At 43.6% G+C, this 72089-nt stretch overlaps 5 protein-coding genes across 6 annotated transcripts; 1 reads left to right on the top strand and 4 right to left on the bottom strand.

The window, feature by feature from the left end:
• Positions 1 to 15168: 15168 nt before the first annotated feature.
• On the bottom strand, positions 15169 to 23825 carry alkbh8 (alkB homolog 8, tRNA methyltransferase). 2 transcript variants are annotated; one of them, XR_016491499.1, is made up of 11 exons: positions 23286 to 23817; positions 22822 to 23053; positions 22572 to 22703; positions 21537 to 21632; positions 21319 to 21423; positions 20968 to 21038; positions 18968 to 19074; positions 18423 to 18558; positions 18033 to 18298; positions 16256 to 16405; positions 15169 to 16069 (listed from the first exon to the last, which is right to left on the bottom strand). XR_016491499.1 is itself a non-coding variant. In XM_036961796.2 (11 exons), the coding sequence occupies exons 1-11, from the start codon at positions 23418 to 23420 to the stop codon at positions 15335 to 15337; spliced, it is 2190 nt and encodes a 729-aa protein (XP_036817691.1). In that variant the 5' UTR covers positions 23421 to 23825; the 3' UTR covers positions 15169 to 15334. The 2 variants fall into 2 exon arrangements, 1 of the variants encoding a protein (XP_036817691.1); XM_036961796.2 differs by having other exon boundaries at positions 18398 to 18558; positions 23286 to 23825.
• Positions 23826 to 31197: 7372 nt separating this feature from the next.
• sln (sarcolipin) lies at positions 31198 to 31462 on the top strand. The gene has a single exon (XM_090219156.1). It carries the CDS (start codon positions 31293 to 31295, stop codon positions 31386 to 31388), a length of 96 nt encoding a protein of 31 aa, XP_090075282.1. The 5' UTR covers positions 31198 to 31292; the 3' UTR covers positions 31389 to 31462.
• A 989-nt stretch (positions 31463 to 32451) lies between these two features.
• LOC110503474 (olfactory receptor 2AT4) lies at positions 32452 to 33461 on the bottom strand. Its single transcript, XM_021581809.3, has one exon. It carries the CDS (start codon positions 33458 to 33460, stop codon positions 32510 to 32512), a length of 951 nt encoding a protein of 316 aa, XP_021437484.1. The 5' UTR covers position 33461; the 3' UTR covers positions 32452 to 32509.
• Positions 33462 to 34784: 1323 nt separating this feature from the next.
• On the bottom strand, positions 34785 to 35862 carry LOC110503473 (olfactory receptor 2AT4). Its single transcript, XM_021581808.3, has one exon. It carries the CDS (start codon positions 35779 to 35781, stop codon positions 34807 to 34809), a length of 975 nt encoding a protein of 324 aa, XP_021437483.2. The 5' UTR covers positions 35782 to 35862; the 3' UTR covers positions 34785 to 34806.
• A 10826-nt stretch (positions 35863 to 46688) lies between these two features.
• LOC110503397 (olfactory receptor 2AT4) lies at positions 46689 to 47660 on the bottom strand. The gene has a single exon (XM_021581745.3). The coding sequence runs from the start codon at positions 47658 to 47660 to the stop codon at positions 46689 to 46691; it is 972 nt and encodes a 323-aa protein (XP_021437420.2).
• Positions 47661 to 72089: the final 24429 nt, after the last annotated feature.

Genomic DNA, 72089 nt, shown 5'->3' with positions numbered 1-72089 from the left:
TGTACCTATGGTGAAAATTATAGGCCTCTCATATTTTTAAGTGGGAGAACTTGCACAATTGGTGGCTGACTAAATACTTTTTTGCCCCACTGTAAGTCATCCCCTCATCCGTTTCTACGCTCTACTTCTCAATCTCTTTTCTCTCACACAGTGTGTGTTCATGCATGTGAGTGACTGTCAAAAGCCCAAGTTAAAAGCAAGGTTTAAACCCCCCTCTCTTCCCTCCTCATTCAGACACACCTCTTCATGAACCTCTCAGTCAAACCAGGGATGAAGAAAACAGCATTCCCTTCTGACACACAGAGCTTAGAGAGAAAAGTGTGTGTGTGTGTGTGTGTGTGTGTGTGTGTGTGTGTGTGTGTGTGTGTGTGTGTGTGTGTGTGTGCGTGCGTGTGTGTACTGTCCATGTCTGTACTGTCCATGTCTGTATCTAGCAGAGTTTGGTTTGCATACGTAAGTGACAGTGTGCGTCACTGTCTGTGTGAGTGTGTCTGTGTCTTAAGTCTGCTTATTCTGCCACACTTTTAAAGTGAAGCTTACTCAGGAGATGTTAGAGTACCTACTGAGTGAAGATGAGACAAACTGTCAGCTTAACAGAACCAAGCTCTTCTCTCTGTAGCTCTAACTTTAAAAACGTTCCTCTCTCAGACAGCATATCTCAATACTTCCTGCCTCCCTCTCTCCTTCTCTCTGCCCCTTTCCTCTCTGCCTCCTCTCGTTCTCTCTGCCTCCTCTCCTTCTCTCTGCCTCCTCTCATTCTCTCTACTTCATCTCCTTCCCTCTGTCTCCTCTCCTTCTCTCTGCCCCTCTCCTTCTCTTTGCATCCTCTTCTTCTCTTTTCCTCTTCTCCTTCTCTCTGCCTCCTCTCCTTCTCTCTGCCTCCTCTCATTCTCTCTGCCTCCTCTCCTTCTCTCTGCCTCCTCTCCTTCTCTCTTCCCTTCTCCTTCTATCTGCTCTCTCCTTCTCTCTGCCCCTACTCCTTCTCTCTGCCTCCTCTCCTTCTCTCTGCCTCCTCTCATTCTCTCTACTTCATCTCCTTCCCTCTGTCTCCTCTCCTTCTCTTTGCATCCTCTTCTTCTCTTTTCCTCTTCTCCTTCTCTCTGCCTCCTCTCCTTCTCTCTTCCCTTCTCCTTCTCTCTTCCCTTCTCCTTCTATCTGCCCTCTCCTTCTCTCTGCCCCCACTCCTTCTCTCTTTCTCCTCTCCTTCTGTCTTCCCTGTCCTTCTCTCCTTCTCTCTCCCTTTTCAAATACAAACACTTTCTCTCTCTCTCTACACACAGACAGACACAAACACACACAGGGGAGCTACATCTAATAAGGGAAGGTGTGTGACAGCACGAGAATGTAAGACGGGCACTGTGCCACTATGTAACATTTTTATTTGTCTCTAGATTGCAGGTAAGTTGTTCAACGCCAAAATCCAAAGGAGGGCAGAGCACCCCTCCGGGCCTCCCCCTGCCTTACACATCATCGCCCCCATCCTGGACAGAAACCTGAAAAGCCTGGTTATTGATCCGTGTTTGGCGATGTTGACACAGGCTGTGCGTCGTTCAGACCTAATTAAGAGTGGGGCTCTATTGATCCAATGTCCTAGAAACACACCCTCACTACAATAATGTCACCTTTTATACCTGCTGGAAAATGTCTACCTGATTAATACAATTTGATTTGGAGAGATTTTTTTTTTACCTATCATAGACGAGAGAGCTGAATAAGAACACCACTTTATAAACCAAGCGCGTAGAACCCTTCCGGTCAACCCAATCTTGACTAAATTGCAACGCTGCTTGTTCTCTTAGGGCATTTGGCCCGCAGTGGATTTTGTCCCCCCAACTTTTCAGAGTAAAATACAGTATATACCCTGTGGAACGCTTTCGACACCTTGTAGAATCCATGCCGTGACACATAAAGGCTGTTCTACGGGCAAAAGGAGGGTGCAACTCAATATTAAGAATTATGTTCTTAATATTTATTTATCTCGCTCTCTCAAACAAGTAAAAATATAAACGCAACATGTAAAGTGTTGGTTCCATGTTTCATGAGCTGAAATAAAGTATCCCAGAATTTTTCTATATGCACAAAAAGCTTATTTATCTCAAATGTTGTGCACAAATATCATTAAATCCCTGTTAGTGTACATTTTTATTTTGCCAAGATAATCCATCCACCTGGCAGGTGTGGCATATCAAGAAGCTGATTAAACAGCATTATCATTACACAGGTACACCTTGTGCTGGGGGGCAATAAAAGGCCACTCTAAAATGTCACACAACACAATGCCACAGATGTCTAAAGTTTTGAGGGAGCATGCAATTGGCATGCTGACTGCAGGAGTGTCCAACAGAGCTGTTGCGAGATAATTTAATGTTCATTTTTCTACCATAAGCCGCCTCCAACATTGTTTTAGAGAATTTGGCTATACGTCAAACCGGCCTCTAATCCGCAGACCACACATAACCAAGCCAGCGCAGAACCTCCACATGCGGCTTCTTCACCTGCAGGATCATCTGCAGGTGAACCCCCCCCTGAAATATCACATTTACATAAGTATTCAGACCCTTTATCAGTACTTTGTTGAAGCACTTGAAGCATAAGGAGCGTCGCTGCAAAGGTCTCTTTCAGGTCTCTCCAGATATGTTCGATCGGGTTCAAGTCCGGGCTCTGGCTGGGCCACTCAAGGACATTCAGTCCCCAAGCCACTCCTGCGTTGTCTTGGCTTTGTGCTTAGGGTCATTGTGAACCTTCCAACATGACAATGAGCGCTCTGGAGCAGGTTTTCATCAAGGATCTCTCTGTCCTTTGCGCCGTTCATCTTTCCCTCGATCCTGACTAGTCTCCCAGTCCCTGCCGCTGAAAAACATCCCCAAAGCATGATGCTGCCACCGCCATGTTTCACCATAAGTGTCACGCCCTGACCTGAGTATTCTTTGTTTTCTTTATATATTTTGGTTAGGTCAGGGTGTGACATGGGTGATGTATGTGTTTTTGTACTGTCTAGGGGTTTTGTAGGGTTATGGGGTTGTTTACCATCTAGGTGTTTATGTAAGTCTATGGTTGCCTAGATTGGTTCTCAATTAGAAGCAGCTGTTTATTGTTGTCTCTGATTGGGAACCATATTTAGGAAGCCATCTTCTTTGGGTATTTCGTGGGTTATTATCTATGTCTAGTTGCCTGTGTCTGCACATTTAGATTATATAGCGTCACGTTGTTTTCTAAGTTTGTTTCAGTGGTCGTTCTTCATTAAATATAGAACATGTATTCATATCACGCTGCGCCTTGGTCTCCTCACCACGATGATCGTGACAATAAGAATGGTGGCAGCTTTTCCCAAGACTTTCAATCTTGGTTTAATCAGACCAGAGAATCTTGTTTTTCATGTCTGAGTCTTTAGTTGCCTTGTGGCAAACTCCAAGCGGGCTGCCATGTGCATTTTACTGAGGAGTGGCTTCCTCTAGCCACTTTACCATTAAGGCCTGATTGTTGGAGTGCTGCAGAGATGGTTGTCCTTCTGGAAGGTTCTCCCATCTCCACAGAGGAACTCTAGAGCTCTGTCAGAGCGACCATCGGGTTCTTGGTCACCTCCCTGACCAAGGCCCTTCTCCCCTGATTGCTCAGTTTTGCCAGGCAGCCAGCTCTAGGAAGAATCTTGGTGATTCCAAACATCTTCCATTTAAGAATGATGGAGGTCACTGTGTACTTGGGGACCTTCAATGCTGCAGTTTGGTACCCTTCCTTAGATCTGTGTCTCGACACAATCCTGTCTCGAAGCTCTACGGAAAAGTCCTTCAACTTCATGGCTTGGTTTTTGTTCTGACATGCATTGCCAACTGTGGGACCTTATATAGCCATGTGTGTGCCTTTCCAAATCATGTCCAATCAATAGAATCTACAATAGGTGGACTCCAATCAAGTAGTAGAAACATCTCAGGGATGATCGATGGAAACAGGATGCACCTCAGCTGAATTTGGAGACTACTTATGTACAGTGCCTTGCAAAAGTATTCATCCCCCTTAGTGTTTTTCCTATTTTGTTACATTACAAACTGTACTTTAAATGGATTTTTATTTGTATTTCATGTAATCGATATACACAAAATATTCCAAATTGGTGAAGTGAAATTAAGGAAATAACTTGTTAAAACTATTCTAAAAAAAACAACTGAAAAGTGGTGCGTGGTTATGTATTCATCCCCTTTGCTGTGGAGCCCCTAAATAAGATCTGGTGCAACCTATTACCTTCGGAATTTACATAATTAGTTAAATATTAAAGTATACCTGTGTGCAATCTAAGTGTCACATAATCTCAGTATATATACACCTGTTCTGAAAGGCCCCAGAGTCTGCAACACCACTAAGCAAGGGGCACCACCAAGTAAGCGGCAGCATTAAGAACCAAGGAGCTCTCCAAACAGTTCAGGGACAAAGTTGTGGAGAAGTACAGATTTGAGTTATAAAAAAATATCAGAAATTTTGAACATCCCACAGAGCCCCATTAAAACCATTATAAAAAAATGGAAAGAATATGGCACCACAACAAACCTGCCAAGAGAGGGCCGCCCACCAATACTCACAGACCAGGCAATAAGGGCATTAATCAGAGAGGCATCATGTGGGAGGCTCCCCAAACATATGGAAGAAGGTACTCTGGTCAGATGAATCTAAAATTGAGCTATTTGGCCATCAAGGAAAACGCTATGTCTGGTGCAAACCCAACATCTCCCATCACCCCGAGAACACCATCCCCACAGTGAAGCATGGTGGTGGCAGCATCATGCTGTGGGGATGTTTTTCATCGGCAGGGACTAGAAAACTGGTCAGAATTGAAGGAATGATGGATGGCGCTAAATGCAGGGAAATTCCTAAGGGAAACCTGTTTCAGCCTTCCAGAGATTTGAGACTGGGATGGAGGTGCTGCTAAAGCAACACTTGAGTGGTTTAAGGGGAAACATTTAAATGTCTTGGAATGGCCTAGTCAAAGCCCAGACCTCAATCCAATTGAGAATCTGTGGTATGACTTAAATATGGCTGTACACCAGTGGAACCCTTTACTTCTTGAAGGAGCTGGAGCAGTTTTGCCTTGAAGAATGGGCAAACATCCCAGTGGCTAGATGTGCCAAGCATAAAGAGACACACCCCAAGAGACTTGCAGCTGTAATTACTGCAAAAGGTGACTCTACAAAATATTGACTTTGGGGGGGTGAATAGTTATGCACGCTAGTTAGGCACGTTTTTTTTGTCTTATTTCTTGTTTGTTTCACCACAAAAAATATTTTGCATCTCAAAGTGATGGCATGTTGTGTAAATCGAATGATACAAACCCCCCCCAAAAAATATATTTTAATTCCTGGTTGTAAGGCAACAAAATGGGAAAAATGCCAAGGGGGGTGAATACTTTCGCAAGCCACTGTAAGTTAGGCATTTATGTTTATTTATTTTTTATTTGGTAAAATTTCCAAAAAATTGGTTTTCACTTTGTCATTATGTGACAAATGACAAATGACAAATCGACAAACAAGCAGAAACAGTCATATCAAAGCATTATATTCACAAAGCTGAGTGTTGGTGACAACAGCCTTGCACAACTTGTGTAGATTGATGAGGGGAAAAAGTATTTAATCAATTTTAGAATAAGTTTGTAACGTAACCAAATGTGCAAAAAGTCAAGGGTTCTGAAAATGTATTTAACCTTTATTTAACTAGAGAACTTTATTTAACTTCAGTTAACAACAAATTCTTGTTTACCAGGATGGTCTACCCCGGCCAAACTTAGACGACGCTGGGCCAATTGTGCACCTCCCTATGGGACTCCCAATCATAGCCGGATGTGATACAGCCTGGATTCAAACCAGTGACTGTAGTGATGCCTCTTGCACTGAGATACGCTAGTATTTGATTGCACAGCCATTGCCAAGATAACAAATGCTTCTTGTAGCCATCAATGACCTTGCTGCACCTTTCTACTTAGCCCACTCTGTCTTGTCCTTGCCCTTGCCTGAAACCTCCTGAAGGTGACATAAATTAGTAGGCCTGATTAAAATATGCAAAACTAGGTAAGATGAGGTGAGAGAGAGGGAGGAAGGAGAGCGCCGGTGGAGGGGAGATGAGGTAAGAGAGAGCGGTGATGGAGAGATGAGGTGAGAGAGGGAGGGATGGAGAGCGGTGATGGAGAGATGAGGTGAGAGAGAGGGAGGGAGGGAGAGCGGTGATGAGGGGGAGATGAGGTAAGAGGGAGAGCGGTGATGAGGGGGAGATGAGGTGAGAGAGAGGGAGAGCGGTGATGGAAGGGGGAGATGAGGTGAGAGAGAGGGAGGGAGGGAGAGCGGTGATGAGGGGGAGATGAGGTAAGAGGGAGGGAGTGCGGTGATGAGGGGGAGATGAGGTAAGAGGGAGGGAGAGCGGTGATGGAGGGGGAGATGAGGTGAGAGAGAGGGAGGGAGAGCGGTAATGGAGGGGGAGATGAGGTAAGAGAGAGGGAGGGAGGAGAACGGTGATGAGGGGGAGATGAGGTGAGAGAGAGGGAGGGAGAGCGGTGATGGAGGGGGAGATGAGGTAAGACAGAGGGAGGGAGGAGAACGGTGATGAGGGGGAGATGAGGTGAGAGCGAGGGAGGGAGGGAGGAGAACGGTGATAAGGGGGAGATGAGGTAAGAGAGAGGGAGGGAGGAGAGCGGTAATGAGGGGGAGGTGAGAGAGAGGGAGGGAGGAGAACGGTGATGAGGGGGAGATGAGGTGAGAGAGGGGGAGGGATGAGAACGGTAATGAGGGGGAGATGAGGTAAGAGAGAGGGAGGAGAGCGGCGACAGAGGGGGAGATGAGGTAAGAGAGAGGGAGGGAGGAGAACGGGGATGAGGGAGAGATGAGGTGAGAGAGAGGGAGGGAGGAGAGCGGTATTGAGGGGGAGATGAGGTGAGAGAGAGGGAGGGAGGAGAACAGAGATGAGACAGAGTGAGAGCAGACATGGAGGGGAAGATGAGAGAGAAATAAATATATTTAGAGAGAGTTGAGATGATTTCCTCCAGGAAGCTCATCCGTTACCATTACACACAACTCACACTGTATGTTTATGAAGTCAACACAGCTGCTCAGGAGATAACATGGATCCCACTACTCATTTTCTTGTGTGCATGGCATATGTATGGTGTAAGGTAAGTGAGTATATGTGTGTTCTGCAGGCAGGAATTTAACCGTGTTAAACTCTATCCCGAGTGGTTACGTCACAGGCCTTATCTCCCTGCAGCAGTGTTTGTTCTGCCATTCCCTGACGACACCTCATATTTACAAACACATACACACACACACACACATACACATACACACTATGGTGCGCCTTAATCAATCACACCACTGTAAACACCATCAATCTGCTTCCATTGATTCAAGTGTCTATCCGCCTTGTCATTTCCTTCCTGTCCTCAGAGGGCACAGCATCTGTTGCTCTTTATTTCTCCATGGTAATATAGTGATCACCTGAGGCAAGGTGGGTAGACATTCAGCAGACAGTGCATTCACAGAAGACTAGAGGTAGGCACCACCTCCACGGTGTAGAACACCGCCACCTAGTGTCTACCATACCCATATCACAACTGACTGACAACCAGAGAGAAGAAGAGCATAGTCCTGTAGCAGGAGCAACGAGGGGGGACAGGTAAACAGGTTCATGTACTTGGGTACTTTGGAAGGAATTGAAAAGGAATGCAAGAGACTGAACAAAACTATAAAATGCAACATGTAAAGCATTGGTCCCCAAAGTTCCCAGAAATGTTCCATACACACAAAATGAGTTTACATTCCTGTTAGTGAGCATTTCTCCTTTATCAAGATAATCCATCCACCTGACAGGTGTAGCATTTATCTAAAACCGCAATAACATCTGCTAAATATGTGAAGGTGACCCATAACATTCGATTTGATAAAGTGCATTCAGAAAGTCACAAAGATAACTGAACTGAATGACTATCTTCCCATAGCACTCACTTTTGTCACCATAAAGTGCTTTGAGAGGCTAGTTTAGGATCATATCACCTCTACCTTACCTGACACCCTAAACACACTTGAATTTGATTACCGCCCCAATAGATCCACAGACGATGCAATCACCATCACACTGCACACTGCCCTATCTCATCTGGACAAGAGGAATACCTATGTAAGAATGCTGTTCATTGACAATAGCTCAGCCTTCCACACCATAGTACCCTCCAAACTCATCATCAAGCTCGGGCCCTGGGTCTGTACCCCGCCCTGTGCAACTGGGTCCTGGACTTCCTGACGGGCCGCCCCTAGGTGGTGACGGTAGGAAACAACACCTCCTCAACACTGGGGCTCCACAAGGGTGTGTGCTCAGCCCCCTCCTGTACTCCTGTGTTCACCCATGACTGTGTGGCCAGACAACACAACCATAGTAGGTCTGATTACCAACAATGACGAGACAGCTTACAGATAGGAGGTGAGGGGCCTGGCAGAGTGGTGCCAGGAAAATAACCTCTCCCCACAACGTCAACAAAATGAAGGAGCTGATCATGGACTTCAGGAAAAAGCAGAGGGAGCACCTCCCTATCCACATTGACGGGACAGCAGTGGAGAAGGTGGAAAGCTTCAAGTTCCTTTGCGTACACATCACTGACGATCTGAAATGGTCCACTCACACAGAGTGTGGTGAAGAAAGCGCAACAGCACCTCTTCAACCTCAGGAGGCTGAAGAAATTTGGCTTGGCCCCTAAGACCCTCACAAACTTTTACAGATGCCCAATTGAGAGCATCCTGTTGGGCTGTATCACCGCCTGTTACGGTACCTGCACCGCCCGCTACCGCAGGGCTATCCAATGGGTGGTGGGGTCTGCCCAATGCATCACCGGGGACACAATACAGCTATAACAATTTACATTAAAATACTTAATACTTAGTTGTTGACATATCAATTACAAGCATTATAGACAGCATACATGGTTAATATAGACAGCATACATGGTTAATATAGACAGCATACATGGTTAATATAGACAGCATACATGGTTCATATAGACAGCATACATGGTTCATATAGACAGCATACATGGTTCATATAGACAGCATACACTATACATGGTTAATATAGACTGTATACATGGTTAATATAGACTGTATACATGGTTAATATAGACAGTATAGATGGTTCATATAGACAGCATACATGGTTCATATAGACAGCATACACTATACATGGTTAATATAGACTGTATACATGGTTAATATAGACAGTATACATGGTTAATATAGACAGTATACATGGTTAATATAGACTGTATACATGGTTAATATAGACACTATACATGGTTAATATAGACAGTATACATGGTTAATATAGACAGTATACATGGTTAATATAGACAGCATACATGGTTAATATAGACAGTATACATGGTTAATATAGACAGTATACATGGTTAATATAGACAGTATACATGGTTAATATAGACAGCATACATGGTTCATATAGACAGCATACATGGTTCATATAGACAGTATACATGGTTAATATAGACAGTATACGTGGTTAATAGAGACACTATACATGGTTAATATAGACAGCATACATGGTTAATATAGACACTATACATGGTTAATATAGACAGTATACATGGTTAATATAGACAGCATACATGGTTCATATAGACAGCATACATGGTTCATATAGACAGTATACATGGTTAATATTTGCCATTTACCTCTGCTAGATCACATTTATCAAAAAAAGCGCTGTTCGTTTTTTGGGATAAAATTAGATTTTTTACAAACAAAAATCTATTATAATCAAGACATGGGTGGAAAAAATCAAGTGTAGTCTTGAACAAATATAAATGAACGTGGTTTTCATTACTATTGATGTTAATTGCTTTGAAATGAACAAATTGGAAGGGCACATTTTACATACAGTATTTTATGGAAAGGATAAATGAGCCCCATTGAACACAAATTAAGGTCTACACACCACATGACAGACAGAGTTTTATTGAGTGTGTGTTGCAAATGTATTTCTTGCACTTGATCCATGTGTACTGTGTCTTCCTGTCCTTCTTGGGTCCACACACATCGCAACACTTCTTCTTGTTGCTACCGGCGATCTAGAATGATGAAAGCACTTAGTTCACAAATTTTACTAACATCTCACTCACTCACATATATAGTTACAGCTGGTCAGGATAGAAGAGTCATACACACACACATGCAACAATTTCAGTCACACCGGTATTGGAGCTGTTGGTTCTGTGGGTCGGGCGGATGGGGCACCAGCATCCTCCTCCTGAATCCTCCTCACGATGGCAGCAGTAGCTGGGGTCCTTGGGATATGTTGCTGCCTCTGGATTTGAGGTCTTACCAGTGCCTTGCCCAGCTCCTCGAGAAAGAGCCGTCTCCTCTGGAGCTTCCCTCTGTTCCAATCTGGGTTCAAAGCATCCAGATGACAAACTCGTTGTACGCCGAGATGTCGAAGATGTTGAAGAGTATCACAAGTGGCCAGCGTATGGTTCTTATTTTGCAGTTGTAGCCAGTCACCAGTTTGTCTAAATTGTCCACCCCTCCTTTTGTGGCGTTGTAATCCATCAGAAAATCTGTTTTTGATGTTCCTGGCCACAGATTCTCCCATCCCTATGCAGCGTACTCATGAGTACTACATTTCTGACTTTCTTTGTCACGTAGGAAACTAGGGACGTGTCGGCCGTGAACACAAACTTAGAGGAAGCTCCTGTCTCAGCGTGTGCAAAGTAAAAAAGTAAAAAAGTTATCGCATGTGATGTTGTGGCCACTTAGTCCTTGTGTCATGTTCAGGACAACCCGCAGCGCTTGGTTCTTCTCCCTGTATACACTTTCAAGTTCCACGCATATGATGAAGCAGCATCACGGGCAACCCAGATCTTCATTCCATATTTTACGGGTTTAGACGGTATGTACTGCCTGAAGGGGTAGCAGACCCTAAATGGCATAAGCTGCTCATCTACAGTAACATTGGGCCCAGGGTTGTAAAACAGGAGAAGGCGGTCCACCCACTTGTTCCACACTGACCTGATCGCAGCTAACTTGTCTCTCTGCACTGACCTGATCGCAGCTAGCTTGTCTCTCTGCACTGACCTGATCGCAGCTAGCTTGTCTCTCTGCACTGACCTGATCGCAGCTAGCTTGTCTCTCTGCACTGACCTGATCGCAGCTAGCTTGTCTCTCTGCACTGACCTGATCGCAGCTAGCTTGTCTCTCTGCACTGACCTGATCGCAGCTAGCTTGTCTCTCTACACTGACCTGATCGCAGCTAGCTTGTCTCTCTCTCTGCACTGACCTGATCGCAGCTAGCTTGTCTCTCTACACTGACCTGATCGCAGCGTCTCGGTTATTGATAATCCTGGAAATAATGTGGAAGTTTTACAGAGACATTGTTACACAGAAAAGTTCTCTGCCAGTTTCTGCATCCCACAGGGATTCTGTGGATTCCCATTGGATCTGAAAACACCAGCAAGGATAAGAACCCCAAAGTATGCATGTCAATGAGTTTGGTCCATCTCCTTCCAACTCGCTCCAAAAAACACACCTTCCCTCCAAATTAGTGCAGTTCAGAATGATTTTCTGGATGATGTCTGGGATGAATAGTTCAAAAGAAGACTTTATGTCCTGAACATGAGTCCCTCCATCCGTGTCGGCCCTGGTTACATCCTTATCACATTGGCAGCCATGCGGTTTGGCTCATTCCTTGGGCAAGAAGACAGTTCAATTTAATTTGTTTTTACATCCATGTTTATCCTCCTGCAGGCTGCTGATGAGCTGGTTGCTGACGGGCTGGTCCTGGGGCTGGCTGCTGACTGGCTGGTCCTGGTGCTGGCTGCTGACTGGCTGGTCCTGGGGCTGGCTGACGGTCAATCTCATCTTCTTTTTCCAACTCACTGTCAGACTCTGAATTGACAGAGACATGATCCTCATATTTGGAAAGTTCTTCATCTTCCTAGGTGGAAGACGCTCCTTCCACACCAGCTTCTCTCTCTGCTAAAACTATTCCTAAAGCACTCTGAGCAGAGATTATTTTTGACATACTGATAGAAATGTGAAGAACACAGCACGTTTGGAAGCATACTATGTACAGGGTCAGTTCCAATACCATATGTACAATGTGCAGGGATTCTGGAGTGATGGAGGTAGACATGTACACTACCGTTCAAAAATTTGGGGTCACTTAGAAATGTCCTTGTTTTTGAAAGAAAAGCAATTTTTTTGGTCCATTAAAATAACATCAAATTGATCAGAAATACAGTGTAGGCATTGTTAATGTTGTAAATGACTATTGTAGCTGGAAACAGATGTTTTTTTTAAATGGAATATCTACATGGGCGTACAGAGGCCCATTATCAGCAACCATCACTCCTGTGTTCCAATGACACGTTGTGTTAGCTAATCCAGGTCCTCAATGGATGTGCGATATCAAACTAACCTGGCTTACATGGAATATGATTGTACAGGCGGTAGGGTAGTGCACTCATCCCATAACCACAAGGTTCAAGCCCCCCTCCTTCAGGCCTTCATTGAAAGTTATTCTTTCTCAATCTCACTGTGTGTCTGCAGGACACTACTTGAGAGAAGGGAAATAGTGTAGCTCCCATAAAGCTAAAATCTCATCCTACACTGAACAAAAATATAAACAACATGCAACAATTTCAGTCAATTGAAATAAACACATTAGGCCCTAATCTATGGATTTCACATGACTGGGAATACAGATATGCATCTTTTTGTCACAGATACCTTAAAAAAAAAAGGTAGGGGCGTGGATCAGAAAACCAGTCAGTATCTGGTGTGACCACCATTTACCTCATGCAGCCCGACACAACTCCTTCGCTGGAGTTGATCAGGCGGTTGATTGTGGCCTGTTGTGCCACTCAACGGATGTGCGAAGTTGCTGGATCTTAGGGGGAACTGGAACACGCTGTCATACACATTGATCCAGAGCATCCAAAACATGCTCAATGGGTGACATGTATGGTGAGTATGCAGGCCATGCAAGAACAGGGACATTTACAGCTCCCAGGAATTCTTTACAGATCCTTGCGACATGGAGCTGTGAATTATCATGCTGAAACATGAGGTGAAGGCGGCAGCCTCAGGATCTCGTCACGGTATCTCTGTGCATTGCCATCAACAAAATACAACTGTGTCCGTAGTAACCCCATTGGGCACTCCGTTCACAATGCTGACATCAGCAAACCGCTCGCCCACACAACGCCATACACGCTGTCTGCCATCTGGCCGGTAAAGTTGAAACCGGGATTAATCCGTGAAGAGCACACTTCTCCAGTGTGCCAGTCGCCATCGAAGGTGAGCATATGCCAACTGCAGTCAAGTCAAGACCCTGGTGAGGACAACCATGCAGATGAGCTTCCCTGAGATGGTTTCTGGCAGTTTGTGCAGAAATTCTTCAGTTGTGCAAACCCACAGTTTCATCAGCTGTCCGGGTGGCTGGTCTCAGACGATCCCGCAGGTTAAGTAGCCGGATGTGTAGGTCCTGGGCTGGCGTGGTTACACATGGTCTGCGGTTGTGAGGCTGGTTGGACGTACTGCCAAATTCTCAAAAATGACATTGGAGAAATTAACATTAAATTATCTGGCAACAGCTCAGGTGGACATTCCTGCAGTCAGCATGCTAATTGCACACTGCCTCAAAACTTAAGGCATCTATGGAATTGTGTTGTGTGACAAAACTGCACATTTTAGAGTGGTCTGTTATTGTCCCCAACACAAGGTGCACCTGTGTAATGATCATGCTGTTTAATCAGCTTCTTGATATGCCACACCAGTCAGGTGGATGGATTATCTTGGCAAAGGAGGAATGCTCACTAACAGGAATGTAATCAAATGTGTGCCTAAAATATTAGAGAAATATGATTTTGGTGCACATGGAACATTTCTGGGATCTTTTATTTCAGCTCATGAAACCAACATGTTGAATTGATATGTTTGTTCAGTGTAGTTCTGTGGTAGCCCCAGTGTGTTCTGCTGAGTAGGCTGAAGGATAAGAGATAGGCCTGCCTAAGGCCAGGATGTTGACCATAACCACATCAGAGAATGAAAAATGGCCTATAATGAATAGGAATGTTTTGCAATGATGTTGTCTTGATGTTACCTCCTCAGTAAATAGATTTAAAATGCATTAGACCTTCTATCCATCTGATCAATACACTGGGCGCAGGCAGACATCTAGCCACCTTTAATTTTCTGAAAATGTCAAGTGTCTATCTGCAGCCAGACAACAGCAGCACAACAATCGATAGCCAGATAAAACACCAGGAACAGTAGACTCCAGCCTCCTCCTTTTAACTACATAACTGGCAGTTCTGTCCCGGTGGACTCAGACAGCGGAGATAATTTACGGAGATAATTTACCAGGAGCCATTTCTGAATTATCACACGGCTGCTTTGAGATACCGCCACTGCCACGGACAAGAGCCCATTACCCAGTGATCCACTCAGCTATTTAACTCCTCTGTTGGACCTTATCTCCTTAACATTTGTGTGTGTGTGAGTGTGTCCATCTCAGGTGTGGTCTAGAGAGCCAGACTCCCTTATAGCGCGTAGTCCTGAATACTGATACTCCGGCTGCTATTCAGCAGATAGGGAGGGTTGGTGGTGGTGGGGGAGAGAAGCAGCAAGACAGGATGGGAAAGGGAGGAGACAAAGAGGGAGAACAATGAAAGAGGCAGTGTAGTGACCACAATGATCCCAGTTTACAGCAGAATGGAGAGACAGAGACCGATGGAAAGAGAGGAGCAGTCAGTTTACGAGCTGAACATTTTGGTCCCCTCTCTCTGATTGTCTGGTACCCCCCCCCCCATTGAGATGAATTAGTCTGGCATTGGGAAGCAATGGTGGCAGCAACAGACAAACACACTGTAGTAACTATACCAGACCTTACAGTGACTCAGCTTGGCAATGAAGGGGACTTAAAGGAATAGTTTAACCCAAAGCTAAAGTCTCCAGGCCACCAAAGTGGTCTTGAATCTAACGGAGGTATGAAAACTTAAGATTTTAAAGTGAACCATTCAGATGTTACGACACAAATCTTTCAAGGTTACCATTCAACACCCTGGGGCTTAAAACTAAGTACATGAAGTTGGAGTGAAGAAAATCAAGCAGGCATTTTTCCTCATTAATTTGAAGGACATTTTGTTTTTCAATCTTTATTATTTACAACAAATCAGAGATAATAAAACAGTTAATTGGTTTGTATAATTGTCTCATCTCTATCTGATGAGGCGAAGAGCTCATTTATTTCCGAATTCAATGTTTATCAGTTCAGGAGCACATTTACCTAAATGTGAAAGTGTGGTTTATCTGTCTCCAGTCTTCTTCAGTATGACACACCAGTTCCCCTGGTCGTGGTAGCTTCTCTGTATGGCCACCCCTCTAACCCTGACACACAGCTCCTCTAGCTCCCCCTTCTGGAACACATGGTAGTAGCGATGAAACACTGGGCTGGGAGCAGGGGCCTGGGCTTCAGTGGGGGGGTCTAAAGTATTTTTGGAGCCTTGTTCCCCATGCTCATCCCCTCCCCTCCCCTGGTTACACCCTCCTCTCCCTCCACCCTTGAGGTGCCAGGGCACCAGGAGGTCCTGGGAGGTGAAGGCAGTGCGGTTGGTGTGAACGCTCAGTTTTGCTGGACTCTCTGTCTCACGGTGGACCTTGGTGCAGTCTGTGGCTATGCCTGAAAGATCCTGTGCTGTGTTGTGGGCATCTGTGGCATTGCCTGAAAGATCCTGTGCTGTGTTGTGGGCATCTGTGGCATTGCCTGAAAGATCCTGTGCTGTGTTGTGGGCGTCTGTGGCATTGCCTGAAAGATCCTGTGCTGTGTTGTGGGCGTCTGTGGTACTGCCTGTAAGACTCTTTGACTCCTGGTTGTTGTGGTCCGTGGAGTCGCGTGTAGGAGGACCCTGTTGTCTGGTCTCTTTGAGATATTTGGACTTCTGCTTGTTATATTCCTGTTCAACAGCCCACACATAGATCAGCGCCCGTCCTCCAGGCCTCAGCAGTCGAACAAGTTCCTCAACCACAGCCTGCCTCCGCTTCTACACACACAAACACATAAATAACTCAAACTACTACACTCGATTAAACATGAAATAAGATATGTTTTAGTTGATGACCCCTGACAGCTTGATAATGAAATAATCTCAATGTGAAATACAGAAATCATTAAATCAAGTTGAATTAAATCACTAAAAGGAAAGCATCTGTGTTGGTGTGTGTGTGACCTGTGTGGAGAGGTGGTGTATGACCGCAATAGAGATGCAGGCATCACAGGTGTCACTGCGCAGAGGTACATTGAGGGCATCTGACACAAAGGCCTGGAAGCCTCTTTCAGAGCAGATCTGGACCAGAGCACTGCTACGGTCACAGCCCACCTACACACAGGAAGGACATACAAACACACACAACTTTATTAGTCCACACAGCCCACCTACACACAGGAAGGACATACAAACACACACAACTTTATTAGTCCACACAGCCCACCTACACACAGGAAGGACATACAAACACACACAACTTTATTAGTCCACACAGCCCACCTACACACAGGAAGGACATACAAACGCACACAACTTTATTAGTCCACACAGCCCACCTACACACAGGAAGGACATACAAACGCACACAACTTTATTAATCCACCCAGCCCACCTACAAATAAGAGATACAAGTACACACAACTTTATTAATCCATATAGCCCATACGCCGCAGAAGGTAGCCTACTGGTTAAAGCGTTGGGCTAGTAACCGAAAGGTTGCTAGATCGAATCCCCGAGCTGACAAGGTAAAAATCTGTCGTTCTGCACCTGAACAAGGCAGTTAACCCACTGTTCCTAGGCCGTCGTTGTAAATAAGAATTTGTTCTTAACGGACTTGCCTAGTTAAATAAAATTACAAATAACACACATGCAACACTTGCATTGTAATCTAAACTTCCTGATTAGTAATTACTCCTTTTCCACAGTGTTCTGATGAAATAGTGAGAGGAATGAACACAACTACTGATTATAAACCTCCTATATGACCCCAGCAAACCCCATTACTGGCCTGCCTTATCGAGAGAATCATTAAGACTTTCACATCCTCATCAAAGTCACCCAACTTATACCGCATGATGAAAATTATAGCCAGACTAGCCATCCGCAACAAGTCACAGCAGAGTAGGTGAGGAGAGAGCGAGGGAAATTGATAGCAGTAATAATCTTTTGAATAAAACTCTTGTTCAGGGGAGAAATGTAATTAAGCTTCATGAGTCATTTGCTCTAGCCTATAAGGAAGGGACTGGGGGAAGGGACTAGGGGAAGGGACCGGGGGAAGGGACCGGGGGGAGGGACCGGGGGGAGGGACCGGGGGAAGGGACCGGGGGAAGGGACCGGGGGAAGGGACCGGGGGAAGGGACTGGGGGAAGGGACTGGGGGAAGGGACTGGGGGAAGGGACTGGGGGAAGGGACTGGGGGAAGGCAGGAGGAGAATTTCAGATATTCTGTTTTATCGTGCGCGCACACGCCACGAAATACACTCTCACTCTTACACAGAGACAGACACACAAAGGTCAACATTTGCATTCAATTCAAAGTAGTGAAGTTATCACTATTAGAATGGCTGAGGGGGGAGTAGAGTCTCTGCAGGTAATCAATTTTCACAAAAGTAGAGTAGCATTCACAAGGCTTCGCTATGCCGGGAACATCGTGTAGAGACTGTTTTGGAGTCTTTGAAAGCCTATATGGTATATCTAAAGCATAGTCTGAGTACCAAGATAAAAGAAAACGTTTTGTTTCATACAAATAATAAATGTTTACAAAAATAGCGTAGCGTTTATAACTGTCTATTTTCTTCATCAGGCTTCACACAGCTGAGCCGTGGAAAAAGTCAGAACACATGATAGGCTAATGGAAGAGCGAGAACAGAACAGTAGGGTCAATAAACAGGACACTCTCTTCCATAGATAGTGTTAAAAGATGGAAGTATTAATAAATTACCCTCACAGATCCCCCTTACCGCAATCACATCCGGGTTGACGCCCAGGTACTTTCCATTCCCACAGCCCACATCAGCGAGAATGCTTCCTGGTTCTAGGGAAGACAGGAAGTGACACACGCGTGGCCAGGGAGAGTGTCGAGTGCTGCTGAAGTGACAAGCGATCTCCTCGTACACGCGGTGCACAAACTCCGCCTCCAGACGGCAGGCGTCAGTCTGGCTGCGAGGGAGGAAGGGAGGCGAGGGAGGGGCAGGAGGCTGCTGGCTGTCACAGGCCGAGGGGTAACCTGCACAGAAGAGAGACCGGGACAAACGGGTCAGCACAGGTAAAGGTACACACAGAGACACATCAATCCAATCTGCTTTGAACAAATAAAAGAGCTCACCACAGTCACATGGTGTACGGCGCACCTTACGGAAGGTGAGAGAGGTCCTGGTGCCCCTCCTACTTAGGGTGAGGTTACTATGGTTACTGAGGTCAGAGGTCACTGCAGCAGGGGATTTTGGGTCACAGGCTGGCACCACATCAAACTTCCTGGGGGTTATCCTGGAAAACCACAGAAAACACTCATTTAACTAGACAGTTCCCCCAAATGGTGGTTTCCTTACTCTGTCAGCAGTCAATAATCAAGGTAAGGACATCAATCCATGCTTTTGGTTTAGTGTCCATGGTACTGTTTACACATACTAACATTTTAGCATAATGTTCACATCCTCCATAAGTGACTGTTGAGCTTCATAATAGATTTTAGGTACTCTGGATGTTTTGAACCCGAAGCGTGGATTGCTGTCATACCTGTCCCTAGACTGTTAATGGTGTAAGGAAACCAATGTAATTTTGTAATTTGGTTGAACTGTCCCTACACCCACTAGTCTCATCCTCTTCTCTCTCTCTATCTCTCTCTTACCAGTGGGTCCATAGGTATCAGCTCTCTCCCTCCCCATCTCTCTCTTACCCGTGTGTCCATAGGTATCTGCTCTCTCCCTTCATCACCAGGAGACTGCGCCGTGGCAACACTACGGCAACCGAGCGGCCTTCAGGATGACGAAAATCCATCACCGTCTGCAATGAGAGATAAATGGAACGAGAGGGAGACAGAGAGATGGCGAGAGAGAGTGACAGGATATAATGGAATTTCAGACACTGCTGAACAGGTGTGTTACAAAGCAGGAACAGATCACAACATTCTCCTCCATGAAATCACAGGCCTTACTGATATCTACATGCTCATACACACACGATCTGGGCTCTCTTCCTCCTCTCAGATCATCTGGGGAGTATCACCCCATCAACAGAACCACTCAGCTGTGACCAAATCAATCCAGAACCAGACAGCTTCTCTATGCTACAACCCCCAGCAATTATTCACACACACAAACACACACAATGTTTACTGATTCATTACCTTTTCCTGACAACTTCCTGTTAAATGATTACTGCAGAGGAAACAAAGATGTCCTCCAGTAGGTCTAACCTGTCAGTCCAGATAACCTACTGCACTACAACGTCAGAAATATTAACACATACCTACTACCTCTGTACCGGCACCCCCCTGTTTATACTGTTCTTTTTCACTGCTCCTCTTTCATTACTTGTTACTTTTATCCATATTTTTTTAAACTGCACTGTTGGTTAGGGGCTCGTATGTAAGCATTTCACTAATATGACTAATAAAATTTGATTTGAGTAGAAGCCTAACCTTCGCTTACTATTCATTTCTACTGAACAAAGACATTGCCAAACACTCAAAACTGTCAACTAGTACATTACAACTTACAAAACAGAGACGTCCCTCCATCACAAAGACATGTTACAGTATCAAACGCTCACTCAACACTGCCTACCACAGCTTCAGAGACAAGGATATGTCTTATATTATACCAAATTAACTATCAGTCAAGGCTGTCAACTTCTCTCCTACCAGTCTGGGCATAAAACTTCCTTTCACATGGAGAAGTTCCTTATCATTCTGTCAGACACGCAGCACGGTACCCGTTGCTAATGGCACCACTGCAGGAGCAGAGGAACAGAGGTTTTGATTTATTTAACCAGGCAGTTAAGAACAAATTCTTATTTTAAATGACGGCCTAGGAACAGTGGGTTAACTGTCTTGTTCATGGGCAGAATGACAGATGTTTGACGCCTCAGCTCGGGGATTCGATCTAGCAACCTTTCGGCTACTGGCCCAACGCTCTAACCACTAGGCTACCTAGTGGTTACTGGCCCAGAGCTCTAACCACTAGGCTACCTAGTGGTTACTGGCCCAGAGCTCTAACCACTAGGCTACCTAGTGGTTACTGGCCCAGAGCTCTAACCACTAGGCTACCTAGTGGTTACTGGCCCAGAGCTCTAACCACTAGGCTACCTGCCGCCCCAAAAAGATGAAGTGTCGCATCCTCTAACCCTGTCGAATCTAAAGCAGCCTCCCTGTCAGCCTGTCACAGGAAAACCTGCCCCCTCCTGTCAACCAGTCATTTACTGACAGTGTCTGCCTTGTAGCTGTGACAGGAAACAACTTCACACAGACATATGGTATCTCGTCCTCATTCCAACATCTGTCTTTGCATTTCTTTCATTAATTCACCAAAAAGAAGCAGTCTTCAAAGACACGCATCATTAACTCAGTCTATGAGACGGAACTCTCCACTAGTGTGTGTGTGTGTGTGTGTGTGTGTGTGTCTTGCGGGATCCTAAGTAGCATTGTGAGGGCCTCTCCAGCAAAGAAAGGTCTTAAACATAACTAACCCTCCATTAGACTGCAAAACCTTTACACACACACGTGCAAACTCACACTTCCCCATCCTCAATCCTTTAATTAGACTGCTACAGTCACACGCTCACAAAAACTCTGAAAAGCTTTTTCCACTGCCTTGAGAGAGAGACGGAGAGAAAGGGCGGGGGACAGAGTATAGACTTAATGTTCTGTGAGGACATTAAAACAGATTGAAGATGTACCTTAGCCCCCAGGCTTAGGGAGAGGATGAGGTCTTCAAAGGCAGAGTGAGTGTCCACATGAGGAGGAATACCTAACAGCAACACAAATAAACCATAAGCTCAATGGTTTGCCTTTAAACACCAGCACTATTAACATGAGTTATCCAAACATCAACCAGTACAAAGGTATATAAATTCCCTCTGAATAACTGACATAAGGATTGTGTTCATTTTCAGTTCCACACACTTCACAGTCTGATTCTACAGCAGCATTGATTCTACCTTCATTGTCCTCTGCCTTCTGACTGCAGAGCACGCTGCCCCTGTGTGGTCAAGGAGGGTACTACAGCTGCTGGATGAGATTAGACTCACCTTGTCCAGACTGGTACTGGTTCACAGTCAGCTGGTCTGGCATGACTTCTGTGTGTCTGTCCCTAACACACCTCTCCAGCACAGGGACACACACCTGGGGAAGACCTGGGAACAAGACCACAAACATAAATTTATAGCAAGGAAACCACTGAATATATTCCATACACAAACACCATACAATATTACGATGGTCATAGGGACTGACAAGACACACATACCTCCAGGTAACGGTTTGTCTTTGTCCACGTTGTTGTTGTCATAGCGAAACTCGTAACCAAAATGCTTCACTCTCCTGTGCTTCAGGACTTTCTGCACTGGAAGACGAACAACAATTATTAGCCAGTGACTGAAACCTGCACAGGCACTGACAGTTGGTTGATTGGTTGTTTGGGGACCTACATGGTGAATATGTAACATACAGTCTGGATTTTTTTGTTGTCATTTAGCAGATGAGTTTATCCAAAGAGACTTATATGATCAATTAGGGTTAAGTGCCTTGCTCAAGGGCACAGACAGATTTTTCACCTAGTCGACTCAAACCAGCGACCTTTTGGTTACAGGTCCAACACTCTTAACTGCTAGGCTACCTGCTGTGTGACAGTGCTTGATTCTGGAAATGGTCCTCAAGTCCTATACAAGCCAGAATGTTGAATAAAATGTATATTTGAACTTACTATGCCAATTGTCCATGGTATTGGTCCTTCAGCTGCTCTAAATTTGAGACAAAATATCTACAGGAAAGTATTGTTTGTTTGACTTTTTAAGAGCACCGGTACTGAAGTTGACGTTTCTATTCCCTGGCACAGGCGCAAAACCATGTAAACACCCAGAAGACTTTGGTTAGTATGCATGGTTCGCATCTGTATTTCTGTCTTGTGCACGTGCCTCCAGTCATGAGCAAACATCTATTTTAATTGCCACACACATAGACCCGTGTTTTGAAATTGGTTGAATAATACTTTCCTGTGGATATTTTGTCTCAAATTTCAACCAGCTGAGGTACCAACACCACAGACAAATGGCAGAGTAAGTTTAAATATAATATTTTTCAACATTAGTGACAGATAAGGGACGTTTAGGATCGTTCTATATAAATGTGTGTGCGTTGTCCACATAACTTGTAGTCGTCGCCACATTCTGTCACTAGTTGATTGGTTGACTGATTGATCAGAAGGAATAACACATATTTAGAATATCTGAACAGGGCCCATGTGTTGTGTCTGTGAAGGAGTGGTTTAAATCCGACTGCTCACCAGTGACATCCTCATCGTGGGACGTCCAGTCTATAGCATCCAGCAGGAGAGCCTCTTCCTCTGGAGACACAAACTCCTCAACCAGCACCAACCCTGGGGGGAGGTCCACACACCCCCACAACTCACTGTCCACTGCAAGGAGACAGACACAAACACAAGTTACTACAGGGAGCATAACACACACACCATTTTTTTTCTTCTTCAGATCTGACTGAGTCAACTATGGTGACCCCCACACACACCTATTTACCTGTGTTGACATAGCTCAGGTACAGTGTGACAATCTGGTCCCCACGCTGCAGCTGTCGTCCGTTGAGGGCGTGTCCTCTCTGGGCGCTGACTTCTGACCTGTAGGTCACTAGGGCGTAGGGTTTGTGTGGGGGCATAACCAGGATTTCCACCTCGCCGACCTCTTCCAGCACGTCCTGGAGCTGCTCACGGCTCACACCGTTACCTAGCCCACCGTTAGCCACCACCAGGCTCTGCAGAGAAACATCAATGTAGCTAGCATTAAAGTCCTAGACCGTGTCTGTCATTTTCTAAAATGGCTACCTAGTCACATTGCACAGTATATAGCTATTGTATTCGTGTTCAGTCTACTTTATAAACGTACAGATGTGTTCTTGCTGTCAGCAGCTAGCTACAGGTGCTAGCTACAGTAGCTAACACGTAAACTAGCTTACTCTCCCGCAAAACAAAGACTGCCGTTATTACCTTGGTGGGCTGTGATACTGTGCTTATACCCTCATGTTTCAGTAAAGTATGACTGGCTTTGATTTGCTTTCGGAGAAGTTTCTTCTCCTCTTTACTTCTCCTGACAGCTTTCACGTTTTCAGAGCAGGACTCCATGGTGTAACTACTAAATACCGTCCCACTGCTACACAGACCTGAGAAATGCTTCCGGAATCACGTAAAATACATATCCAGGCGTTGTTGTAATATCTGGAATGCGTCAGCAAAACCTAGGCAGAGGAATGCGCCTCATACAGTCGTGTCCCCTAATCAGATTTTGCGAATGCATGCCAGATTTTACAACCCCTGGATAGGTATTTTGCGGATCAGGTAATTACATCACATGCTACAGCGAGCTGGTACTAGTTTTGCTAACACCAGTCTCACTCTAAATTCTTAATTTGTGTATAGTCATGTGGGTAGCCTGTCAACCAGGGTATAATCTGTTGCTAGACTGCACAGTTGATGACATTGCACACAATCATTGGTTGATGCATGCAACGCCTGAGCAAGGGAACCAATCATAGGAATATGACGCCTAACTGCCCAGTTGATGACGTCACACGGAACCATTGGTTTTGTTTTGTATTCCCAGCGTGATTGGTCCCTGAACACATAGTAGATGATTTCGAAACGTAAAGACCTTCCATTTTCTAATCTGTAAGAACGCAAAAGGGCTGAAACGCTTTGGTGTTACTTTTATCATCTTCCACTGTCCTCAAAGAGTTGCTGAATTTTCACTTCAGTTTGCTCCTCAATTCATTCACCTCGAAGAGCGTGATAACACCAGTGTTCCCTTAACATTATTCCAATTATTTATTTGTTTAACTTAAATTGATTCACTTACATTTAAGTTATTATTGGTACCAGGTCTACTGACTCAAATTGGACTACAGCTACTTGCATGTGTTTGATTTGTGAAGGATAGTGAACTGGGCATGGTGAATCAGTCTTACCTAAGCCTTAATGTTGGGTTTGCAGGCGACTGCCGATTGACTGATCTTCAACGATCCTTGCGTCTTAAATAACTTACTCGTTATTATTTGTAGATCAGTCATTCTGTCTCGATTTCCCCATGATACATTATGGTTTTGAGATCCTTTTGTTGGTCAATTTCTTCAACACTTTGATGTTTGTAGAAATGTTTAGATAATGAATGAGACTATAACACAATTGATATGGTCGGAAAAAATCCAAAGAAAAACCAACCAGAATTTATTTTTTTTGAGATCCCATTCTTGTTCAATGGAAAGCAATGGGACCTTTGCAATTCCAGCTCCCAGATTGCAATTCCTATGGCTTCCACTTCAACAGTGTTTGTTCAAGGTTTCAGGTTTGTTTCTTCCAAAACGAGTAAGAATTTTGAGTTTTGGTACAGAGAGTCACAGTTGGAAATCAGTCTTTCGGGGTGCGACGAAGAGGACGCGCACTTGCTAATTTTACTTTTCGTCTACTTTTCTATAACATACTTCTTTCTGTATGAAATATTATAGTTTATTTACATGTTAGGGTACCTGAGGATTAAATAGAAATGTAGTTTGACTTGTTTTAACAAAGTTTAGCGGTAATTTTTTGGATTCATTTGTCTGCATGTCGAAAGAGTGGATTACTGAAATCGCTGGTGCCAACTAAACTGACTTTTTGGGTTTTTTTCTGACAAAACGACCATGCATGTTGTAGCTGGGACCCTTGGCATTGCAAACAGAGGAAGATTTTCAAAAAGTGATTAAGTGATTATTTCATGGCTATTTGTGATTTTATGAAGCCTGTGCTGCTTGAAAAATATGTTGATGTTGGGCGCCATCCTCAAACAATCACATGGTATGCTTTCGCTGTAAAGCCTATTGTAAATCGGACAATGCAGTTAGATTAACAGGAGTTTAAGCTTTTAACCGATATAAGATACTTGTATGTTCATAAATGTTTAATATTACGATTATTTATTTGAATTGCGCACCCTCCAATTTCACTGGATGTTGTCGACAGGTGTCCCGCTGACAGGACGCCTAGGGCTAAGACCTGAGAAAGGAAGTGGACATTTTGCCTGTTCTGGGAACATGAACTTTTAGGTTGCATGGAGGTTCTGATAACATTTTACTATGGTCCCTGAAAGTTTCCTCGGAGATTTTATTAATGTTCTGAGAATGGAAATTCTAAGTTACTTAGATTTTTTTTGTATAACTTCTTTATTAAAACTTTCACTGAATGTCAAGACCTTTAACACTACAATATTTTTTGAACACCAATAGGACACATGTAAATTAATTTCCTTAGGCATTAATCATGTAAACACATTTATTTTTTACTGTGACATGGCATCAGTGAGATTTGAATTTATAACCTTTGGCTCTCTATCTATGGAATTAGTCCACTTTGTCACCAGGACAGAGAGAGCCTGCTCTAATTGTTATGCATGCAAAGCTGTTCATTTTAGTCTATTCAAACAGACCCCATTTCAAAGAAAACAATCACTCATTAATATCAGGTGTGGCCAATTAGTAGGCACTGGCCAACACACATGGACTCACTTAACAAGACAGAGGCTAGAGAGAGCTTGCTTTATCCTGAGAACAGAATGTATAAATAATATTCTTGGAATATTCTCTGAACTTTACTAAGGTTTTCTTGTGGCTTTTTATAGAATGTTTTCTTAATGTTCTCGGAACAATTAGAGAACGTGACTTTAAATAGAACCGTTTCGAAACTTGTAGGAAACGTTATACTGAAGTACTGAAATTCCCACAGTAGGATGTTGTTTCTTAACGTTCTCTGAACTATTTGAGAACATTCCCAATGTCAAACCAGTTGGAAAATGTTCCTAGAACAAAATGTAATTAAATGTAACCATGTTTGAACTTTTAGGATGCCTTCCGTTAAAGTAATAAAATATATATATATATATACATTTTTTTTCTTAAATGTTCTGAGAATGTTCCAAAGCGGCAGGGTAGCCTAGTGGTTAGAGCGTTGGACTAGTAACCCGGAAGGTTGCAAGTTCAAACCCCCGAGCCGACAAGGTACAAATCTGTCGTTCTGCCCCGGAACAGGCAGTTAACCCACTAGGCCGTCATTGAAAATAAGAATTTGTTCTTAACTGACTTGCCTGGTTAAATAAAGGTAAAAAAAAAAAAAAAGCGACTATCAGAATGTTGTGGGAAGGTTGCATGCAGAATAACTATAGCCATTAATACATGAATTTCTATAGCTCCCCCCCCCAAAATGTTACACTTGAGGAGTACCAATATGGCTGCGCGGTGCTTCAATACAGCACCCCCGTCAGTCATCTAGGGTTTATACAAATCATTGTAATAAACATATTGTTCTCAAAATGTTATGCTGGAATTTTCCGTTAATATGGGGAGCAGGATATGGAAGGATCTTCCACTGTCCAGTATCATCACTGGACTGACTATTGGATTTAAAGTAACATGAGACATCATCTGGTCTCCAAATATAACAATAGCACAGGAGACTGGTCATAGATTGACTATTTTTAAGAGGTGAGTGAGGCCTATATTGTCTCTCTCTCTCACCGATTCACTGTTTGCATTCTCCCCCAATGAGTGTGTGTGTGTGTGTGTGTGTGTCAATGTGTGTTAGTGTGTGTATGAGGTCCACTTGGCTCTGCATCTCTGACAGCCGCATATGGCTCTAAGAGGAGTCCAAAATAGAGAAAACAGGATAACCCTCAAACTGTTGAGACATGGGTATGTCAGCAGGCCCTGACCACCACTCCATGTTGATACATGGGGATGTCAACAGGCCCCAACCACCACTCCATGATGAGACATGGGGATGTCAACAGGCCCTGACCACCACTCCATGTTGAGACATGGGGATGTCAACAGGCCCTGACCACCACTCCATGTTGAGACATGGGGATGTCAACAGGCCCCGACCACCACTCCATGATGAGACATGGGGATGTCAACAGGCCCTGACCACCACTCCATGTTGAGACATGGGGATGTCAACAGGCCCCGACCACTATTCCAGGCATTCTGAAGGGGTCATGGGTGTGTAGTGTGCATAAGTGTAAGCAATATTAGGTCGCAACTCCAGTTTAGTGTGTGTGTGGTTTTATATTGCTACTGTTGCCCCTACTTGCTCTTTGAGGGATTAGGTGTGGGATGCTGTTGTTTGTTATACACTTATAAAAGCTCTGAAACCAAATTAAATTGGATTGATTTGGTAGGACACAAACAGTGTTACATAACCCAGCTGTTGTTTGGTTGGCCAGACTGTTTCCATAACAGAGGGTTCCCCCTGGCCAACACAGACATGTCTGTCTAATTAGCGAGATGGCTGAGGACAGGTGAGGGCTTTGTTATCACACACACACACACACACACACACACACACACACACACACACACACACACACACACACGTGGGGACCTAAAATGTATTTCCATAAATTATATTTAACCTTAACCTGTAACCCTAACCACTAATCCCTTACCCTAAACCTAGTTTTAACCCTAACCCTAAAACCCTTGGCTTAAAATAACCTTTGTCCTAGTGGGGATGTTGGAAATGTCCCCAATAGTGAGATTTTTGATTTTATTTTTTACTATCCTTGTGGGAACTTTTGGGTATTTTAGGTCCCCACAAGGATAGACGAACCAACACACACACACACACAGCAGGCAGAAGGGGATTCTGTACTCATGGTTTTGAGGGGTTTATTTGAGTGCTGGAACTGTAGTGTATTCAGGTTTGTCACCTGGGAACCAACACCTGGTCAAAGTACACTGTACACAATCAATAAGAATGTGTACATACGCTAGTGTAATTATGTATGTTATCCACCTGTCCAATAGCATCACTCCATGTTGATATTTCCCAGAACACTCCATCAGTGCTGTCTGTGGCGACAGCGGGACACAGATGCAAGGCCTCCATAATTCCAGTAAGAGACAGTCCCTGGATTATATTAATCTTCTTGGAATGCCTATGGAATCCTGGAATGAGAGCGTCTCGGAATACTCTCTCAGCAGTCCTGCTGTGACCCGTGTGTGTGTGTGTGTGTGTGTGCGCGTGTGTGTGTGTGTACATGTGTGCAGTGTGTGCGTGCAGGCATGTTGCGTGTATTTATGGATTGACCACCATTGAGGGCAGGTTTAGCAGCAGATTTGTGATAACAATATTCTCCTTAAGCAGCTGTCAAATGTATAGCTAGTTGTGAGGTTAGCTGTTGTGATCTGTAACAAGTTAGCCTGTCAGTTATTACAACAGCTGTTGTTGTTTCTGAACGGAATACTCCATGACAGTGTGTGACAAACGAATGTCCTTTCAATATTAACTAATGTCCTGTAACACTTAGAAGGCACGCCAATACACCGCCAATCACCAAAGCACAACATGATAACAAGTCACTATCAAAGTCAGTGTGCAAATATTGCTCAATCGCAGCACTACTAAACATCAATAACATCTTATCAACTGGGTCGTTCCACCAATTAAGTGCCTTTTGAGTAATGAATTTGAAATCGTTTATTTAACCTAATTCTAACATTCTGTCATAAAGAGCTTGCAAGTTATACATTGCACTGTACTTGTGTATGTGACAATAAAACTTGAACTTGAACTAAAGAGCAAATGTTCAACTTAATAAAAAACAGTTTTTCCCATCTCTAGCAGTTGATAAAACATATTTTCTATAGTAAGTGCCTATTAAATGCCCCAAAAAGTAACAGGGTTGAAAAGTTTATCTTAAATCAGCCCGAAATCCCCCTGTGACAGGGGGAATGGAAGCGTGTTGTGTGCAACAGGAAGGGACAATTGAATACAAGCTTCACAATAAATAAAAAATGTTAATACATCTCTAGCCTGTTTATCTATGGGTAACAGGGTGGACATAGTATACACCACCTGCTCAGTTTTCCACCACAAAACACCATAAAATGTTCATAAAGAGTAAAACCAGTTCACCTACTTTTAAACTGCGATTTGACTATCAGATGTTCAATGTGTCTTTTGATTTGTATTTTTAAGGAATAATTTCACCATGTTAAAATGAGAGTTTAGTTTATTTAACAGGGTTGACGTTAAAATGAGGGATAGGATTGGAATCACTAATTACATTAAATAATTCATCATCTTCAGAAATTACTTTTTTTTAAAGCAAGTCTATTCATATTAAAAATCAGATGTATTGAATTTCAATGTGGTCTATTTTAAAGGCTGCTTAATTTAATATAACAGGCTTGTAAAATGCTATATTTCCTTTTAGTGCCCATGTGGCCCTCTAAAAGGATACAGGGAGTCATAGAGGTGAATTGTGTGAGTTGAATCTATACTCCAGCCATTGGTTATTGTGTGAGGTGAATCCATAACCAAGCCATTGGTTATTGTGTGAGTTGAATCCATAATATTGTATTTAGAACTACTGTAATCCAGCCCAGACAATGAGCTTTAAAAATAACACTTGTGTCCCCCATCCCCTGGGTCCTACCCTCATCAGCAGAGGTGTGTGTGAGGGTCCGCATGTGGTTGCATGTCAGGTTCCATTGTCAGGCTCCAGATTGTTCGGCTCCACCCCACGGCCCAAACATCCAGAAACTATATCTGAACCTTGGGCAGTCGATTGGCAGGAGGTTACTTTAGAGGTGGGCCCTGGCCCTCAGGACTGTAGAAGACAGACGGACAACTCTGAAACACAGACCACAGGACTACAGAGGACCGTTGCCTGTCACACCCACCACCAGACCCAGCCAGGTAAATGCCCAATGGCTGACATTTTATACTGTCTAGATAGACACACTGTAGATATGGAAGTGTCTGTCAAGTTACTTACTCTTCTCTGCATCTGCAAATACAGAAAGGAATCTTGAATCTTGCCCTGGAGGCAGAACTGAATGATTTCCACTACATGGGCCAGATGCGAAGTCAACATTTTGGACTTCAGGTTAGGGTTAGACATTAGGGTTAGCTGTGTTGTTAAGGTTAGTGTTATTGTTAATCTAGCTCTCACAGTCTCATGTCAGAATTAGATGTTCATCCATGTTTACAAATTTCACATTGCAAAGTGTTAAAGGTTAAGTTTGGACATTAACTCCAAGTGTTTTCAGTTAGGGTTAAATTTAGGCATTAACTCCAAGTGTTTTCATTTAGGGTTAAATTTAGGCATTAACTCCAAGTGTTTTCAGTTAGGGTTAAATTTAGGCATTAACTCCAAGTGTTTTCAGTTAGGGTTAAATTTAGGCATTAACTCCAAATTATTAAGGTTTGGGATAGGCTTACATTTTTTTTTTTTACATCAAAAACAACTTTCTATTGCAGGATTCAAACTTGCAACCTTTGGAATTAGAGGCAGATCCTTACAGCCATTTGCCATCCCCCATCTACAACACCAGAGCAAAACCGAAACCTACTAGAAGGTAACAGCGCTCACTGTTGCCCCTAGTGGATGACATCTCCCATTGTCCTCAGACAACATGGATGGATGTAGAATACTGACTTGTATCACGGATGACCTGGCTGTAAGGTTCGGGTTAGGTTTAAAATCAGATGTTATGACTTGGTGCCTATGCCAGCTAGTGACCATTCTGCAGAGCTGCCTTCGGGGCAAGATTCCTGACATTAAATGCCAATCTACTACAGAAAGGGCAATTCTGGCAAAAATGTAAAATGGGCTGGCTCACCTTAAGCCTAGTGGGCTTGTCTAAACTCTAAGTTTGGCACAAAATTATCATTATTCAGCTAATAATGGGGGCCTCGAGGTAGAATGGGCGTAAATGCCCAGGTCTTTTATCTGGTTTCAGTCTGTCCCTGGAGTAAGGTGTTGTTTTGGGATACAGTTTTAATTTGTCACCAGAAAATTCAAGGTCAACATCTTCCCCCCCCTTTCAGATTACACCTTCAGAGACTTTTGCCTCCCTGACAGAGTGACCTGCCCTCCCAAGCAAGGTGTGAGGACCCTCATCCTTCCTGTCTCCACACATTCCCATTCTTCTTCTCCTCTGCTGCCGCACCTCTCAGGGCAGAATGGACCGGTCTGTGCAGGAGCTGTTTCTGAACTTCACAGTAGTCTTGATCACTGTGCTGCTCATGTGGATCCTAGTCAAGACCTACCAGGCCTGAACCACCAGGGGACAGATACAGGGGGAGAGAGATGAACGGCTGAGAAATGGGGGGAACTGGGGGGTACATTTCAATCCAGTTACTGCAGTTGCAAACAATCTTGAAAGCTTATTGGCCGACAGGTAGCCTAGAAGTGGGCCAGCAGCCCGGGTTGCTGGCATCATCCTAGATGCCATTGCCTGCTGTTGTGTCCTTGAGCGAGGCACTTGACCCCCTACAATTTCTCTGCGGCTGATCCATGCGTCTGACCTATTGCTTCCAGTCCCTCGTCTGTGTTTGTCTCAGGGGTTTGGGGTGTGAGCATAAAGACACATTTCCATTAACGGACAACATAGCGAATGGACAATATAACGAACGGACAATAAAATACAATACATCTTATATTATCTTAACTCTGAAACATAGCAGTTGCACATGGTCCCTGAGAAATGAAGTGAATACAAGAAATTGAAAGGTATAGATATAGATTCACTGCTTCAGCTGTCTGCTAAGAAATACATGCAGTTCCTCACTCCTGCCTCTTAGAGGGACTGTTGTGTAAGAGATGAGTTGGCAAGCATTCTTTTTAAAAGGTCTACAATAAATAGAACTGTTATTGTACCCAAAATGTTTTCTCTTGTTTGATGCATCCAACATTATGTTTTAAATAATACATGTGCACCCAAATCATGAAAGTAAGCAGAGCACACACCCTACCTACATTCTTTGAAAATGTAGGAGAACCCCTTTTTGGTTCCGGATAGAACTCTTTTGGGTTCCACATAGAACCATTTTGGAGTCCATTTAGAATCCTCTGTGGAAAGGGTCCTACATGGAACTCAAAGAACTCAAAGGTTCTTCAAAGAATAATCCTATGGGGATAGTCAAATAATTATTTTAGGTTCTAGACAGCACCTTTTTTCTAAGAGTGTAGAGAACTTCACCTGGACTAACTGTTGATTGTGTGATGATGAAACAATACCAAACAAGCTGTTTGTTTTGGAAGCTAAACCCCTTGTCTTTATACTCAGTTAGGCCATGGAAATCATCAATAAAACACTTATAAAGCACACATGTACAAACATACAGTATAGTATTTTTATTTGATTGAACAAAAAATAATTTATTAGTCCTATGCGCTCTTATTGAACGTGCACTTGTATTCGTCTAAATCGCTTGATCATTATCTGTTTTATTTCATCAGTTCTTAGACAGTATATCAGTGGATTGATCATGGGAGGGAGCAGGCTATACAACATGATAATAACAATACGTAAATCAGCGCTGAATCTAATGCCGATATTACTGGCCAGATAAACAAAACACCTGGGGAGATAATACAGGGCAATGATGATCAGCTGACCACTGCAGGTAGAAAGGGTTTTGAGGCGGCCTTGGGGGCTCGCAATCTGAACAACTGCCACAATAATAGAGCAATATGTGAATATAATGAAAGCAAGAGGTCCCAGTAATACCACCATAGCTACAACAAAAGCAGGAAAACTATAAGGAGCCCTATCAGTGCATGCAAGCGTTGTTATAGCGATATGATCACAGTAGCACTGCATGATTTTGTTTGAGTCACAGTAAGGAAGAGGATAGGCCCTAATTACCATTGAAAGAGAGGGAAGGTGTGCAAGCACCCACGCAGTGACATTGAGTATATGAATAGTGGAGTTGTTGATAATCATTGGGTATCTGAGCGGGAAACAGATTGACACGTATCGGTCTAAAGCCATTATCAATAGGAGAAGGCTAGTTACGGCTCCAAAATAGTGCACTAAGTACATTTGCAAAAAACAACCAAAGAAAGAAATTGCTCCTGCCTGAAACCAATATCTGGCAATAATCTTTGGTAAAGTGGTGGTGCTGAATAGCACGTCTGACACGACCAGATTCAAAATGATAAAATACATGGGTTTATGGAGAACGTTATGAGTTGCAAACAAGATAATAACAACAACATTTCCTATTAAAATGCAGCAATAAACGAGGAATAACACAGTTGAGGCAAGACCGTAGAACTCTGGCTGAAGTCCAGGGAACCCAACGATGACAAACGCTGTCACAAAGCTGTGATTCCTCACTGACATGGTGATGATGTGTTCTCTTAGAACCAACACTGGAAAGTAATTAACATTTATGTTATAGTAAATTATCCATCATTGCAACCTTAGAGCAGCCTAAAAGTTTTTTATCAGGTTTTTGTCAAATCAAATGTAACATTGATCATGATACTGCAGTGTCAAATCCTAAATTGATATATGCATATGTAATGTCATGTAAATCATGCATATTGTCAGAAGAAGATTTTAACAAAGAAATGTTATGATAGCAGATTTCATGTTGGGGTTTGGCCCATTGTGCATTTACCATTAATTATTTCAGCTCACAGACAGAAATGTTTTACAATGCCAACAATCATAATATATATGTATAATTGTTTTGTTTGTAAATAACCATCAGTAAACCTTTGAAAATGATAATGTATAATTTGTTTATTAATATGATTAATTACATGTGAATGTATTGACTTACATAATGTTTAACCAGGACCTTTAAAGCTATACTAATCATGAACAACAGGCCTTATGCATGGATTTACTAAATGTAGTAGGAAACAAACAAAACAATAATATGTGTAAGAAGTTTAAAAGCAGACATTCAAATAAGGTGTTGGCAAATCAAATGAGAAACAAAGTACCTTTATCACTCATCATCCATGTTCTCAGTTTGATACACCAAAAATCAAATACATTCTGTTAGAAAAATGTCCTTACCTCGATTACAGTAAACTAAAATGTGAATACGAAGACACTTCCTGAGAAGCTCTTCACCAGAGATCTTTATGCTCACAATTTATCTACTGTGACCGAATAATTTATGATGACGTTGACAAGTTCTGGAGATGGCAAAGCCACAAGGGGAAAAACTGCCCAGTGAGCTAACGCAATACTCTTTCTACAACAAGAAACCCAACATGCTGTGTCTGTGTCAATCTAATGAAATGTGTTCCCTACTGAGCAGGTTAAACAGAATCAAGGCCTTCCTTGTATGTCAGTTTTGGATTTTAAGGTAGGATTTGGTACTCAGTTTATATTGTTGTAGGGAATTCTGAACATAATAAAAACTCCTCTGATTCAAAACAAATGTAATCGTCGGCAATACCTGGCAATAATCTTAGGTAATGTGGTGGTACTAAAGAGAATATCAGAAACAACCCGATTTAAAATAACAAAATACATAATGTTCTTCGTACAACAATTAACACTAAATGCTATATCTGTGTCAATCTAACAAGGTGTTCGCTACTGTTACACAGCGTTATGTCCATTTTGGCATTGAGGTCAGGATTTGGTACTCAGTTAATATTGTTGTAGGGACAAGTATTTCTAAACATAATAACAGAACTCAATCTCTGATTAAAAATCAACTTTAATCATTGGCTTACAGCAAATACATTATCTTTCTGTGGAGCAGTTGATTTTTTGAATCTTTTCATCAAGCTCTGTTTTATATGTTTGGTTTTGAAACTGTAAATCAGTGGATTGATCATGGGAGGGAGCAGGCTATACAACATGATAATAACAATACGTAAATCAGTGCTGAATCTAATGCCGATATTACTGGACAGATAAATAAAACACCTGGGGAGATAATACAGGGCAATGATGATCAGCTGACCACTGCAGGTAGAAAGGGTTTTGAGGCGGCCTTGGGGGCTCGCAATCTGAACAACTGCCACAATAATAGAGCAATATGAGAATATAATGAAAGCAAGAGGTCCCAGTAATGCCAGCATGGCAAAGATAAAAGCAGGAAAACTATAAGGAGCCCTATCAGTGCATGCAAGCGTTGTTATAGCGATATGATCACAGTAGCACTGCATGATTTTGTTTGAGTCACAGTAAGGAAGAGGATAGGCCCTAATTACCATCATCAAAGGGCAGGCTTTCGCAACAATCCAAGCAGTGGCACTGAGAATATGAATAGTGGAGTTTTTGATAATCATTGGATATCTGAGCGGAAAACAGATTGAAACATATCGGTCTAAAGCCATTATAAATAGAATATATGAATTTACAGTTCCAAAATAGTGCACTAAGTACATCTGGACAAAACAACCTGTGAATGAAATGGCCCCTGCTTGAAACCAATACCTGGCAATAATCTTTGGTAATGTAGTGGTGCTAAAGAGAATATCAGAAACAACCAGATGTAAAATAACAAAATACATGGGTTTGTGGAGATCCCGGTCTGTTGCGAACAATACAAGAATAACAACATTTCCTACTGCAGTGCAAAAATACACCAGGAATAACACAGTTGAGGCAAGACCGTAGAACTCTGGCAGAAGTCCAGGGAACCCAACGATGACAAACTCTGTCACAAAGCTATGATTCCCAGCTGACATGATGATGGTTTCTTAGACAACCTGCGGAAATAAAGCATTCATTAATTATCCTTCATTGAAATCTAAATGGAAATGTTATCTATTATCATCGTAAAGTATATGAGTTACCCCCATGACTTAAAATGTTATATTGTATGAAGTTGTAACTCATTTTATTTGGCCTAGTTTTGTCAACTCAATTTGATTTTACCTAACTTAAGTTACCAGGCTGCCTTTCATCTTTAATGTACAGTATGTCAACTCAGGAAATCAAGTTGAATTAACAAAACTAGGTAACAACTAGGTAGCACAATTGGTTGTATTACATTATAAGTTCATGAATTTTCATACATTTTATGTCAATGGAGTAAAATCTTTTTGTTGTTGACACTAAACGTTTGACAGTGAAAAGTACATTAATAGGATGTTAATGCAACATGTATCATTATAGGTTACTGTACATATCTCTTCTAGCATACCGGTATGTTTTAACGTTGCATTATTGTATTGATATTACAAGTGATATGACATTTTTCATCATGTTATACACTGAGTATACAAAATACTAAGAACACTTGCTCTTTCCAGGACAGACTGACCAGGTGAATCCAGGTGGAGGCTATGATCCCTTATTGATGACACTTGTTAAATCCTCTTCAATCAGTGTAAATGAATGGAAGGAGACAGGTTAAAGAAGGATGTTAAGCTTTGAGACAATTGAGAAATGTATTGTGTATGTGTGTCATTCAGAGGGTGAATGGGCAAGACAAAATATTTAAGTGCCTTTGAACAGGGTATGGCAGAAGGTGCCAGGTGCAGCAGTTTGTGTCAAGAACTGCAACGCTGCTGGGTTTTTCACACTCAGCAGTTTCCCGTGTGTATGAAGAATGGTCCACCACCCAAAGGACATCCAGCCAACTTGACGCAACTGTAGGAAGCATTGCAGTCAACATGGGCCAGCATCCCTGTGGAACACTTTCGAGACCTTGTAGAGTCCATGCCCTGACGAATTGAGAGTGTTCTGAGGGCAAAAGGGGGTGCAACTCAGTAATAGGAAGGTGTTCCTAATGTTTGGTATACTCAGTGTATGTCCCACTACATATTACTGTCAAGATATGAAGACATTTAAAGAATAATACTCAAATAATGAATAACCATTATTCAGCAACCTATTTTTGCCCAATGTGTGGCATGTCAATACAAAAGCTGCATCTCACAATAAATCTTTCAATGGAGTCTTTTGTCATGAAGTGAAGTTATCCAATGTTATCATCTAAAGATTAGAGAACATATTCCATTTCATTCATAAATTCAGAAAACACATTAAGAAGATGCATGAAGTGAGTCATCAAGACATGCCATGTAACTCCAGATCTGCAAAGTAGTAAATCAGGGCTTACCCAAGTCTGATGTCTGACACGGACACTTGCCGTGTCCAATTTATAATAACGGTTGACACCCCGTGACATAATTCTGCACCTGACCTTACTCCCTAAGGTCATTTTCCTCAAGGTGTTTATGAGGGGTTTTCTCTTGTTTGTCGTTATTTATTTCAATCCTGTAATGATTCAAAATAAGACATGTTTTTATTTCATCATACTTAATGATAAAAGCTAGTTAGTTGGCTATCTTAATATCTTAATCTGTCTCATAAAGCTAGCTAGCTGCTATGGGAGACCAACATGGTGATGACCTCTTTGGGTTTAATGGTGGCCATCTTGAAGCATGTGGGGACAGCAGACTTGGATAGGGAGCGATTGAATATGTCCGTAAACACATCAGCCAGCTGGTCTGCACATGCTCTGAGGACGAGGCCAGGGATGCCGTCTGGGCCAGCAGCCTTGCGAGGGTTAACATGTTTAAATGTCGTACTGATGTCGGCCACTGAGAAGGAGAGGGGGGGGGGGGGCTGCAGTCCTTGTTAGCGGGCGGAAACAGTGGCACTGTACTACACTCAAAGCGGGCAAATGTGTTAAGTTGGTGTCCGTGACGTGGCTGGTTTTCTTTTTGTAGTCCGTGATTTCCTGTAGACCCTGCCACATACGTCTCATGTCTGAGCCGTTGAATTGCAACTCCACTTTGTCCCTATACCAACATTTTGCTTGTTTGATTGCCTTGTGGAGGGAATAACTACATTGTTTATATTCTGCCATATTCCCAGTCCTCTTTCCATGGTTAAATGCGGTGGATCGTGCTTTCAGTTTTGCGCGAATGCCGCCGTCCATCCACGGTTTCTGGTTAACAACCTATATAGCACTGTAACAGTAATGCAATTAACAACCCAAATAGCTCTAACAGTAATCAAATTGATAAGCTCTATCGCATTGAAACAGTAATCCAATTAACAACCCAAATAGCACTAACAGTAATCCAATTAACAACCCAAACAGCACTGTAACCGTAACCCAAATACAATTTATACATACAGTTTATACACCGGATGAATATACACAAGATATACTAAGAATGATATGTACAGCAGTAGATATAAATTCAGCAAAAAAGGAAACGTCCTTTTTTCAGGACAATGTCTTTCAAAGATAAATCGTAAAAATCCTAATAACTTCACAGATCTTCATTGTAAGGGGTTTAAACACTGTTTCCCAAGCTTGTTCATTGAACCATAAACAATTAATGAACATGCACCTGTGGAACGGTCGTTGAGACACTAACAGCTTACAGACGGTAGGCAATTAAGGTCACAGTTATGAAAACTTAGGATACTAAAGAGGCCTTTGTACTGACTCTGAAAAAGACCAAAAGAAAGATGCCCAGGGCCCTGCTCATCTGCGTTAACGTGCCTTAGGCATGCTGCAAGGAGGCATAAGGACTGCAGATGTGGCCAGGGCAATACATTGCAATATCCGTACTGTGAGACACCTAAGACAGCGCTACAGGGAGACAGGAGGGACAGCTGATCGTCCTCGCTGCGGCAGACCACGTGTAACAACACCTGCACAGGATCGGTACATCCGAACATCACACCTGCGGGACAGGTACAGGATGGCAACAACAACTGCCTGAGTTACACCAGGAACGCACAATCCCTCTATCAGTGCTCAGACTGTCCGTAATAGGCTGAGAGAGGTTGAACTGAGGGCTTGTTGGCCTTTTGTAAAGCAGGTCCTCACCAGACATCACCGGCAACAATGTCTCCAATGGCCACAAACCCACCGTCGCTGGACCAGACAGGACTGGCAACAACGTCGCCTATGGCCACAAACCCACCGTTGCTGGACCAGACAGGACTGGCAACAACGTCGCCTATGGGCACAAACCCACCGTTGCTGGACCAGACAGGACTGGCAACAACGTCGCCTATGGCCACAAACCCACCGTCGCTGGACCAGACAGGACTGACAAAAAGTGCTCTTCACTGACACTTTGCGGTTTTGTCTCACCAGGGGTGATGGTCGGATTCGCGTTTATCGTCGAAGGAAGATCTTCAATGATAAACCGAGGCCTGTACACTGGAGCGGGATCGATTTGGAGGTGGAGGGTCCGTCATGGTCTCGGGCAGTGTGTGACAGCATCATCGGACTGAGCTTGTTGTCATTGCAGGGAATATCAACGCTGTGCGTTACTGGGAAGACATCCTCCTCCCTCATGCGGTACCCTTCTTGCAGGCTCATCCTGACATGACCCTCCAGCATGACAATGCCACCAGCCATACTGCTCGTTCTGTGCATGATTTTCTGCAAGACAGGAATGCCAGTGTTCTGCCATGGCCAACGAATAGCCCGGATTTCAAACCCATTGAGCACATCTGGGACCTGTTGGATCGGAGGGTGAGGGCTAGGGCCATTCCCCCCAGAAATGTCCGGGAACTTGCAGGTGCCTTGGTGGAAGAGTGGGGTAACATCTGACAGCAAGAACTGGCAAATCTGGTGCAGTCCATGAGGAGGAGATAGCCTGCAGTAATTAATGGAGCTGGTGGCCACCAGATACTGACTGTTACTTTGATTTTGCCCCCCCCCCCCTTTGTTCAAGGACACATTTATTCCATTTTTGTTAGTCACATGTCTGTGGAACTTGTTCAGTTTATATCTCGGTTGCTGAATTTTGTTATGTTCATACAAATATTTACACATGTTAAGTTTGCTGAAAATAAACGCGGTTGACAGTGAGAGGACGTTTCTTTTTTTGCTGAGTTTACTAAGAATGATCTGTGCAGCAGTAGATATACTAAGAATGATATGTACAGCAGTAGATATACTAAGAATGATATGTACAGCAGTAGATATACTAAGAATGATATGTACAGCAGTAGATATACTAAGAATGATATGTACAGCAGTAGATATACTAAGAATGATATGTACAGCAGTAGATATACTAAGAATGATATGTACAGCAGTAGATATACTAAGAATGATATGTGCAGCAGTAGATATACTAAGAAAGATATGTACAACAGTAGCTATACTAAGAATGATATGTGCAGTAGTACTGTAGATATACTAAGAAAGATATGTACAGCAGTGCATATATTTGAGCTATGTCAAGAACCCAGCATACAAAATAATATGCGGTGTGTATAAACAGTGAAACTGAAATGCAATGTCCAGTACTAGAAGTATTGGAATGTGTTATGTCGAGAATACAGTATTTAAATACACAGAACAAAATCCCATGACAAAATGGATAGAATTGCAGGAACCTAGCTTCCGGACCAGATTTTGGAAAATTAATATATATTTATGTGAATGGTGGGTAGAGACAAACAATCCTTTATCTGACTTTGTTGTGCTTCCTTCCTAAGTTTGGGTTTTTCTTTTGTTTGCCTCTTAGTGGGAAAATGTAGAACCCTTCCTAAAACCCCACCCCATTTGTTAGTTTCCCCTTCTGTTTGAGCAACATTTTGGGTTTTCTTGCAGGGGAACGTAACACCCCAAAGAGCAAGCAATGCAGATGTAGAAGCACGGTGGCTAGGAAAAACTCCATAGAAAGACAGGAACCTAGGAAGAAATCTAGAGAGGAAACTGTGCTGCTGATCCAATCAGGTGGACTGGGGACAGGGACAACCATACGTTGTCAGGCCAGGTAGTCCTGAGGCATGGTCCTAGGGCTCAAGTTCCTCTGAGAAGGGGGGGGGGGAGAGAGAGAGAGAGATGGGAGAATTAGAAGTATACTTATCACACAGGACACCATATAAGACAGGAGAATAATAATAAAAGTCTACAGACAGGTGGGACCAGGTCCGGCTGGGGATAGGCAGAGGTTGGAGCAACCCAGACAGTCGTTGTTGTGAGGACGTGCTTTGGGCACAGGTGGAACAGGCCGCAACAAAGGATCTCACATCCTCAAACACGTTGGGCCATCAGAATTTCCTCCTCAGGAACTCCAGTGTCTGATTAACCTCTGGGTGCCCAGACAATTTAGAGGAGTGTCCACATTGTAGTACTTGGGAACAGGCTGATCGCAGAACATAAAGTCTATTAGTGGGTCTCCCGCTGGGGTCAGGTTCTCGGGTCTGGGCTTGTCGAACCATGGTCTCAATACTCCATATCACAGGGGCCACAATGCAGGAGCTGAGGATGATGGGATCAGAGAACCCTCTCCTCGTTAGAGACATCGTGTTGGCGGGACAGGGCATCTGATTTCTGATTCTTGGATCCCGGGCGATAGGCTAGTGTGAAAACGAACCTGTTAAAAAATAGAGCCCACCTAGCATGGCGAGCGTTTAAGCTCTTGGCTTCTCGAATGGAGACCAAGTTCTTATGGGTCCGTCCAGATCACGAAAGGATGAGGTGCCCCCTCCAACCACTGTCTCCACCCCTCAAGGTACCACTTAACTGCCAAGAGCTCTTGGTTGCCTATACCATAGTTGCGTTCTGCTTGCATGAACTGCTTGGAGAGATATTCACATGGGTGCAGTTTCTTGTCCTCCTCGTTCTGCTGTGAAAGGACCGCCCCTGCTCCGGTGTCCGAGGCATCTACCTCTACCACAAAGGGACTAGTAGGATCAGGATGAACGAGGATGGGTCCAGAGGTGAAACGTCCCCTGAGCTCTTGGGGGAGGTAGAACAGTCTAGCTGCTAGCTGCTTCTCAGCGGAGACTGGGTGGTTGAAGGTGGTGGTTGAAGACTCTACGCAGCTCAGCAGTGAAGGATAATATAGAGTTGCAGGACGCTGTTCCAACACCGCCGTTGCCCACCCCAGGACCTTGCCCGAGAGTAGAGAGATGATGTATGCAATCATGGCCCGATTGGTGTGGAACGAGGAGGACTGTAGCTCAAACACCAGAGAGCACTGAGTGAGGAACCCCTTGCCTCCTCCCGTGTGGCTGCCACAACGTTCGAGGGCTGGGATCTTGGGTTACCGTTTCAGGTTCCCTGGGGGAACTAAGGCAATGTCTTTTGCACTTGGTGATGAGACTTGGGCATTGGCTCCTCCTGAGTTAGGGTTTGGCCGTGGTTGAAGGGAATCGGTAAGTGCCCGGAGGGTCTCTAATATTTGGCAAGTTGTCCTTGCTGCCGCCCCAGCAGTGCTCCTTCTTGGGTTATAGCATTCTGGATCTGGCTGATCTCTGATGCGTCCATGTTGAGGCAGAAGTTTTCTGTGACGTGGTGAGGTTGGACAGAGTAGAGACCAGATGAGGAATCAGTGTTTAAGGATAAACATAATACTTTACTGAGAAATGTTAGCTGCAGGATCACAGTACACTCGAAAACTCACTCAGGAAACGAACACACGGTAAACAGTTCAAGCTTCTGCAAAGAACAACAGAAAACACACCTCTCTTAACAGGAAAATCATAATGATTAAATTGGACACATCTGAGTGTCATTACCGTCTCTAGGACTGTCTCTGCCACCCTCTGGTGACAGGTGGAACCATGACACCTTGTGAAGGTTAACACGCTTGAATGACTTACTCACATTGGCCACAGAGATTGGGATGACACAGTCCTCATGAGTGACGGGGGCCCATGTCAGTGGCTGGATCTTGTTTTCTATGAGCGGCGAAGGTGTTTAGTTTGTCCCTTTAAAACCGGGATTGTCTGGAGTCCCTGCCACATGCGTCTCTTGATTGAGCCATTGAATTGCGAGTCCACTTGTCGTTTTGTCTCTTCTATTGCCTTACGGAGGTCAAAGCTGGTCTGTTTGTACAAGTTCATGACCTTGCCGTGACCTTGCTGTCATTAAATGCGGTGGTTTGCCCTTTCAGTTTTGTGTGAAATCTGCCATCTATCCACTGTTTTTGGTTTGGATAAGATCTAATCTAATCAATAAACATCTTCTTTGCACTTCCTAATCAGCCCAGTCACTGAGTTAGTATACACGTCGATACTCTTCCCAGAGGCGACCCGGAACATTTACCTGTCTGCGTGATCAAAACAGTCTTGAAGAATAGATTCCGATTGGTCACACCAATGTTGAACACTCCTTACCACATGAGTTTCCTGTTTAAGTTTCTTCCTATAGGCGGAGAGGTGCAGGATGGAGGCGTGATCTGATTTCCCGAAATTAGGTTCTTGTAGCCGTCCCCAAAGGGAGAGGAGCAATAGTCAAGCGTGTTCTCTCAGGCTTTAGCACAGGAGATGTTTTTGCACCAAGTCCGGTGTAGTTCCTTTAGCACTGTTGTGGTGTCGTCTTGGGGGGGAATATACACGGCAGTGACAATAATCAAGAAAATTCTCTCTGGAGGTAATGCAGTCGACATTTGCTAAGGTATTCTAGAGAACAAAATGATTTGAGTTCTTGTACGTTACCACAACCACACCGTGAGTTGTTAATCATGGGACATACCCATCCACATCTGTTTTTCCCGGAGAGTTATTTCTTCCTGTTATCGCACAGAACGGAGAACCCCGCTGGCTATATGGATGGGGACAATATATCTGGAGAGAGCCATGCTTCCATAAAACAGAATATGTTACAGTCCCTTATGTCTCTATGAAAGAAGATCCTCTACCATATTACCCAAACTTGTCCTTTCTTTGATGGTCCATGAGGGAGTGAACAAGTGCACACTTTGGCAAGGAGCTAGAGGGGGAAATGGAATTGGCCTAATGTTGCGTGCATGTTTTACTTGCAAGGCCATCATTCAATCATAGTGTACATACAACCTTTGCTTCAGATACAATTATGGCACATTATGGCACTGCAACAACAATAAAGAGTAATGTTGATATTGTGCTATTCTGGTATCCTTTTTAGAAATCACCTTATAGCTAGAATCCTTTGTAGAAACAATATCAAAGATACCACCCTGCCTCTGTTTTGGTAAAAAGCTGAGGGATAGGCCTGTAGAAATGTAACCACTTTCAAATTCATAGACATAGCCATGTATGGAAGGAATACTAGATTTCAATCCAATATGAGATAGATATCCACCAGAGATGTGTTCCCATCAAACTCACTTATTGTGGATACAAGTCTGTGCGTGATGAAGTAGTGCATATAAATATAAGGTTTGTGGTTAAATTCCCATGCTCCCAATGAAAAACATAAGTTAAATTAGTTTCCTTCGCATTTTCAACTCTTCTGATGGTTTTGGCACAGAAGCTGTTGCGTTATATACTATAGCAAATGTGCCCACTCTAGTCTTGGCATGTGTGCTGTAGCCAAAAGCCTGCAGATACAGTGTGTATAGGCTACCTACATTCGATTATCATGGATATGAGCGTTATTGTTTTTATGTGTCCAATGGCAGCCAACCATCCATCATCATGTCACAAGAATAAGACCCTTGATATTTATTGGAATGGAACATCAAGATCATCAGGTGCACTTTCACCACCCTGTGAAGTTCATCACAACTTATTTAATCTGTAGTCTAATAAACGGCATGGTTTCCCGAGTCATAGTGGGAGGACCACACAACATATCATCGCGTGACTCCAAGTTTACTTTGATATTATTATATCACTATTTGTACAAAAAGGCGTTTCCACTACAATGTGTTATCTAGTTCATTTTACCAACAAAAAGATCCCACCATATCAAACAAACAAATTGTCTGTCTGTATTTATACAATTGTTGTCGCATATCCTGTTTAATTCAGCCTAGTTGTGACTTTTTTAATGTGTTCAACATTTTAGTTGTAACTATGTTTTAATGCTTACAGTGTTTGCTTACATTTACATTGTTTACAAACGTTGGTGTAAAATAATCTTATTTTGGGTTCTAAATGGGTCAAACAGCTGAACTAAGCTCATTGTAACGGCATTCAGAGGTGGAAGAAGGATCGGACCAAAGCGCAGCGTGGTAAGTGTTCATGATGATTTATTCAAAACGAACTGAACACTGAAATACAAAACAATAAACGATGTGAACAAAACAAAAACCGAAACAGTACCGTGTGGCGACAAACACCCACACGGAAACAAACACCCACACGGAAACAAACACCCACATGGAAACAAACACCCACACGGAAACAAACACCCACACGGAAACAAACACCCACACGGAAACAAACATCCACACGGAAACAAACACTCACACGGAAACAAACACCCACACGGAAACAAACACCCACACGGAAACAAACACCCACACGGAAACAAACACCCACACGGAAACAAACACCCACACGGAAACAAACACCCACACGGAAACAAACACCCACACGGAAACAAACACCCACACGGAAACAAACACCCACACGGAAACAAACACCCACACGGAAACAAACACTCACACGGAAACAAACACCCACCAACCAACAGTGAAACCCAGGCTACCTAAGTATGATTCTCAATCAGAGACAACTAACAACACCTGCCTCTGATTGAGAACCATACTAGGCCGAACACAAAAAACAACATAGAAAAACCAACATAGACTGCCCACCCCAACTCACGCCCTGACCATACTAAAACAAATAATAAAATAACAGAACTATGGTCAGAACGTGACACTCATGAGGAATGTACACTTTACAGTGAGCGCCAAAAGTATTCAACACCCTGAGGAAGGCACAGTGATGCCGAAACGTTGGTAAATACCCATTAAATTGGCACAGTGATGCCGAAACGTTGGTAAATACCCATTAAATTGCTGGGAGTTTATACATGGAGTGTGCGACTTTCTTTATTTTGATAGTTTATAGTTTATTCGCCATTAGTCGGCACTTCCACACAAACACATTTTTCTGGGTGTTCTCCAGCTCATGTTGTTTAATCCACGTTACAGTGAGCCCCAAATTTATTCGGAGAGTGACAATTTTGTTGTTGTTTTGGCTCTTAACTCCAACACTTTTGTATTTGAAACAATACAATGACTATGAGGTTAAAGTGCAGACTGTCAGCTTTAACTTGAGGGTATTTTCATCCATATGAGGGGAACCGTTTAGAAATGAAAGCACTTGTTGTACATAGTCCCCCCATTCAAGGGGACCAAAACTATTGGGACAAATTCACAAATATGTTTATTCAAGTCGTCAAAAGTTTTAGTATTTGGTCTAATATTCATTCCTAGCATGCAATGACTACATCATGCGTGTGAATCTACAAACTTGTTGGATGCATTTGCTGTTTGTTTTGGTTGTGTTTCTGCTTGTTTTGTGCCCAATAACAGGGGAGGTTAGTATTTTTGGTGGGTATGATATTTGTGTATCTGTAACACTTTCACTCGTCATTATTCAACACTCACTCAGGACTATCCGTAACCATGGTAGCATCCACATTAACGGAGACGTGTTTAGAATGTATTATTCATTTACACGTCCCAAAACATCTACCAACAGCAGATTGTAGCTTTATAAATGATATTGGCATTGTTTAGTGACGTTAACTGATGTGTTAACCAACTTTCAGTTCAGAGTCAACAATGCTAAATAAAAATACAGAGAAATACATTTTTGTTTTACAACATTTTGTTTTTATAAAGAATGCTCAATAATTAAGCATATGTACACCATAAGGAATTGGATGAATTCAAACAATTGCAAAACAATTTGAGTAGTTGTGTTCCATAAATCAAGACACAGCAGGGACACTCTCCTTCTGTGGATCAGTTGATTTTTTGAATCTTTTCATCAAGCTCTGTTTTATATATTTGGTTTTGAAACTGTAAATCAGTGGATTGATCATGGGAGGGAGCAGGCTATACAACATGATAATAACAATACGTAAATCAGCGCTGAATCTAATGCCGATATTACTGGACAGATAAATAAAACACCTGGGGAGATAATACAGGGCAATGATGATCAGCTGACCACTGCAGGTAGAAAGGGTTTTGAGGCGGCCTTGGGGGCTCGCAATCTGAACAACTGCCACAATAATAGAGCAATATGAGAATATAATAAAGACTAGAGGTCCCAGTAAAGCCACCATTGCTACAACAAAAGCAGGAAAACTATAAGGAACCCTATCAGTGCATGCAAGCGTTGTTATAGCGATATGATCACAGTAGCACTGCATGATTTTGTTTGAGTCACAGTAAGGAAGAGGATAGGCCCTAATTACCATCATCAATGGGCCGGCTTTCGCAACAATCCAAGCAGTGGTACTGAGAATATGAATGGTGGAGTTTTTGATAATCATTGGATATCTGAGCGGAAAACAGATTGAAACATATCGGTCTAAAGCCATTATAAATAGAATATATGAATTTACAGTTCCAAAATAGTGCACTAAGTACATCTGGACAAAACAACCTGTGAATGAAATGGCCCCTGCTTGAAACCAATACCTGGCAATAATCTTTGGTAATGTAGTGGTGCTAAAGAGAATATCAGAAACAACCAGATGTAAAATAACAAAATACATGGGTTTGTGGAGATCCCGGTCTGTTGCAAACAATACAAGAACAACAACATTTCCTACTGCAGTGCAAAAATACACCAAGAATAACACAGTTGAGGCAAGACCGTAGAACTCTGGCTGAAGTCCAGGGAACCCAACGATGACAAACTCTGTCACAAAGCTATGATTCCCAGCTGACATGATGATGGTCTCTTAGACAACCTGCGGAAATAAAGGATTCATTAATTATTAAATCCCCATTTTCACAAACTTCAAAGTGTTTCCTTTCAAATGGTATCAAGAATATGCATATCCTTGCTTCAGGTCCTGAGCCACATGCAGTTAGATTTGGGTATGTCATTTTAGAGGAAATTTAAAAAAAGGGTCCGATCCTTAATTAGCATCTTATTGACATTACAAGTGATATAAAATTATTGATCACATTACATTTCCCACTACATATGACTATCAAGATATTAGGCCTTGTAAAGAATATTACAAAAGTAATGAATTTTGCATAATAATTTTTTCAATACTTTCGACTGCATTGCCCAATTTGTGGCATGTCAATACAAAAGCTGCACCTCACAATAAGCCCTTCAATAAGCCTTTCGTCTAAAGATTAGAGAACATATTCCATCTCGTTCATATATTCAGAAAACACATTAAGAAGATACATAACGTTTGCTATCAAGACATGCCATGTAACTCCAGATCTGCATAGTAGTAAATCAGGGCTTACCCAAGTCTGATGTCTGACACGGACACTTGCCGTGTCCAATTTATAACAACTGTTGACACCCTGTGACATAATTCTGCACCTGACCTTACTCCCTAAGGTCATTTTCCTCAAGGTGTTTCTGAGTGTTTTTCTCTTTTTCTTTGTCTTGTAAACTCAGCAAAAAAATAAACTTTTTCAGGACCCTGTCTTTCGAAGATAATTTGTAAAAATCCAAATAACTCAACAGATCTTCATTGTAAAGGGTTTAAACACTGTGTCCCATGCTTGTTCAATGATCCATAAACAATTAATGAACATACACCTGTGGAACGATCATTAAGACACTAACATCTTACAGACGGTAGACCATTAAGGTCACAGTTATAAAAACTTGGGACACTAAAGAGTCCTTTCTACGGACTCTGAAAAACACCAAAAGAAAGATGCCCAGGGTCCCTGCTCAACACCTGTACCCTGTAACAACACCTGCACAGGATTGGTACATCTGAACATCACACCTGCGGGACAGGTACAGTATGGAAACAACAACTACTTGAGTTAAACCAGGAACGCACAATCACTCCATCAGTGCTCAGACTGTCCGCAATAGGCTGAGAGAGGCTGGACTGAGGGTCTGTTGGCCTGTTGTAAGGCAGGTCCTCACCAGACATCACCGGCAACAACGTCGCCAATGGGCACAAACCCACCGTCGCTGGACCAGACAGGACTGGCAAAAAGTGCTCTTCACTGACGAGTTGCGGTTTTGTCTTACCAGGGGGGATGGTCAGATTCACGTTTATCTTCGAAGGAATGAGCGTTACACTGAGGCCTATACTCTGGAGCGGGATTGATTTAGAGGTGGAGGGTCCATCATGGTCTGGGGCGGTGTGTCACAGCATCATCGGACTGTCATTGCAGGCAATCTCAACGCTGTGCGTTACTGGGAAGACATCCTCCTCCCTCTTGTGTTGACCCTCCAGCATGACAATGCCACCAGCCATACTGCTCGTTCTGTGTGGGATTTCCTGCAAGACAGGAATATCAGTGTTCTGCCATGTCCAGCGAAGAGCCGGGATCTCAATCCCAATGAGCACGTCTGGGACCTGTTGGATCGGAGGGTGAGGGCTAGGGCCATTCCCTTCCAGAAATGTCCGGGAACTTGCAGGTGCCTTGGTGGAAGAGTGGGGTAACATCTGACAGCAAGAACTGGCAAATCTGGTGCAGTCCATGAGGAGGAGATGCACTGCAGTACTAAATGCAGCTGGTGGCCACACCAGGTACTGACTGTATCTTTTGATTTTGACCCCCTCTTTATTCAGGGACACATTATTCAATTTCTGTTAGACACATGTCTGTGGAACTTGTTCAGTTTATGTCTCAGGTTGTTGAATCTTATGTTCATACAAATATTTAACATGTTAAGTTGTTTAAAATAAATGCAGTTGACAGTGAGAGAATGTTTCTTTTTTTGGTGAGTTTATTATTTAAATCATGATGTAATGATGCAAAATATCTACACAAACACAGACTATTCAAAGACACATTTTTATTCCATCATACTTATCAATTTAAAAAGCAAGGCAGTTACGTACACATATATGGTTACCTATCTTAATAAATAAAAACATATTCTTTTTTTTTTGTTGCTTTCTTAACCCATTTGTTCCCAGACATGCCACGATGGAAATCATATGCCATTAGTAACCCTAACATGTAATCCATATAGTTTATAGTTTTAAGTTCCTCGGCGTACACATCACAGACAAACTGAAATGGTCCACCCACACAGACAGTGCGGTGAAGAAGGCACCTCTTCTACCTCAGGAGGCTGAAGAAATTTGGCTTGTCACCTAAAACTCTGACAAACTTTTACAGATGCACAACTGAGAGCATCCTGTTGGGCTGTATCACCACCTGATACGGCAACTGCACCGCCCACAACCGTAAGGCTCTCCAGAGGGTAGTGAGGTCTGCACAACGCATCACCAGGGGTAAACTACCTGCCCTCCAGGACACCTACAGCACCCGATGTTACAGGAAGGCCAAAAGGATCATCAAGGACAACAACCACCCGAGCCCCTGCCTGTTCACCCCGCTACCATCCAGAAGGCGAGGGCAGTACCGGTGCATCAAAGCTGATACAAGATTCATTATACTGTATCTTATACCATCTATTGCATCTTGCCTGTACCGCTCGGCCATCACTCATCCATATATTTATATGTACATGTTCTTATTCCATCCCTTTAGATTTGTATGTATTAGGTAGTTGTTGGGAAATTGTTAGATTGCTTGTTAGATATTACTGCACTGTCAGAACTAGAAGCACAAGCAATTCACTACACTCGCATTAACATCTGCTAACCATGTGTATGTGACCAATAAATTTGATTTGATATTTAAATTAAAAAGTGAAAAAGTATGTTTTATTCAAGTTGCAATTGTGACCGATGGAAACATACAGTGCTCTGCCTATAATAAAATTAAACCCCCATTCCTCAGCCCCAATATCTGTATACCTCAGCCCACTTACCCACACTCATAAACCCAATTACCCCCTCACCCAAGGCCTGTCACCCCCATGTCCTAACCCTAAAACCCATATGCCAATACCCTGTTGATACAGTCAAGTACCAATTCACCCATATCCTAGACCTAAATACCCTATTTGTTACTCATAGACCCCAGTTCCTTTGCCAATACACTTCATCCCTGTTACTTGCCTATCTCAGCCCTTTTACCCACTTAGGCCCGTATTCCCCAAGTCACCAACCATAACCTACATCCAGCTATACGCTACACACCCCAACCCTGTTATTTGTATATATTAGTCCTGTGACCTCTGACCTGTATATGATAATAATTTCATATGTAAACTCATAGTACAGTTTTATAACATGTGCCCAAATCCCTTTTTTATTATCACATATATATATATATATATATATATATATATATATATATATATATATATATATATATATATATATATATATATATATATATATATATATGTGTTAGCTAATCTAAGTTTGTAATTTTAAAAGGCTAATTTATCATTAGAAAACCCTTTTGCAATTACGTTAGCACAGCTCTTGTTTAAGACACGTAGTCTTAAACAAGTGGAAGTGGAAGATGACACTGACCAGACTGGAATTGGATGTCTCTGAATTTATACAATTTCTGACTTTCTTAAAGTGAACCACCTTCTCTCAGCCACTTGAGAAATCGCACGTCATGATTCTCATTAGACAACTACTGCCTATTGGTATCCAAAAACAGTTGTAAAAACTGCACACGAGAACATGCATACATGCTGATTGGCTCAAAGGCCTATAAGGCACATAAAGACTGACATATTTTGAGTGACCAGCCCTGCAGTTTTCATTGGTCTGTAATTGCTTGAATTGGACCCTGTGTCCTTTCATAGGTAAACTGCCATCATTGAGGGCCAAATCCCTAATTTGATAACCCAATCTCTCTCATACTGTAGGTATTGCATTGATGACAATGGTGAATTCCATGCACAGATCTCAAGATAGTCCTGAGGGGATATTCCTTCTTCCTCCACTTTATACAGTCACCACCAAAATTATTGGCACCCTTGTTAAATATGAGCAAAACATGTATACTAACACAGTTGTTCTTTAACAAGTAATAAAACAAATCTGATTGGTGTCAAAATGACTGGCAACCCTAACCATTCTTTTAAATAAAATCAAACAGTCTGTTCTACTGTAAATCACAGTTTGAAGTAACTGTATTTTGGCCTTTCAGGGATTGCTGTTTCACTGAGGTATAAAAACGAGATAAAGCATGTAAAATCCATCTGTCATCCATCACCACTAAGAAAAGCAACAAACTCACAACCAAAAAGAGACAAATGATTGTTGACTTTCATAAATCAGGCAATGGATACAAAAACAACACCTGAAAAAACAAATATATCGCTTAACACTATTAGGGCAACAATTAAGAAGTTTAAGACCACTGGAACAGCGGTAAACTTGCCTGGAAAAGGACCCAAGTGTATCATGTCCTCACGCACAGTGAGGAAGATCGACCGGGAGGCACAGAAGAGTCCAAGTGCCACAGTTGGAGAATAACAGAATTTGGTTGCATCTTCGGGTCACCAAGTCTCCAAATCTTCAATTAGAAGCCACCTCCATGCCAATAGGCTCTTTGGAAGGGTCGCCATCAAAAAGCCTTTACTGACAGCAACCAACACATGTAAATGCCTGGAGTTACAACATTGCCACTTGGATTGGAAGAGTGCTATGGTCAGATTAGATGAAAATAGAGCTCTTTGGCCACACACACCAATGGTGGGTTTGGCCTCGAAAGAAGAATGCATATGCAGAAAAGAACCTTGTACCTACGGTAAAATATTTTGGTGAATCTTTGATGTTATTGGTCTGTTTTGCTTCTACTGATCCTTGGGCCAATGTTAAGGTCAACCGCATCATAATCTCCACCAAGTACCAGGACATTTTAGCCAAAAACCTGGTTGCCTCTGCCAGGAAGCTGAAACTTGGCCGCAGGGGGATCTTACAGCAAGACAATAACCCCAAGCACATATCAAAATCCAGAAATTAATAGTTAATTGTACCACAAATCAACATTTTGCTATATCTCAGTCTCTTGAAACCTGTGGTTTGAATTGAAGAAGGCAGTCCATCACCGTAGATTAAATCAAATTGTATTTGTCACATGCGCCGAATACACAGGTGTAGACCTTACAGTGAAATGCTTACTTACAAGCCCTTAACCAACAATGCAGTTCAAGAAAGAGTTAAGAAAATATTTACAAAATAATCTAAAGTAAAAAAATAATAGAAAGTAACACAATAAAATAACAATAACGAGGCTATATACAGGGGGTACCGGTACCGAGTCATGTGCGTGGGTACAGGTTAGTCAAGGTAATTTGTACATGTAGGTAGGGGTAAAATGACTATACATAAATAATAGACAGAGCGTAGCAGCAGTGCTAAAACAAATGGAGTGGGGGGCATGTCAATGTAAATAGTCTGGGTGGCCATTGATTAATTGTTCAGCAGTTTTATGGCTTGGTGGTAGAAGCTGTTAAGGAGCCTTTTGGTCCTAGACTTGGCGCTCCGGTACTGCTTACCATAAGGTAGCAGAGAGAACAGTTTATGACTTGGGTGACTGGAGTCTTCGACAATTCTTTGGGCCTTCCTCTGACACCGCCTACTATATAGGTCCTGGATGTCAGGAAGCTTGGCCCCAGTGATGTACTGGGCCGTACGCAGTACCCTCTGTAGTGCCTTATGGTCAGATGCCGAGTAGTTGCCATACCAGGCGGTGATGTAACCGTTCAGGATGCTCTCAATGGTGCAGCTGTAGAAACTTTTGAGGATCTGGGGACCATTTAAAAAAAAAAATCAGTCTCCCGAGAGGGACAAAATGTTGATGTGCCCTCTTCACGACTGTCTTGGTATGTTTGGACCATGATAGTTTGTTGGTGGTGTGGACACCAAGGAACCTGAAACTCTCGACCTGCTCCACTACAGCCCCGTCGATGTTAATGGGGGCCTGTTCGGCCCGCCTTTTCAAAGGATGTCAAGGATCTGGAAAGATTCTGTAAGGAGGAAAGGTCACCTCCCAATGTGTTCTTCAATCTCATGAAACATTATAGTAAAAGGCTGAGTACAGAAAGTACGTTTTGCTCATCTTTATCAAGGGTGTCAATCATTTAGGTTGTTAAATGATTATGTCTTTGGCTGCAACCTTTTTAATATTGCATTCCCTTGATCTCGATTCTCTCTCAACCGTTCATACTCTGTGAGTAGGTTTGGACAAGTTGAGGTCATTCATTAGTGTAGTCACCCTTTCACAGACAGTGCTGTGCCAGGGGATCGCTAAGGGTCAATGGGAAAATATATTATGCAATCCCTAAGCCCAGCTTGTCTAATGATATTAGTAAACCACTTATAAATCCCCTAGGAAGAAAAGGAAGCAGCAGCCTGTTAAACGACCCCAGAGGTGTTTCAGTATTAATAAATTAATACAGTAGGTAACATCCCCAGCGACTGTTCTGAGATGTGATGTTCCGAAATGTAAACAGACCAAGACAAGAAAGTGTGTGTGAGCTTTCACATGCAGCGTACATAGCCCATTCATAACCATAATAGCAGCAACTATAATGGTCTACTGTAGAAAAAGACTAACACCATGACTTGGTTACCTTATCTTTCAACATTAAAAGTCAGATAATGGTCAAATAAGGACAGGAGGAAATTCTATTAAAAAGAGAATGTAATTATTATTTTCACTTTATAGTATACAGTATAATGTATAATGTTTTGTTTGCCCAAATCATAGTAATCGGGAATCCCTGCTTGGGCCTGGTAAAAGTGGTTCAAAGTCTATGGTGTGATTGTAATAAAGATACACCTTGAGAAGAAATACACTTCAGCTAAACAAAAAGGGACAAAATGTAGACACAAAATTGCTTAGTTATTATGATATAGTATGTATACAGTATGAATATAATTTGTTGAGAGAAGGTCAAAGACCAATGTTTGCACATGCATAGTGAAATCAGAACAGCAAAACAGGAACACACACACACACACACACACTCCTCACTAATCACACACAAGGGAACATAGTGTATGAGAGAGACACTAATTGGACAGTAATCCTTAAAGACTTCATTTGTTGTATGTTGTTGGAAGACAGGGGTTGCCTCTGAGGATCATATACAGTACAAACAAACTTCTCTGTCTTGCAAGAACATGGCACAACACAGACACATGTACCCTAATACACAATAGCTACTTGTGTTTTATATTCAGTATTTTCGCTTGAAATGTATTTTAGTTTGGATAAATCATCAGAGGAAGTTTTATGGGAATTAGAAACTTAAATGACTACTTTTCAACCAGTAGGCATCATAGGTACCTGACGATCATGAAAGCATTAGCATCGTATGAGTGGTAGACCTACATCTCAGAGTTGTAGGTAAGATGACAGGTTATCCACAATGTGGTCCTTTGTAGCTCCGTTGGTAGGTCATGGCGTTCGTAATGCTAGGGCAGTGGGATAAATTCCCGTGACCAAATGTGACATAAATGCACACATGACAACAAGTTGCTTATTAATGGCTAAATGGCATACAGGTATATTTTATTTTATTTCACATGATCAACCTAGTGTCCACGCAAAAGTCATGAAATGTGACAATGAGTGACAGAGTACTGACTGGATCAACTGTCTGCCCCCAGAATGACTGCATCTGGTCACTCCATTCAGCTACATGCCGAGCAATACAATTAAGCAATAAGGCCTGAGCAGGTGTGGCCAATATACCACAGCTAAGGGATGTTCTTACACACGATGCAATGCAGAGTGCCTGAATACAGCCTTCTGCCATGGTATATTGGCCATATACCCCAAACCCCCAAGGTGCCTTATTGATAGGCAGACTAAATAACTTTTTTGCCCGCTTTGAGGACAATAAAGTGTCCCTGACATGGCCCGCAACAAAAACATGCGGACTCTCCTTCACTGCAGCCGAGGTGAGTAAGACACCCTTGCAAGGCTGCAGGCCCAGACGGCATCCCCAGCCGCGCCCTCAGAGCATGCGCAGACCTGCTGGCTGGTGTGTTTACGGACATATTCAATCAAATCTGATATAAAACTTGCTTTCATGTTTGGGTCAGCCTTCTGTCAGGTGGCCTAACTCTGATGAATGTTATTGGGTCATCTGTCTCTTCAGCTTTCTTTCTAAATCGTCAACACGTCATCAACCTACAGTAGCTCAATTAGCTCTGGAACACCTGAGCAGTGCTACGGTGCTAGCCATTTTGTAGTGTACTTCATGAAGAATAAATAAATTGCACATAAGATTTAGTTTATTCAACCTAGACTATACACATCGATGTTTTACATTTTTCCCGAGAAAACAATTAAATTGCAATATAATTTAGCAAACACTTTTATCTAAAGCGACTTACAGTCGTGTATGTATATGTTTAGTACGGTTAGTGAAAGGATGGAACCCACTATCCAGGCGTTGCAGCGTTCTATGCTGCTCCGACTGAGCTACAGAGGAATGGTGTTATTTGTCTTACAGTAAATGACCAGTTTGATTTTGTTTTTAAACATCACATTGCATCTGTAAAGACATTTAGCACACACACCATCCTGAATGACTGGCTAAGCTGTAACTCCTCCCTGTCTAGGCCTAGTCCCTGCCCCTGGACTGATTCAAGGAGTCAATAGTCAGTTAATACTCCATTATCTCATGTGTAATTGAAATATCAGGACACTATTGGCAGCATTAGTCAGTCTAATGGTTTATTTTGGGATGTGTTGATGCGTGTAGTTTTCAGCGTGATGTCTATTGAGACACATTTAAAAACAAAGCACGACTGTTCTTTCTGACCTGCGAACAACTTAATGGTCATGATTCTAACCCCCATATGACACGCTGGTCATAATTCAGACTTCAATACATTGTGGTGGTCATGATAAAGACATCTTAATCTGGTTGTAATTTGGTTACCTGAAGTCAAATGTCATTTTTTATCAGAAAATATTGTAATTATAATGTTGCAAAAGCTGACTGCAGCACCAATTTTTGTGCCGGGTTTCACACTCACATAGTTGTATATTAGTTATCAATATAAAATGAGTGTTACTCATTGACATTGATTCTCAATCACCCGACCTCATCCCAATTGAGATGGTTTGTGATGAGTTGGACTGCAGAGTGAAGGAAAGGCAGCCAATAAGTGCTCAGCATATGTGGGAACCCCTTTCAAGATGTTTGGAAAAGCACTCTAAGTGATGGTTGAGAGAATGGTTGAGAGAATGCCAAGACTGTGCAAAGCTGTCATCAAGGCAAAGGGTGGCTACTTTGAAGAATCTCAAATAAAAAATATATTTTGATTTGTTTTACAGTTTTTTGGTTACTACATGATTCCATATGTGTTATTTCATAGTTTTGATATTTTCACTATTATTCTAGAATGTAGAAAACAGTCAAAATAAGGAAAAACCTTGGAGTGGGTATGTGTGTCCAAACTTTTGTCTGGTACTGTATGATAATGTTTGATCATGTTTTGATCATGTATGTTTTGGATGTATGATCATGTATGTTTGGGATGTACAATAATATATGATCATGCATGTTTTGGGATGTATAATGTGTGTTTGGTATGCATGATATTGTATGTTTTGAATGTATGACAATGTATGTTTTGGATGTATGATAATGTATGTTTTGGATGTATGATAATGTATGTTTTGGATGTATGATAATGTATGTTTTGGATGTATGATAATGTATGTTTTGAATGTATGACAATGTATGTTTTGGATGTATGATAATGTATGTTTTGGATGTATGATAATGTATGTTTTGGATGTATGATAATGTATGTTTTGGATGTATGATATTGTATGTTTTGGATGTATGGTAATGTATGTTTTGGATGTATGATAATGTATGTTTTGGATGTATGATATTGTATGTTTTGGATGTATGATAATGTATGTTTTGGATGTATGATAATGTATGTTTTGGATGTATGATAATGTATGTTCTGGATGTATGATAATGTATGTTTTGGATGTATGATAATGTATGTTTTGGATGTATGATAATGTATGTTTTGGATGTATGATAATGTATGTTTTGGATGTATGATAATGTATGTTTTGGATGTATGGTAATGTATGTTTTGGATGTATGGTAATGTATGTTTTGGATGTATGGTAATGTATGTTTTGGATGTATGATATTGTTTGTTTTGGATGTATGATAATGTATGTTTTGGATGTATGGTAATGTATGTTTTGGATGTATGATAATGTATGTTTTGGATGTATGATAATGTATGTTTTGGATGTATGATAATGTATGTTTTGGATGTATGGTAATGTATGTTTTTGGATGTATGGTAATGTATGTTTTGGATGTATGATAATGTATGTTTTGGATGTATGATAATGTATGTTTTGGATGTATGATAATGTATGTTTTGGATGTATGGTAATGTATGTTTTGGATGTATGATATTGTGCTGTATGTTTCGCTAAGACTGTTTCTTGACTTTTGAATTCTTGTACATTTCACGGTACACTTTATAATACATTTCATGAATAATCTATTATAAATATTTAGATTATGGTAAATGTTACAAAAGCTTCTAAATAGATTTCAAGGACTTTGTTCAGCTTAAACTACGTACAGCTCCTTTCCAGGCTCCCACCTTCTCGCAAAGTTGATCTCCTCTTACAGAATAGCTGGACTTGTATCCTTAATTCATGAGAAACGATCTTCACAAAATGCCTACACCCTACAGTACCTTACCTATCACAAAGAAGTGAGAATGAGACCAAGACCTTGGGCTCAAATGGCTCATGGTATGGAACAACATTTGTTCTTCATCTAGAAACCTTTCCCATCAGCTGGACTTATTTCACTCCTGACAGTAGACTTAAACTACAGCTTGTAGATAATAATCAACATTACAAATGCTCTTGTTCTGAAACAGGAACCATTCTGCATATTTCTTGGCACTGTTTTCACAGTGGATCTCCTTGGAAACACGTTTTAGGTCAAATTCAAAGTAAGATATTTCCGTTATGTTCTGTTCTTATGCTGTGTCCCAAACCCGGAACTACACTGCTCCTTAATAGTTATGTATATTCACCACAGAATACAAGAACTACACGGCTCCTTAATAGTTATGTATATTCACCATAGAATACAGGAACTACACTGCTCCTTAATAGTTATGTATATTCACCACAGAATACAGGAACTACACTGCTCCTTAATAGTTATGTATATTCACCACAGAATACAAGAACTACACTGCTCCTTAATAGTTATGTATATTCACCACAGAATACAGGAACTACACTGCTCCTTAATAGTTATGTATATTCACCACAGAATATGTTATATAAATATTCATACACATAGCTCATATAAACAAAGACATTCCGTCGTAAGAACACATACACCCAGCCAGAAGACTGACCCCCTCTTCCTTATATAAACACACATCTCATCTCCCTCTAACTGGCCGGTCCCAAGAGCAAAGAACTTTTGCTGTGCACCAATGGGGCCCACTCTGGCTAGAGCAAGGCCCGCCTCCAACCCTCCGACCAGTCAAGAAGACCGAAACGACAAGACTCCACCTACTTTATTCTATGTATAAAAATGTATGTAACCATTGTATAGGCCTCTTTTTCACCTGGCTCCTTGCCGAGTTATGTGAACTAGGTCCGTGCACGTAAAACTGCGGGACAAGATATCTCTGACTCATTAAAACTGTCTTTCGTTACAACTGAAATCCACTCTGTCCAGCGTCCGTGATTTGGTCTCAACTCTCCAGTATTTGAACACTAACAGAATTGGTAGCAGAGGACGGTTGTTCTTGAATTCGATCTATTATAAGTTAGTGTGAGAGGACGAGACTGATCACGGCTAAAAAATCAGACGGAAGAGTGACTTCCCCAGCCATTCATCTTGCCTCAGGAAATCTGATCGGAGCGCTCTATATAAAGGTGAGCAGAGCCCGTTATATCGAAATCTGCATATTGTATTATAGTCTAAACCAAATTTTGATCAGAAAGTACTGGGCGTGAGTATGAATCGGTGCCCAAATTTTTTACATAAGAACCTAAGACATTGATTAAAGATATCTTGTTTTGTCAAAAAAAAAAATATATATATACATATTCTTATTAATGGGCCTATACTCAGTTATTTTAATAGGAATGTGTGAATTGTGATTGACCAATGTGTTAAATTCCTCCAGGGACCCTATTTGTTCTGAAATCTGCATAGAAAACTGTCCTAATTATATATGTATTGGGTTGTGTATAGAGGTGACGTTAAATAGTGGCTGTGTTTTAACACGTAATGGACACAATTATGGATGTTGGAAATTCAATGAGAATTTCATACGAATGAATGAATTATAGATGAACCGAATCTGCAAGTAAGGTCTTGTGGAGGTGTGGTTATAGATGAACCGAATCTGCAAGTAAGGTCTTGTGGAGGTGTGGTTATAGATGAACCGAATCTGCAAGTAAGGTCTTGTGGAGGTGTGGTTATAGATGAACCGAATCTGCAAGTAAGGTCTTGTGGAGGTGTGGTTATAGTTTAATGATAGATGAACCGAATCTGCAAGTAAAAATTTCCTATTTTGATACGTTCTGTACTATCGAATAAGGTCTTGTGGAGGTGTGGTTATAGTTGAATGATAGATGAACCGGATCTGCAAGTAAAATCTCCTGTTGATACATATAACATCGAATAGGTCTTGTGGAGGTGTGGTTGGATTGAATGAATCTGCATGAAAAATGCCCTATTAAAAAAGCTGTGTATTATTTAATAGGTTTTGTAAGAGGTGTAGTCGAGTAGATACAGGATATGTAAGTTTGGCCTTCCACTAGACAGAGATCGGGAATGATGTGGCTATTGCACATCAAACAATAAACATAAGATGAACCAGAGTTGACATTCCATGATTTGGAGATGGGGGAAATTAAATTGAAAGAAACGTTTGTCGCGGAGTAGGTTGGGATACGTAACTGGGCTATTATGCACACGTGCTGGTAGACAAAGCCACCTTAGTATCGAATGGCCGTGCAATTTTGATTGACAGCAGCCGGGCCGAAATACTGATTTTCGTTTTTTTTCCATTCCTGTTGATATTGCCTAAAGTTTAAAATTATTCTGACAATTGCTATAGAATCGCTGGAATTTACTGATATAAGTTCATAAAGGAACTTACTGAATTGTTTCTAGAAAGTATTTAAATAAGCCGCCGAGCTTAATACAGACTTTGTTTTACAGACGCTAAAAGCTACACACTGATTTTGGGGTTTTTCTATTCTATCCATATTTCCTAAATATATAGAATTATTCTGACGATTGCTATAGAATCGCTCGAATTTACTGATATAAGTTCATAAAGGAATTTACTGAATTGTTTACAGAAAGTATTTAAATAATTCACTGAACAACTCTTAGTTGTCTAGAAATTCTATCGATATTTCCTAAAGAGCTAGAATTACTCTGAAAATTGTTATAGAACCGCATATATTCACTGATATATTGTTCCAAAAGGAAATCGCAGAATCATTTATAGAAAATACCTAAACGAATCGCTGAACAAATTCAAATAAAATACCGGTGAAATACACACGTGGCGGGCGTCACATATTGATAACCCCCTTTGTCTCGACCAGGGACAGGCTAAGCATACAACGATAGAAATAAACACCACATAGTAAGGATTGAATATACCTAAATAACGCATTATACACATTATCAGACGAACTAGATAAAATGTCTGCAGCTACCACGCCCAAACTAAAATTCAATGATTATTTAGATCAGAGTATGATTGATAGAGCGGGAGGTAAAAAACAGTATGGGAAAGTGGAGAAAGTGTGGAAAGGATTACGGATAAGATGGACACAAGCAGGTTATTTTAGCGGAGGACCACCTACAGGGGGGAAACTCCAAGATATGCAGACAGAATTAGAGGACGCAGTAGAGCATGCAAAAGCGAGTGAGGCGGAGAGAAACAACATACACAGGTTCAAAAAAGTAGGTACAAGAGAGAGAGAGAGAGCAGAGGGGGAGCTCAAGATAGGTACATGGGCCATACAGGAGAGTAGGAGGGTGCTGCCCAAAAACACACCAGACATGATGGGCGTGGCTATTGTGGCGTCGGGGGATGTTAAAGCTCCGCCTGAGAACTTGCCCACGGCTCCCCCTGTGGCCGTTTCTCCCTCACTATATCCACAATTGACAATGGAGGCAGTTCAGCCCCCGCCATACTCAAAGGGACAAAATCACCGGAGCCCGTCACACAACCCATTCCTGCCCAGGGCACCTCCCACAATACAGGCTCCAGTTCTGAGAATAGACCAAGGGGAGTTAAAAGGGGAAATTACCCTGGGGATAACGGCTGGCCATATGGTATGTGAACAGTTCGAAACTGGGATTCCAGGAGCAGGAGACCTCCCCCAGGAACGGAGGCCGCAATGCTCCTCTGTGAACTCTCTCACCTCTGAAACCAGAGGACACTTACAAACAAGATTAGATTCAAACCACTTCTATCAGACGGATAGGGAGGACTGTCATCAGAACATGGATATCGAAAACGAAGAAGAAATTGACATGGTGCTCACCCCAGCTCCGATGGGAGCTCCAAACGTGACTAAGATGCAGGAGCTGCTGAAATCATCAATAGCTCGAGCTAAGGAACTCAGGGAGCTAATAGCTAACCAAGATAACAACAGAGAGGGAGCCTACCGTGTGGAAAGCATAATGAGAGGAACAGTAACCAAAGTTACCGAATCAATGGGGTCCGAAACACTCCGTCGGTCCTCCAGAATTGCTGATAGAAGAGAGCGAGAGCAGGAGATGGCAGGACAGTACCCCCTGCGACCGACACCAGGTGATGCACACACTGTGGAGTACCAGCCCTGGAAAATGACTGATTTAACAACACTGATGGGACAGATGCCTAGCCTACATGGAGGAGCTTCAGCGTGGCTACTTCAACTGCAGACACTTACGTCAGGCCTGCAACTCTGCCTAGGAGACATGAAAGCACTTCTAGCAAGAGCCACCGACCACGGAACCATGGAGGCCCTCATGACAGCAGCTGACCTTGGATGGCGGGCCCCAACACTGCCCATAGACCACTTCCGTACCAGATTATGGGAAGTTCTACGGAGAGCATACCCTACAGAAAGAAACCATGCCACCTTATCCTCCTTTACAATCAACCCAGGTGAGCAACCTGCAGCATACCTGGACAGGGCTAAGACCACATGGAGATCGGTCCACGAAGAACCATTCGATCACACTGATACCACACTCAGCATGTGGAAGGAAATGGTGGTCAACGGGTGTCCCGGAGAGGTTAAAACCAAACTCAGAGGAACGGTAGGGTTGTTTGCACTTCCTCTGACCCAATTCAACACTCATGTGCACCACCATGTGACCCAGCACAACAAGGAAAGAGGGGGTGCTGAGAGCCAGGTGCAGTCCCTCCAGGTACAACTCCTGAAACTCCAATTGAAGGAAGCACAACAAGGAGAAAAACCTAAGAAACAGATGGTGGCGGAAGAAACGAAGGAGCCGGGAACCAAAACAGACATCTCCCAAATCGTGGCACAGACTGTCTCTCAGATGATCCAACAGCAGGCAGCCCCACCACCCCAATACCCTCCCCCACAGCAGTATATCCTGCAACAACAACACCCAGTATGGGTTCGACGGGGTCCCTACACTGGACAACACAGAGGGGGAAACTACCAGTGTTTTAACTGCGGAATTACCGGTCATTTTGCCAGAGATTGCATGAAACCACTCTCCCCGCAGCAACAGCAATGGAGAGCAAGAGGAAGTGGGGGAAACCCACCTCTGCAACATCAGCTACCAGGACCCACACCCATGCATCAGCAACAGCCAGCATACAACCACCCAGAATCTAGCCACATGCAGCAGGAGCAGCAAGATTACAACCAACCCTCCCACTTCAACACCTGATCACCCAGTAAGAATGATGAGGATGCCACTCCTGCCGATGACCACACTGTCTGAAGCCCAAGAAGTGTACTGGCTAAAATGCCTACCCACAGGGCCTGCCACCCCTCACATCCAGTTTAAGTTCAACCAACTGAAAGCTCAAATCTACACTCTGCACCCATATAAGACTCCCCAAGCTGAGATCCATTGCACACTCAATGCAACAGAAACTGATGACTGCCTCTACACTGCAGACTGGGACGAAGACATGATGCACCTGACCCCACCTATCAGGTGTTGTACCATTGGGTGTGGCCCAGAGGGGGTGGCAGCACCGGTCATCCTACGATCAAGGAACCTCCATGCACCCCTGGCCTGGACGGCTGAAGCATCAACAGCCATAGCACTCCTGAAAACGGATCTATCAGCGGCAGCAGCTCTGACTGCACCTGACTACAAGAACAAGTTCCATTTGGATGTTTCTGGAAGGGAAGGATTCACCTCATCCGTCCTATTCCAGAAACAAGAGGGGGAGAGAAGGGTCTTGATGTACTACTCTTCAAACTTGACCACATTGAGGTAGGACAGTCAACATGCTCCAGATACGTTGCTGCAGTAGCAAAAGCTATTGAAAAAAAAAACAGCTCACCTCGTGATGTCACCCTTCAATCAGCCATCATCCCTCAACCAGCATCGGCCAAATTAGCTGAAATCATCGGATTGACGCAGGTCCTCATCAGAGGAAAAGGAAAGACTGAATATCTATACAGACTCAGCCCATGCCCATGAAGCAGGCCACACTGATGGACCCAGAACTTTTATGAGAAACACATGGCCCCACACACGAAGGCAAACTAAAGACCCTCCAAAAAGGCCTCGCACATCTGGTGGCACCCTCACATAAAAAATATGACTGACTTATTTTATGACGATGATTTATTTTGTGACGAATGCAATGGTTGTGACAGACACAACCCAAAGAAACCATATCAAACACCAATGGGCTCATACGTAACACCTAATGCATGTTTTCAGGATATTAGTATAGACTACACCGACATGGGCCCCGAAAATTTATCTAAAGGCAAACTCTATCTCCTAGTCATAGTAGATAGGTTCTCCAAATGGGTAGAGGCAATAATAACAAAAGGGGAGGATGCTAGGTCAGTCTTTAAGTGGCTACAAACCAAACTAATACCCAGGTATGGCATCCCAAGACAAATCAAATTTGACAAATGGCTCACATTTAACAAACACCTGAGACAGGTGGAAGAAAGATTTGGCATAACCCACAGATTTGGATCTGTGTACAGGCCCCAATCCCAAAATCTGGTGGAACGTCAAACCAAAAGCTAAGATAGCTTTGGGATAATGACTGGTAGAGTCATGCATGGTCCACCAAGGGAGGGAGGTCATATGCCCGCCCTTGATGTACAACAAATTGTAATGTCTAATTATGTGAAAAAACTGACGGTTCTCTCTGCAGCACTCTCTACCCAGGTTCACAAGGTCCAGGAGGGGGAGCTGCCGGGGGACACGACACTACTGAAGGTAAAGGTTGGTGACGGGGTGAGGGTTACAGTCCACAAGAGAAAGTGGCTGGAACCCAGGTGGACTGGACCGTACGAAGTGAAGGAGGTTACTTCACACTCAGTCCAGGTCAAAGGTAAATCAGGCACACCTTGACACCGCCTTACACATTGCACCCCAGCCCCAATTCCTTCTAGAACACTGACTGAAGTCAGAGCTGATTTGAGCGGCCTAAATTCGATTCCAAATGAAGACACTCCTTCCTCAGGTGATGCGGCATCAAACTCCGCCTCCCCTGAGAAGGGAACCTCGCCCAGTTAGAGGGAAATTTCTCCCTCTCTGGGTGAGGCTGGGGATATCTGGTCCCTTATTTGTGATATTCATACTGATATTTGGAGTAACCCTAGGACTTTCACATGGTTAATTGAACAACTATTTCACCCTGCCACATCACATACACCAACCCCTACACATGTCCCTAACTCCTTTCCTGATATCACTCCCTCCAATCACTCCCGTCCCAAACGTAGCACTACACCTACAGACCCACCATGCAAATCAGACAAGGTTAGGAGCACCACCTTATGTATACCCACGATTGCAACCGCCACCTTTCTGCTATAGTTTTCACGTCTAATAGACGTGAAGAGGGGGATTTGTTATATAAATATTCATACACATAGCTCATATAAACAAAGACATTCCGTCGTAAGAACACATACACCCAGCCAGAAGACTGACCCCCTCTTCCTTATATAAACACACATCTCATCTCCCTCTAACTGGCCGGTCCCAAGAGCAAAGAACTTTTGCTGTGCACCAATGGGGCCCACTCTGGCTAGAGCAAGGCCCGCCTCCAACCCTCCGACCAGTCAAGAAGACCGAAACGACAAGACTCCACCTACTTTATTCTATGTATAAAAATGTATGTAACCATTGTATAGGCCTCTTTTTCACCTGGCTCCTTGCCGAGTTATGTGAACTAGGTCCGTGCACGTAAAACTGCGGGACAAGATATCTCTGACTCATTAAAACTGTCTTTCGTTACAACTGAAATCCACTCTGTCCAGCGTCCGTGATTTGGTCTCAACTCTCCAGTATTTGAACACTAACAAATACAAGAACTACACTGCTGTCACGACTTCTACCGAGGGTGACTTCTCTCCCTGTTCGGGCGGCGCTCGGCGCTCGGCGTCGCCGGTCTACTAGCCACTACCGATCCCTTTTTCTTTTTCTGGTTGTTTTGTCTGTGTTCCTTTTCACACCTGGTTTTCAATTGCTTTGATTTCTGTGGGTATATAGGGCAGCTGTTACCTGCCCTAATTCGTGCAGGATTAGACTTGTGTGTATTGCGTTCGATGGTATTTGATGTTTGTTGTTTTTTTCGCATTTACGCACGTGTATGTAAAGTGTCGGAACTGTGTTAGTTCCTCCGTGTGTTTGCACGATTATTCGAGAGCGTAGTTTTGGGATTTTTGTTCTGTGCCATTTGCATTGCTGGACTATTATTAAACACGCTCCTCAGACATCCCTGCTCTCCTGCGCCTGACTCCTACACCTCTCACCAAGACGCATGTTATCACAGAATCCTGCACCAATATAATTATGGAGTCAGCAGGAGCAGACGCACTTCCAGGGTCCGTGGAGGAGCGAGTTCAACACCACACGGCAGTGTTACACCGACTGGGGACCGCCATGGATCAGGTGATGGCGACGATGGAGAGATGGGAGAGAGGTGGCCTTCCCACACCGTTATCAGCTACACCCCAACCAGTACCACTACCCTCTCCTTCATTGCCTGAGCACAGTGGAATTCGACTCGCCCTCCCGAGGGAGTATGATGGGACGGCGGCCGGGTGCCAGGGCTTCTTACTCCAGATGGACCTATACCTGGCGACCGTTCGTCCGGCTCCTTCGGGGGGTGAGAGCGTGAACGCCCTCGTCTCCTGCCTCGCAGGTAAAGCCCTGGAGTGGGCCAACGCGGTGTGGAACGATCCTGACTCGGCGAGGGACCACTACCCAGAGTTCACCCGCCGCTTTCGGGCCGTGTTTGATCACCCACCTGAGGGTCGAGCGGCGGGTGAACGGCTGTTCCATCTGAGGCAGGAGAGGAGGAGTGCTCAGGACTTTGCTCTAGAGTTCCGGACCTTGGCCGCTGGCGCGGAATGGAACGACAGGGCCTTGATCGATCACTATAGGTGTAGTTTGCGTGAGGACGTCCGTAGGGAGCTGGCCTGTAGAGACACCACCCTGTCCTTGGACCAATTGATCGACATGTCCATTCGGTTGGACAACTTGCTGGCGACCCGCGGACGTCCAGATCGGGCTCTGTCAGTTCCATCTCCCAGCTCCACCACTCCAACACCCATGGAGCTAGGAGGTGCTTCAGCGAGGGCGACCGGAGGAGGGGGCCTTTCCTGTGCCAGCTGTGGTCGCAGAGGGCACACTGCTGACCGGTGCTGGGGGGGTCCCCCCGGGAGTCGAGACGCCAGGCCGAGCACTGCCCGGACACCTCAGGTGAGTCGGCACCAGGCTCACCCAGAGCCCCCTGTTGGTCACGTGTATGTATGGATTGTTTTTCCTAAATTTTCCCCTCTTTCCCGGCATAAGGCGCTAGTAGATTCAGGCGCGGCGGGGAATTTTATTGACCGCGGTTTAGCGAACAGGTTAGGGATTCCCCTTGTTCAGCTGGATAAACCCTTCCCAGTGCACGCCTTAGATAGCCGACCATTAGGGTCAGGGCTAGTCAGGGAGGCCACGGCTCCACTGGATATGGTTACGCAGGAGGGTCATGAGGAGAGAATTAGTCTCTTCCTCATTGATTCTCCTGCGTTTCCGGTGGTGTTGGGGATCCCCTGGTTGGCCTGTCACAACCCCAGGATTTCGTGGCAACAGAGGGCTCTACAGGGGTGGTCGGAGGAGTGCTCAGGCAGGTGTGTAGGAGTTTCCATCGGTGCTACAACGGTGGAGAGTCCAGACCAAGTCTCCACCGTGCACATTCCCTCAGAATATGCCGATTTGGCTATCGCCTTCTGTAAAAAGAAGGCGACCCAATTACCACCTCATCGACGAGGGGATTGTGCGATAAATCTCCTGGTAGGCGCTGCACTTCCCAGGAGTCACGTGTATCCCCTGTCACAGGAGGAGACGGTGGCTATGGAGACATACATATCGGAATCTCTGGGGCAGGGGTTCATTCAGCCCTCCATCTCACCTGCCTCCTCGAGTTTCTTTTTTGTGAAGAAGAAGGAGGGTGGTCTGCGTCCGTGCATTGACTATAGAGGTCTAAATTCCATCACGGTGGGGTATAGTTACCCGCTACCTCTCATTGCCACGGCGATTGAGTCATTTCACGGAGCACGGTTTTTCACAAAACTGGATCTCAGGAGTGCATATAACTTGGTGCGTATCCGGAAGGGAGATGAGTGGAAGACGGCGTTTAGTACCACATCCGGCCATTATGAGTACCTCGTCATGCCGTACGGTTTGAAGAATGCTCCAGCAGTCTTCCAATCTTTTGTGGATGAGATTCTCAGGGATCTGCACGGTCAGGGTGTGGTGGTTTACATCGATGATATTCTGGTCTATTCCGCTACACGGGCCGCGCATGTGTCTCTGGTGCGCAGGGTACTTGGGAGACTGTTGGAGCATGACCTGTACGTCAAGGCTGAGAAATGCTCGTTCTTCCAACAGGCCGTCTCCTTCCTTGGATATCGCATTTCCACATCGTGGTTGGTGATGGAGGATGACCGCATTGCAGCCGTGAGTAATTGGCCGACTCCAACCACGGTAAAGGAGGTGCAGCGGTTCTTAGGGTTTGCCAACTACTACCGGAGGTTTATCCGGGGTTTTGGGCAGGTGGCTGCGCCCATTACGTCACTGCTGAAGGGGGGGCCGACGCGTCTGGGGTGGTCGGCTGAGGCGGACAGGGCTTTTGGTCGCCTGAAGGCTCTTTTTACCTCGGCTCCCGTGCTGGCGCATCCGGACCCCTCTTTGGCATTTATAGTGGAGGTGGACGCATCCGAGGCTGGGGTTGGAGCCGTGCTCTCCCAGCGCTCGGGTGCGCCACCGAAGCTCCGCCCCTGTGCTTTCTTTTCTCAGAAGCTCAGCCCGGCGGAGCGAAACTATGACGTGGGGGATCGGGAGCTGCTAGCTGTTGTCAGAGCCCTGAAGGTGTGGAGACATTGGCTTGAGGGGGCCCAGCACCCTTTCCTCATCTGGACTGACCACCGTAATCTAGAGTACATTCGGGCAGCGAGGAGACTGAACCCTCGTCAGGCAAGGTGGGCCATGTTTTTCACCCGATTTAGGTTTACCATCTCCTATAGACCAGGCTCCCAGAACACTAAGGCAGACGCACTGTCCCGACTATATGATACGGAGGAGCGGGCCATTGATCCTGCGCCCATCCTCCCGGCTTCTTGTCTAGTGGCACCTGTAAGGTGGGAGGTGGACGCAGACATTGAGCGAGCATCGCGTGTTGAGCCCACTCCACCACAATGTCCAGCGGGACGGGTGTATGTTCCGCTGGAGGTTAGAGACAGGTTAATTTGGTGGGCTCACACATCCCCCTCCTCTGGTCATCCGGGGATTGGGAGGACGGCGCGATGTCTTAGTGGGAAGTACTGGTGGACCACTTTAGCCAAGGACGTGAGGGTTTATGTGTCCTCCTGCTCAGTGTGCGCTCAGTGCAAGGCTCCTAGGCACCTGCCCAGAGGGAAGTTACAACCACTTCCCGTTCCACAGCGGCCTTGGTCACACCTGTCGGTTGACTTCTTGACCGATCTGCCACCGTCACAGGGCAACACCACAATCCTGGTCGTTGTGGATCGGTTTTCTAAGTCCTGTCGTCTCCTCCCTTTGCCCGGTCTCCCTACGGCCCTACAGACGGCGGAGGCCCTGTTTACTCACGTCTTCCGGCACTACGGGGTGCCTGAGGATATTGTTTCTGATCGGGGTCCCCAGTTCACGTCCAGGGTGTGGAAGGCATTCATGGAACGTTTGGGGGTCTCGGTCAGCCTGACCTCTGGGTTTCACCCCGAGAGTAATGGGCAGGTGGAAAGAGTGAACCAGGATGTGGGTAGGTTTCTGCGGTCGTATTGCCAGGACCGGCCAGGGGAGTGGGCGAAGTACATCCCCTGGGCGGAGATGGCCCAGAACTCACTCCCCCACTCCTCTACGAACCTGTCGCCCTTCCAATGTGTGTTGGGCTATCAGCCGGTCCTGGTACCATGGCATCAGAGCCAGACCGAGGCTCCTGCGGTGGACGATTGGGTGAAACGCTCAAGGGAAACCTGGGAGGCCGCCCATGGGTACCTTAAACGGGCCGAAGCACGGCAGAAGGCCAGTGCCGACCGCCATCGCAGCGAGGCCCCGGTGTACACACCGGGGGACCGGGTCTGGCTCTCGACCCGAAACCTGCCCCTCCACCTGCCCTGCCGGAAGCTGGGTCCGCGGTTTGTGGGGCCATTCAAAGTCCTGAGGAGAATAAACGAGGTGTGTTATAGGTTACAGCTCCCCCCGTATTACCGTATTAACCCCTCGTTTCATGTGTCTCTCCTCAGGCCGGTGGTGGCTGGTCCGCTTCAAGAAGATGAGGTGCGGGAGGTCCCTCCGCCCCCGCTGGACATCGGGGGGGCGCCGGCGTATGCAGTTCGGTCCATACTGGACTCGAGGCGTCGGGTGGGGGGTCTTCAGTACCTCGTGGACTGGGAGGGGTACGGTCCGGAGGAGAGATGCTGGGTGCCGGTGGAGGACGTACTGGATCCTCCTATGCTAAGGGAGTTTCACCGCCTCCATCCGGATCGCCCTGCGCCTCGTCCTCCGGGTCGTCCTCGAGGCCGGCGTCGTCGCGCTGCGGGAGCCGCGCGTCAGGGGGGGGGGTACTGTCACGACTTCTACCGAGGGTGACTTCTCTCCCTGTTCGGGCGGCGCTCGGCGCTCGGCGTCGCCGGTCTACTAGCCACTACCGATCCCTTTTTCTTTTTCTGGTTGTTTTGTCTGTGTTCCTTTTCACACCTGGTTTTCAATTGCTTTGATTTCTGTGGGTATATAGGGCAGCTGTTACCTGCCGTAATTCGTGCAGGATTAGACTTGTGTGTATTGCGTTCGATGGTATTTGATGTTTGTTGTTTTTTTCGCATTTACGCACGTGTATGTAAAGTGTCGGAACGTGTGTTTGCACGATTATTCGAGAGCGTAGTTTTGGGATTTTTGTTCTGTGCCATTTGCATTGCTGGACTATTATTAAACACGCTCCTCAGACATCCCTGCTCTCCTGCGCCTGACTCCTACACCTCTCACCAAGACGCATGTTATCACAACTGCTCCTTAATAGTTATGTATATTCACCACAGAATACAAGAACTGCACTGCTCCTTAATAGTTATGTATATTCACCACAGAATACAAGAACTGCACTGCTCCTTAATAGTTATGTATATTCACCACAGAATACAGGAACTACACTGCTCCTTAATAGTTATGTATATTCACCACAGAATACAGGAACTGCAACACTACGTATTTGTCTTTTTCTGTTACATCCTTTAATTGATTTATTCCTTGTTTTGTCTCTCTTTTATTCCTCGTTTCTCCCACTGCATACTGCTTGTATGTTACCTTATACTGAATATAGTCTAAATAAATCAATACCTTTATTCCTCGTTTCTCCCACTGCATACTGATTGTATGAACTTGCTTGTATGTTACCTTATACTGAATATAGTCAAAATAAATCAATACCTTTATTCCTCGTTTCTCCCACTGCATACTGATTGTATGTTACCTTATACTGAATATAGTCAAAATAAATCAATACTTTTATTCCTCGTTTCTC

Source organism: Oncorhynchus mykiss, chromosome 24, assembly GCF_057628025.1.
Source record: "Oncorhynchus mykiss isolate SJ-2025 chromosome 24, ASM5762802v1, whole genome shotgun sequence".
Classification (NCBI taxonomy): Eukaryota; Metazoa; Chordata; class Actinopteri; order Salmoniformes; family Salmonidae; genus Oncorhynchus; species Oncorhynchus mykiss.
Note: the sequence above shows the minus strand (reverse complement) of the source record. Positions and strands in the feature narration are given on the sequence as shown.

Bases quoted from the DNA above. Each gene is read 5' to 3' on its own strand.
- alkbh8 (XM_036961796.2), bottom strand. From the start codon at position 23,420: ATGGAGTCCTGCTCTGAAAACGTGAAAGCTGTCAGGAGAAGTAAAGAG. The intron at 21,633-22,571 runs GTGAGCAGTCGG...TTCGTCTTCCAG, and splicing joins CCACGATGAGGATGTCACTG to TGCAGAAAGTCCTGAAGCAC. The intron at 21,424-21,536 runs GTATGTGTGTCT...TCTTGTTCCCAG, and splicing joins AGACAAACCGTTACCTGGAG to GTCTTCCCCAGGTGTGTGTC.
- sln (XM_090219156.1), top strand. From the start codon at position 31,293: ATGGACCGGTCTGTGCAGGAGCTGTTTCTGAACTTCACAGTAGTCTTG.
- LOC110503474 (XM_021581809.3), bottom strand. From the start codon at position 33,460: ATGTCAGTGAGGAATCACAGCTTTGTGACAGCGTTTGTCATCGTTGGG.
- LOC110503473 (XM_021581808.3), bottom strand. From the start codon at position 35,781: ATGTCAGCTGGGAATCATAGCTTTGTGACAGAGTTTGTCATCGTTGGG.
- LOC110503397 (XM_021581745.3), bottom strand. From the start codon at position 47,660: ATGTCAGCTGGGAATCATAGCTTTGTGACAGAGTTTGTCATCGTTGGG.